Source organism: Cenococcum geophilum (assembly GCF_001692895.1).
Source record: "Cenococcum geophilum 1.58 unplaced genomic scaffold K441scaffold_11, whole genome shotgun sequence".
NCBI classification, from domain to species: Eukaryota; Fungi; Ascomycota; class Dothideomycetes; order Gloniales; family Gloniaceae; genus Cenococcum; species Cenococcum geophilum.
Genome location: NW_027137569.1, coordinates 2,353,527 through 2,425,615, shown reverse-complemented (window position 1 = coordinate 2,425,615; position 72,089 = coordinate 2,353,527). Strand labels below are relative to the sequence as shown.

Below are 72,089 nucleotides of genomic sequence, written 5' to 3'. Positions count from 1 at the left end.
TGGTAGTTCTAGGTGGAGTTTGTAAAAGTCTTCTACGGCTTATATAAGTCCTATAGAGTCAACGGGTTCCTATAAGGACTTGGTAAAGCCTCTCCATTTTATAAGATATATATATTAGCGTTTCCGTTTGTCGTATTTAATATCGTTAATTCTTTTAACAAAGTACTCGTTCTCACCATCCACTTCGACTAGTAGGGGAGGGTCTTATATCTGTCTAGGCAGGGCGTTTAATATAGGGGTAGTAGGGTAGAGGACTAACGTATAGAATACGGGGTGGATTTTAACCGTATTAGGGAGCTTCAATTGGTAGGCATAAGGAGAGATAACCTTTTTAACCTTATAAGGGCCAGCGTTCTTCCAATCAAGTTTCTTAATAGGTCATTTTATGTTTAGATTTCTTATATCTAGCCAGACGAAATTACTAATTTAGTAGGCTAGTGCTAGGGTTTGTTTCTTATTCGCTACGGCTTTATAGACAGATTAAGCCCATATTATCTCATTAGTAAGAAACTATTATAGTTCCTCCATCTTCTTTATAAATTTATTTGCTTTTATAACTTATAAGGCGTAATAAGCGGGGTAAGGAACATTACTAAAGGGTTTAAAACCCATTCGTGGGTACTAGCCGTAATTGGCTAGGAATGGGGAGACTTTCATGGTTTCTGAGACGGAGTTATTTATAGTAAACTTAGCGAATGCGAGCTAGTTAATCCAGTTATCCTACAAATACGACGTGTATATCCAAATATACTATTCCATTATAGCATTTACGCGTTTTGTTTAGCTATCCATTTCTAGGTAATACGTAGTAGATAATAGTGCTTTAATGCGGAGTTAAGTAGTTAGTTCTTTCTAAAATGCCAAGACAAACTGGCTACCTTTATTGGAGATAATCGTTTCGGGGAGTCTGTGGAGTTTTTATACGTAATCTAGGAATAGTCGGGCGATAGCAGGCGTTAATATATTAGGGCAGGCGATTAAGTGTCTTATTTTAGATAGTCGGTCTATAACTACTATAATGTTCATGCAGCCTCTACTCTTAGGAAGGTTAATAATAAAGTCAATTAAGATATCCTTCTATCTTTAGTCCGGAATAGGCAGCGGCTTTAAAAGACCGTTATACGTCTTATGCGAGGCTTTAGCTTATCGGCAGGTATAGTAGCTAGAGACGTACCTTCGTGTTATATTATACATATTCGGCTAATAATACTCCTATTAGAGTAGTTCTAGGGTCTTTCCTTGGCCCGGGTGGCCGGCGATAGGTAGATTATATACATATTTAAGGAGTTTAAGCTTAAGCTTATCGTAATTAGGGATAACTAGATGGTTCTAGTAATATAAGCAATTTCCGCGGGCTTTATATTTACTTAGAGAAATCTTTTTAGAGCGTCTAATGCTATCTTATATTAGCTTAAGCGTCTCTTAGATAAACTTGTTATTTAGGTATTCGTTAACTATAATCTATTTAATTAATTAATTAGTTATTTCAAGGATGTATACCGTAAGATCTTTAGTAGGAGGGTTAAATAGTTTAGGGCGAAGCAGGGTCTGATTTTAGTAAAAGCGCGCTTCTTTTAAGGCTAGCGCGTCTTATAAGCGTTGGGTTAGAGCATTAGGCTTCTGGCCTTAAACGCCTAGGCGGTATATAATTAAGAATCGGAAATAAGACAGATATTCTAACTAACGGGCCTAATAATAACTTAGCTGTTTTGTGGTTGTAAAGTACTATAGGTTCTTATGGTCGCTAAGGACCTTAATTAGAAATTCAGCGCCTTTTAGTTTGGGTCGCTATTATTTAAAACATCTAATAATAGCTAACAATTCCTTATCATAGATCTTATAGTTATATTCGGCTGGGCTTAGTTATTTTAAGAAGTATACTATAGGGTGCAATACTCTATCCTCGTTATATTAAGATAGGATGCCTCTAGTAACGTAGTTAGATAAGTCGGCTTCTATAACACTTATTTAGTTTAGGTTAAAGTGTTAGAGTATAGGCGTAGTAGTAAATATAACCTTTAAATAGGCAAAGGCCTTCTTATATTCCTTATTAAAGATAAAAACTTTATTCTTTTAGATTAGAGCTATAAGGGGTAAAACTAGGGCGGAGAAGTTATTAATAAACTATTAGTAGAAATTAGCAAATCCTATAAAGGCTCTTACGTCCTTAACGTTCTCGGGTTCTTGCCAATTTATAATTACTTTAACTTTCTTCGGGTCTATTTATATACTATTTATAAAAATAAGGAGTCTAAGGTATAGGACTTCCGTTTTATGGAACTCGCATTTATCTATATCTAATTATAGACTAGCTCTATATAGGGCTTATAGGACAAGATTAACGTGTTTCCGATATTCGGTTAGGTTATTACTGTATATTAAAATGTCGTTAATATAAGCAGTATAGAAGATATCTAGGTAGGGGCGTAGGGTGTTATTTATATAATATTAAAACGAGCTTGGAGCGTTTATAAGGCTAAATAGCGTTACTAAGTATTTAAATAGTCCATACTAAGTACAAAATACAGTAAGCTATTTATCTCCTTTTGCTATATAGAGGCGGTTAAATGCAGAGATAATATTAAGCTTTATATAGTAGCGAGCCTTACTTAGTTGGTTTAGTGTCTCCTGTATTAACGGGATCGGATATTAGTTCTTAATAGTAACGGCGTTAAGAGCTTAGTAGTCTATATAGAAGCGCAGACCGCCGCCGGGTTTCTTAACGAAGATCATTGGTGCGGCTATAGGCAATAAGCTTGCTCTAATAAATCCTTTACTTAGGTTCTCATCTAAATACTTTTATAGTACTTGGAGTTTATTTTAGGATATCCCGTATAAGGGTCCAAATCTAGGCTGCTTTCCTTCTTTAAGTACAATCTTATAGTCGTACAATCGGTGTTCTGGTAGCTTATCAGCTTCCTTCCATAAAAATGCCTTTAGGCGGTTATGGTACTCTACTAGTACCTTTATAGCGGGGTTAGTATGCTTCTTCGGTGCTAAGGCCTTCTTAATATTAGCTATAGTGACAGCAAAGATTATATATTTAGGTTTCTTAGTAAGTTACGCTAATAGAGTAGCTCTAATTATGCGGATATCTAGGGTACCGAGCTTGCTTGGATTATCCATAGTTTCTTATTTAGGTTTAGGTTCGGTATTAGGTACAAAGTCAGTATTAGATTTGGGTTCGGGTTCTTTAAGAATCCTTTTTATGGTTAGATACCAGTCCTTCTAATATCTTTATATAGTAAGCTTAAGCTTCTACCTGTCTTTAGGCAGTATAGTGCTTAGGGCCAATTTATAGAGTTCGGTAGAATTCCCGGGTTAGTAGAATCTGGTGGATTCCTTAGGCGCGGGGTGGACATTAGTGGAAATCTTAGGCTGGTAGATCTTAGCGAATTCCCTAAATTTTAGTTTAGGGTCAAGGCGGTGTGTTATATAACACTTCTACTTATAACGGGAGGCGGTAAATAAAAGCTTAAGGTTGTTCTAATTAATGGTTACCTTATATAGCTTTATTTAGGGTTGTTTAAGAATTACTAGGTAACCTAAGGTAGTAACGAAAAGCTTAATTAGTTCTTTATGGTTTAGGTATTAGAGTCTTAGGGCTACCACATGGGTAATACGGCCTAAGATGGTGCGTTTACCATTAAATCCAAATACGTTAATATGCCGGTTAAGGGGGGTTAAGGTAAAACCATTATCTTATATAAAGATCTTATTAATAAATCCTATGCCGCTAGCTCCNNTNTTAATTAGGATTTAANNNTTAGCCTNTTAACCATTCTGCNAAAGNCNGCAGTTAATAGTTATACTACGGTCCTAAGAGTCGGAGTTCGTGACGTTAAATGCGTTTAATAAGATCCTGTGGCAGAGCTATCCTAGAGAGCAACTTAGCTCTAGGACCTTCCTTTTAGAGGCAATTAGGGCGGGGTTCTTATAGGACGTCGGTTGGAGCTTTATCCCTATAAGTAGTACTTATTAGACGTAGGGGTAGAACCAGATAAAGATTGGGGACGGTAACCGGAAGATTGATATAGTAAACGGCTGCCAGTACTAGCTATTTATAAATCGTTTTAGGGCATAGGGACAGAGTAGTAGTTTAAGAGGTAGGAGCTACTTTTATATTTAAAGCAGAGGCCTAGCTTAATGTGTTATTCTTATTTAGAGGACCCTAATAGGGCGTATCCTAGGGTCCTAGTGTTAATATCTATGGCGTTAGGGTGCTTAGGTTAAGATAATAACTTAGTAAACATTTATGGGGTTATTATATTATACCAATAAACGGGCTTTAGTGTGAGGTATAGTATATCGTTATACCGTTTGTTAATAATATTTATATAGGCATTAAAAGTTTCCAGGAGGTCTACGCCTATTAGGGAGATTTTTAGTTTAGGGCTTAAGGATTTAATAAGGCTATTAATTAGTGCGGAGTTATTCCAGCCTATTTCTTTACGTAGCGGTTAAATTCGGAGAAGTATACTAAGAAACTTTTCTTTTCTTAAGTTATTTGGTTTATCTTTCTTTAAGCAATAGCTTGGCGGTTTAGGTTACCATATATAGCTTTAAGAAGTGTGACTAGGCTTTATACTAAGTTTAGTTAAAAAGGTTTAATAAGGTTAGCTACGTCTCCTCCTAGTTAACTTAGGGCGTAATAGAGTCGGTTAGCTTTAGTTAGGTAGCGGTTAGTATTACTAGTTAGCTTATTCTTAAGCCGGCTTAAAAATAACTAAAGCTCTCGTTATTTACTGGTAAATACTAAGGGGTCTAGTAGTTTCTTGGATTATTTTAGTGCAGTAGTTGGCTCTATAGGGTAAGTAACTACTATTAATTTAGGGCTTACGTTCCGTGTGTTTATCTTTAGAGATAGTGTTTAGTCTTAGGGCCTTAATATAGGCATTTTAAGGATACGGACTTCTTCTTAAAGTGCTTTAATTAATTATTATTATTATACTTCTTGTTTAGCTTACTATTAAGTTAAAGGAGCTTAGTGCTGTGTAAGGGCGTCTATAAAGGACTTCTGTATACCTACTAATTGTTTTTAGAGTGTAGCTATAATAGCGTCAGCCGTTGCGGGGGCTTTAGGGTTGTTTTGCATTTTTGGAGGGTAGTATAAGTTTTTAACGCAACGTAGTGTTACGGAGTAAGTATAAGCGGTAATAATATATAGCGAAGTAGGTATTATTAAGCTATATATATAAACTGCGTAATAAAGTTAAGACATTATATAAGGAAAGAAGGTAGGGAAACGGGAAGAAAGGGCATATATTGTTGACTTGGTTGCTTAGTTAATACATACATAGGCAGAATAGGGTTTAGGTTATAGTCCTAGCAGAACTTGGCAGAATTTAGTGGAACTTGGCAGAATATAGCAGAATGCCGTAGATTGCCGTTAGATTGCCATTAGATTGCCGTTAGATTGCCATTTTACGGTTGGTCTTTAATTGCTAAGTCGGTAGAAACAGGTAGACGTGTGCAAGGTGTTACGGGGGTGTCCCGTAACAGTAAGGAGATTAACTCTACTAGTGTTAGCGACTTAGTTAATTAAGGCACAAGCACGGCAAGAGGGACGCATAAGCCTATACAATTGGTAGTTTATAAACGAGAATCTAAAGCTAGGGAAAGGAAAAGGAGACGGAGGGCGGCGCCGCTTAACGTTATATATAATCCTCTAGTCACGTGACGGCAATTATCTAAACTGTATAAAACTGTTTGCGACTATTCGCTATAATCCACTAATATCTATTAGCCACAATCTACTAGTTTCTACCGATATTTACTAGCCACAATCTACTAGTTTTTATTAGCGCCGTAACAACTAGTACCTAATTGCTTATTATAGTTAGAAGCTTACTAGCCTAGAAATACGGTATAATACGTATAATAAAGAACTACTTGCTATAGTGCAATACTTTAGGATATAGCGCTATTACCTTAAATACATCGCGCATATAACGCGCGTACTCTATAATTATAACAATCTTAGGTACTTTATAACCACTAAGAGCTTATTTACTCGCTAGGCCTAGTATACTAAAGAACTAGCTAAGTTTAATTTTAAAATTAAATATAAGCTAGGTAAAGCAAATCCCGCTAATATATTATCCCAGCACCCGGATTATACTAAAGGCTTTAAATATAGTAGTAAGAAAATAGTCCTTAATGCTATACTGCCTATATTATAGTAAAAGTTATAGGTTATAGGCCTTATAGGCGGCCCTAGTACTACTATACTAAACTAGTAAGTAGTATGCGTGTAGTATATAAGCGACTTTTATAAACTTAGCGCCGGCGGACCAGAGCGTCCTACTATTCTCTTTAAGACTACTTTAACTAACCTAATAGCGCTTAACCCTAGGGAAGACCCCTTAGCCTAGGCTATGGTCCCCCGTAACGACCTAATAAGTTACCTATATATTATATATTACTTTACTAATACTAACTTTACGTAGAGTCTCGTGCTATAGTAAGAGGTAGTAGTAGCTACTTTAGCCAAAACGGCGTTTATAGAATACCCCCCTAAGTTACTAGTTAATTTTATTTATAGAGTATAAAAAGGGACGCCTTTATACGCTTTATATATAATTAGTTAACTTAGGGATAAGTTCCTGCTAGTAATAAGGACTATACCCTTAATAAAGGACTCCTAAGGTAAAATAATAAGGTCTAGGTACTAAATTATATACTACTATAATTGGAGATCCTTAAGCAGAATTATAACGATTCTATAGGCGGCCACTATAGTTTTAACCGTACCTTTAAGGTAATCGCGCGAAAGTATACTTAGAATAGCCTTACCTAGAACTTCTATAAATACCTACTAACGCTCTAAATCGCGCCGCTATAAACCCTATAGTAAACTATAGCCTCTCTAGGTCCCCACCCGAGCCTAGCGGTATTATTTACTTAACTTTATTATAGATCTCCTAGAGTCTAAGACTCCTAATATTATAGAGTATAACTCTATCTTTATCCTTGTGGACCGTTTTATAAAGCTAGTATATTACTATTTAGTGCGTAAGATAATTAATACTACGCAACTCGTAGAACTCTTATTTAGAGTTTTTATATAAATAGGGCCTTTAGATAATATTATCTCTAATAGGGGTAGTATATTTATAAGTAAGTACTAAAGCACTATATGCTACCATTTCCGCATTTAGCGTAAACTTATTACTATACTTTACCTATAGATAGATAGTTAGATAAAGCGTCAGAACTAGGAGCTTAAGGTATACCTACGTATATTTACAAACTGGAAATAGTCTAATTAGGCCTCCCTACTTAAAGAAGTAGCCTTTACCTATAACTCTAAGGTCTATACTATAATAAAGTGTTCCCCTATTAAGCTCGCCTATAGCTAGCTACTAAACGTCTTAAATAGAGTCCTAGATAGCGTCTAAGACGCCTAATAAGGTAGGAAGGGGTCTAAGTTAACAAATATCTAACTCGTAGAGATGTATTTATAACGCCTACACCTTATATATAAGGCAGCGGCGGCGTTAATAATGCACGCCTAAAAGCTTTAGGTAAAATACTATAATCGTCACTACCTAGCTAAGCACTTTACCGTTAGTAAATAAGTCCCACTTTCCTCCAAGAATATCTACATAAAACGTCCCTATAAAAAGCTTAACTATAAGTTTATAGGACCGTTTTAGATCCTAGAGCGCGTAGGGCAGTAAGTATATAAGCTAGAGCTTCTACCTACTATAGCACGGCTCCACTTAGCCTTTTATATCTCCCTCCTAGAGCTTTATAGGTTACGCCCTATATTTTAACCCCTAGCAGTAGAAGAGCTTAAGAAAGGCAGGTAGGAAGTAAAAGTAATTGTCGCCTTCTAGGATTGTACTAGACATAAAGCTTAATTTAAAAAGCACCCTTCTTAGACCTAGTCCGTTACTCTATACTAGTTTAATAGACTATTTATATATTAGAGAATAGGCCTCTCTATAACCGGGGTCTATTTAACTAGGGTTTATAACCTACTAGTAACCTACTAGTAGCAACCTATACTAATAGCTTATATACTATATAGATAACGCGTAAAGCTAAAGTATAGGTTAGTAGCAGATTTAATAGGTATATAGCCTTACCGTCCATAAATCTGGCTATATATAAATAACCTATAACCTACCTATAAAGTATATACGGCGCTACGCCGGTATAATATAAGGCAAACTAGAGTTAGCGGCGGATTTAATAGGTATATAGCCTTACCGTCTATAAATCTGGCTGTATATAAATAACCTATAATCTACCCGCAAGGTACTAGCGACCTACCTATATAAGTAAGCTTTTGGAATATTTCTAGTCTACTAAGTTTAGGTAACAGTATTAAGCCCTACTAGCTCTACCTATTAAATAGACTAATTAGGATTTTCTATACCGGGTATAGAAAATTACTATTAGCTTAGTTAAATACGGGGGAGTCTTAATAAGATAAATCTAACTAATTAAACAACTTTAACCACCGGTTAAAGTTTCTTAATATTCTTATACCGCGTATATATACTACCCGTCTCTCTATACACAAAATTAAAATACTCTTTCCCCTCTAAATTTTTTCCTTACTAAGGTTTTTTATAGGGTTTTATTAAGGCTTAAGTATATAAAGGATTAGGGACGACCCTTTTTAAAGGGGGGGGGGGGCATTATTAGGTAAAACCTAAGTAGATAGTTATATAGCTATAAGGTATAGGCGACCCTAAAGCAACCTAGGGGTAACTCGCCTGTGAGGTACGTGCGCTACACATACCTAGGAAAAACCCTTCCTACCTCGTATATAGACTCCTCCTTTTCCCTTAAGGATTTGTCTCCGTCTATACAATATACCCTATTATTCTATTATTAGACTCCCTATCTACATCCTCACCTTATAAAGGAGGTAGCGAAAATACAAGACGTAGCTATATAGAATACCCTATAGTTAATACTAACTCTCTCCCTATATAAAGGACTAATAAAGGCAGAAGCTATAGCCGCCTTCCTATTACGGATAAAGATTCTAGGCCTAAATATATAGCTAGTAAGCATCTATATTCTAAATACTATACCCTAATATATAATAATAATAATAATAATTTATTGCTTAACGTCCGATTTAGATCCCTATTGGGCCCATACGGACTACTCCTTATTTATATATGGGGAGAAAACTCTATTTAAGAAAAATGAGAATACCCCGTGATCCATCTCTCCGCCTTTTAGGACTCGCCTACTTAACGCCTATAAGTCGCCTATAGTGCTCTACTACCTTACTATTTAACCTTCTTAGGAACCACTACTACCGTAACAAGCCTATAGACGCGCTAGTATTATAAACTATTACTCTACTACTATAGAGTTACTAGGGGGTACCTACTACTCGCCCCCTTGCCTTCTATTACTATTTCCCTTACAACCCGGAACTAATTTAGCATATTTTAACTAATAAGCCACTAGGTAACCGCCTTAAGGCCTTTTTATATTAAGAGCAGTATATTATAGTTCTCTATGCCAGCTACTAAGAGTATTGTTTCTTAATTAGTGCGTAGGGGGCATAGTAGTATTACGTGTTTTAGTGTCTATCTTAGCTAGCCATATTTATATCTTGGGCTACCTACTAGGATACCTACCTAGTAAAGCTAACCTTTTAGTCCTATTATTCCTGTTTTTAAGAGTATTACTATTATATTTTTTACCTTTATTAGGCCTTCTTAAAGCCCTTAGGTATTTACCCCCTATAGCGTTAACCATACTATAGCTTAGGTTTATCTTACCTAAGTTAGCCTCTATACCTTTAACTTCTATTTACCTCTCTAGCGTTAATCCAACTAGTATTATATTACGGTAGATAGTTTTCTGGCGTTCTTATATATTCTACTTTAGCTTCTTTCTCTATCTTACTATTATCTTTACTAACCTCTTATATATCTCCCTTCCTTCTCTATATAGGCCTAGGCCCTAAAGCGGCATTATTTTTCTTCTACTTTCTTTACCTGTTTCTCTAATATCTCTTCCCTACTTTAGGGTTATTGGTTTATTCTTCTATAGGGCACCCTAGGGTCCCTTTATAGTTTACTTAAGCGTATCTTAATATACTTTATAACATTAGAGTTACATTTATTTTATGTCCTTTATATTATAGCGGCTTTAATATATAACTATAGGGGGGAATATTAGATTCCTTCTTAAGCAGTGCTATAGCCGTTCGCTTATACCCGCCTATAATACTTTAAAGGCAGGCTATTTAGACCTTTTAAAGTAGTTTAAGGAGTAATTTAGGGGGGCCCTTTTTAGTTTCTCTAATAGCCCAAATACTGGATTTATATATTATGGTTAGCTAAATAACCGCTATATATAGTAGGCGTAACCTCTAAAAGCATAGACCCTATATAGAATTAATAATCCTGGATAAAGCGATAAACTATGCTTAGCCTTTACGGGCCGCTTATACCGTATATGCGCTCTACTAGAGCTTACTATCTACCTATACTCCTAATACCCTTAGGCCCTAAACTAGTTAACCCTTAAAGCCTTAGATGTGAATTATATACTAGAGATCTATAGATTAGTTACGTTTTCTTATAAAATAGATTAGCTAGTATTTCTCTAGTAAGAATTGGACTTTATAACGTTTTGCCTATTCTATATAAGTATTATAGGCTTTCTCTAGTATTCTGTAATTCTTTACGGCTATTGGCCCGTATATAATTAGGTTTATATTATTAACGAAGCCTATTCCCTAGGTCGCCCCTTCCTTAAAGAAGTTAAGTAGGTTGCTTATAAAGAAAAGGAAGAGTATAGGCGAGAGGGGTAATTCTTATAGTATTTCTGTTATAACTGCGATAGGGGGGCTCTAGTATTCGCTAAAGACTAATAATATTTCTTTCTGGCCTATAAACCCTTAGATAAATTATATAATCTATTTTAAAAAGCCCTTTACCCTAAGGATATACAGGAGACGCTCGTGGGGTATATTATTATAGGCACTACTAATATTTAGGCTAAGTATTAATACTACAAAGTCCTTTCGCATCGCCTATATAGATTTAATAGTAGTAGCGAGTAGCGTAAGTGCTAATAGTATTAAGCGGTTCTTTCTTACCCCTATTTAGCTTTATAGTAGTAGGGCGTGTTCCTCTACCGTGTCTGCTATATGTTCCGCTATTACCCTTTTTAAGATCTTACTAAGGGTGTTTTCTAAAGCAATAGGGCGGTAGCTTCCTAGGATTAAGTAATCTACTTTACCTTCTTTTTATAGGATAACTGTTATTATAAATCTTCTAAGTTACGGGTAGTAGCCTATAGTAAAGTATACTCTAGCTATATTTATAAGCTAAGGTGCTATAAATAGCCTATAGGTTTTTAGGGCCTTATTTAGAATCCTATCTAGTCCTAGTACTATATTGTTTAAAAGGCGGCTAATAGTTCTAGCCATTTCCTCTATTATTATGTCGCTGTTAACCCGTAGGCGAGTCACCGGTATTTCGCCTATAATATTACTAAGGTCTGCTAAAGCCGGTTAGGGGAAGAACCTTTCTATAAGGATCTTTACCTTCTTATTATTGTCATTTATAGCCTATAATTCTCTTACTTTTTATAGGGGTAGTAAGTATAGGTCTTCTACTAGGCGCCCTACCTTTTTCTTTACCTATTTTACTATAGCCTAAAGGCCCTTATTATGGGGGAGGCTTAGGTTAGAGGTATACTCGTTTATAAACCGTCTCTAGTTATTTCTTACTTCTTTTTTTAGGGTATTCTTTAGCTGGTTTCTTATATCTTTATATTATCTCTTATCTTTAGGGTTATAGCTACTTATATATTTCCTTTTTACTTATTATTAGCTGGTAACTAGAACTGCGTATTATATAGACCATATATATCGCGTATAGGGGCCCAGTTTTAAGATTGGGCAGTACTCTTTTAGCCTATTTTTAATCGCTGCCTAGATCCTTTCTAGTCTTTAGTTAATTTTCTTAGGGGTAGCTAATAAGCCTCGCTTATTTAGTATTAGGTAGATTTCTTCTAGGTCTTAAAGTTATTATTTAACTATATTAAGGAAACTATCTATCTTAAGCTTCCTTATTATATATCTTTTTCTATTTAGTTACACTTTAGTATTTAGGTCTAGCTATATTTAGATAGGGATATAGTCTAGGGTAAGTGCCCATTCTTCTTTAGGGTTATACCTTTTAAGTCTCTAGTATAGGCCTTTATCTATAAATATAAGGTTAATTATACTTCTAGCGGTGCCTTATTGCTATATAATTGCTTCTAGGGGGGTAGCTAGCTTAAGGCCCCAGATATTTATAACTCTTAGTAGGCACTCTAACTGTTAATCTATAGTAATATAGATACCCCCTTACTGTAGGTGGTAGAGGTTTATATCTCCTAGTAGGATAGATTCTATACCTTTAGTTTTTAGTAAGCTTATTATTAATATAATATTCTTTATTTATAGGACCCCTTTAACCCTAGGGTTATACACATTAATAATTTATACCGGTCCCCTATATATTTGGATTATTATAANTATAATATCTAGGTTAACTGCCTGCTATAACTATAAGGATAGGCTAATAGCCTTACTAATTATAAAGTATATGCATATAGCTGCTTTTGGTTTATATAAAAGCTAGAATCCTTAGGGGCAGTATATCAATTATATAAAGGTATTATAGTACGGTTCTTATATAGTAAGGATATAGTGTTTCTCTAGGTCTAGACTGTCTAGTAGGGGCCTTATAAGGCGGTAGTTTGTGTTGCCGTAGTTATACTATATAATGGATAGGTAGCGGACCCCTAGCGAGGGTTCTTCGACTCTTCTTTATTCCTTACTCCTTCTATTTCTACTTTCTTTAGGATATTTAGAGCTTCTATCTCTTATATCTACACCCTAGTTACTACTTATTTTATATAAAGCTTTCCATTCCCGTGTTTTATATTCCTATTAGCGCTTCTATATCTAAATCTATTATTATTACCAGTTCTTCCCCTATTCTTACTAGTTAGCTATATACCCTTTATAGGTTGGCTGCGAATGTTATATTTACCGCATTAAGTCTAATTCTTAATTATCCTGGTTTTAAGCCTACTATTACTATCCATAGAGGTCTTCCTATAAGGCGTTCTCTCCCTTATATCCCTTATAACCCTTATATCCCTAATTAGTCTAGTAATATTACGCGGCATCGCTTTTAGCCTGTTAAGGCTTGGGATAGCTGGCCTAGCCCTCTAATATTAAAGGTAGGAAACGCTAGGAAGGCGCCTATGTTTCCTTAACTTATCGCCTGTTGTTTCTATTTATATAACCTAGTATATAGTTATTCCCGTAGCTATTAAGCCCTTGCCTTCCGTCTCCTATATTTAATATAGTCTTCTCTCTTTTACGCCTTATGTGTGCTTCGGTAGCAGTTTACGCATTTTATTTAGTCTTAATTTAAGCAATATCTTGTATTATAGGGGCCTGTATAGTGGCCGTAGCACACCTATACTGCGTATATAAATTGGGTATGTCCCTATTATATATAGCAATAGCATTATTTTAGGCGTAGTCTATAGTTATAGAGCCTTATATTATATATAAGGCCATTTATAATTATTCCTTTTTAGATAAGGAGTTTTTGCATTTCTAGTGTATATGTGCTGACAATAAGGAAGCTATACGTTTATCTAGTATCTCCCTAGTAAGTCTCTAGCGACCCTTATATCCTTTTATTATTCTTATTATATACTTAGTTTGCATTTTCCTATTAAAGTTATTAGATTTAGGTGATTTCGAGTCCTAGTATAAGGCGTTCCGTTTATCTTACTATCTCCTATATAATTACTATATTATCCGCCTAGCGTCCCTTTTCTACCCTAAGGCTTATAAGAACCGCTAGGACTTTAACTAAGTAATCCTTATAAAGTACTTTTATGCTAATATATTCTCCTAGCCTATCCCCTACCCTTATAGCTCGTTCCTTTGCCTATTAGTTCTTTAGGGTAACTTTAATATCTCCGCTCTTAAGGTATTAGACTATAACAGTATTATAGACCTCTTTACGTATCTTTATAAGGACTTCTATTTCTAATTATCCCCTAAGCCCCTCTACTTATTTTATATTTAGTTATATTATAATTATATACCCAGTTATTAACTTAAGGGGGGTAGGTTCCCTATGCTATAAAAGCGCAGCTACGGCGGCCTAGGTGCGGTTCGCTAGTAAAGGGGAATTATACTTATTTTTAATTTTGCTTAGCTATTAGAGGATTTAATTAAGGGTTTACTAGAGGGGCGCCTAAGGTTCGCTAGACTAGTAGAGCCATTCTACTAGCTATATTAGTTTATTATAGCTAACAGTTACTCCCCTATAATTTTAGATACTAGACGCATCTAATAGGCTTTATATTTTATTAGATGCCTTCTTAATAGAGGTATTTCCACTTTATAGTATGGTATTCGCCCGTCTTTATTATAGAGGGCCATTGCTAGGCGTAGTTCTAGCGGTCGCGCGCGAGTGCGAGCCACCGTCGTTTGACGTATGCCTCCCCTGCGATGCATGTATCTTAGGGGGATTCTCTAGGTGTTTTTCAGGGTTCTTTTAGTTAGTTTTAGTCTTTTTAGGCCAGGTGCAGCAAGAGCTCCTTTCTTAACGAGCTAAGTATATCTTGCCAAGACTTTTACATAATAATAACTTTAATATTAATCTACCCTAATATATATGCAGATGGCCTGTTTAGTTAGTGCGCTATATACTGCTATTTTATAGCCACCGCTTAGCAAGGGACCAGCTACTCGCTAATATAGATATAAATAACACTACCTAGATACTCTCTATAAGTAGAGGCCTATAGGTAGCAGCAAAATGGCTTATAGGCTAAGAAATTATTTAGTAGTTCTAAACAGCATATAAAATCCAATAGAAGGACACTAAAGGATACGCCCTATTCTAGCCCCCTAAGGACTAGATACCCCCGCCTAGCTACAGGCGGCTTATTAGCAAATTACTAAACCATCCCTCTACCCCCCCTAAATCTTTTAATATATTTAGAAAGCATAGTATATAAGGCATATTTAAAAGATATAAAGCTATACTAGCTAGGCGAAGGCGGAACGCATAGGACTAGCTAAAAGGAAATACTTAGGTTTTTCTCCCTATGGGGCTTTTTTCCTATATAGAAAGGTAGCAGCCTATATAGACCTAAAAAGGGACTAAATTAGGCAATAAATAGAATCAATAATAATATAAAGATTTTATTTAGAGTAGCTAATTACCTATACTTTACTAAGGGGCTTAGTATTGCTACCTTAACTAGAGACTTAAGCTATTATTATTTTTATAATTACGTATATAATAGGGGAAATTTTTATAAATCCTATTTAAGTACTAAATTGGTAAGGAAGGCCTACCATATAGGAGTCAATTTCTATTTGCATTAGTATATAAATTATTTTAGTAGTCTACCATTTAATTATCACTTAAAATTACCAAAGGGACACTATATGCAAGCACTGCTTTTTGTATAGACTTATAAATATTAGATTTTCAATCTATAATAACTATTTATAAGTTCTACTAATTTTAGTCTATATTAATTAATTCGTTATAGAGAAAATAGGTTAACAAATCGGTGGTTTAATTTTAGTTAAGTGGCCGAGCTTAGGGGTTAACCAAATTTTAAAGGTCCGAGCTTAACTCTACTTCTAAGCCTTTATACTAGTTTATAATTAATCGCAAGTATTATAGGTAATTTAGTGTTCTAGTATAGTTCTGTAAAACCTTTTAGTATAGGATTTAATATATAGGGCCTTGGCTTACCGTCATCTTTAACTATTAAGATATAATCCTTTTTATAATCCCTTACGTTACTAATATATTACTCCTATATTTATCCTTAGGCTATTAAATACGGTTAAGGTATTAATTAGTTAGTTAAAGAGACTTATTTCTTAAGATTTAATATATATACTTTTAAATCTAGTAGTCCTATGCTATATAGTCAATTAGCTCTACTATCTAGCAAATTAGAGGGATACCTTATAATAGCACTTATAGCTATTATATAATTATTAAAAACGGTTATAACGTTGTCCTTTAATACTATAGTATTATTTAGGTATAATTTAACCTATATATTTTTTAAATTAACGTCTTAATTACCTTCCCTCGGCCGCGTAATTAGTTTTTTATAAAGAAGTAATAGCTAGATAGCTTATACGCGTATTTCCTTTTAAATTGCGCTATAATAACGGAGTTATATTAGTAAGATTACGGCTATACGCTAAAAGGGTATTAGAAGGTAAAGTATAAAGATACCTTACTTATTAAGCTTAATGTATTAGCTACTTAGTTAAGCTAGCTACCTAGTCAAGCCACCCTAAAATATACCAAAATATACTAACTTTAACCTTTTATAACTCCACCCCTATTAGAGACATTTAAATAAAAATTTAAATATGGCTGCTTATATATAGAAGTATTCTATTTATAATGGTTTTAAAAAAGTATTATATTATTTATTCTATTTATTGCCTAACTTAGTCCCTTTAGGTCTATATAGGCTTTTATTAAGTATTTATTAGCTTAAAAATGGAATAATTTTTTTAAAAACATTATAAATGTAATATTTCTATATATAAGCAGCTATATTTAAATTTTTATTTAAATATCTTTAATAGGGGTAGAGTTATAAAAGGTTAAAGTTAGTAGATTTTAGTGTGTTTTAGGGTGGCTTAACTAGGTAGTATTACGGACCTTATATTAGTAGTAGTGCGACTACTAAGAAGAGATATAAATAGGTTATTAAAAATAGTACGGGAGGCGCTAAAACTAATCAAGCTATAGAATAAGGGGTAGCCGAGTTATATAGCTAGTTATATTATAAATTTAGAATATAGGAATATAGGAATATAGGAACGCGTAAAACGTACCGATATACTAATATACTTAGTATATTTCTTAGGCGTAATGTTATATACTTAAAGGACCACAGTCCCTACCTAGATAGTTCTCTTTTTTATAGTAAATCTTAGAATATAATTAGAGTTAATCTATTTGGCAACTTACTTTACTAATTATATTTATATTATTAACTTATTTACCTATATACCTAGCCCGTTAATAAGTCCACCATAGTATTTCCTATAAGGCTTTATTATATATTTACTACTTAGTTATAGTATTAATAAAGTTAAATAACATGCTACTTAAAATAGTAGTTATAACGCCATTTATAGTAGTAACTACTTTAGAATCTAGAGGGGATACTAGTATAGAGAATAATAATTTACAAGTAGTTGTAATAAATTAACTAAAAAGTGTTATAGAATAAAATAATACTAATAATTAGGCACTACTCCAGTAATTAAAAAACATAAAGAGGGAAAGGTTAAAATACTATTAATTAAAAAATTTATAGGAGAAAAATATAAGCTAGAGGGATTCCTTATATAAATAAAGCTAAAGATTAGATATAAAGGAACTAAGCTAATAAAATTAGTAGACTAAGTAGTATACGTAAAACTATTCTTAATAGGTAAGGTATTAAAGTAGTTTAAACCTTATCTTATAAAGATATAGGCTAATAGATTAGCAACTACTAACTTAGAGGCACGGTATATATTCTTAAACTAGGAAGGATTTGCTAATAAACTAATATAGATATATAGAGATCCGGAATTAATAGCAACGGCTAAAGAAAAGCTATATTAACTTATATAGAAGGAATTAGTAATAGACTATATAACGTAATTTTAAATACTAGTAGAGCAGATTAAGTAAAACTAAGGGGCGTTAATAGTATAGTATAGAAGGGGACTAAAGGCTAAAGTTTAAGCTATTATAATAGTAGTAACTCTTTAATTAACGTCTGATACGGATCCTATCTAGGCCCACGCAGACTACTCCGTCACAGGGGGAAAACTTATAGTTTACATAAAGAAAACCCTGCAGTTAGGGGAAGGAAAAACCCTATAAGCCACCTCAGTCGGATGAAAAACCCTAAATTGCCATGTTTGCACGTAGTGCGGCCCTATAGGCCTATAGCTACGTCCTCCTCCTTGGATGTTTTAAACTCCTTAGAAACCATTACTTCCTTCTCTAGCTTATCTAAAGCTAGGGTTTACTATATCCTAGCTAGGCCTTGCTGATCGATTGCCGTACGCTTGTAGTTGTGTCCCATATCTTAACCACCCCCTATATGCTATCTCTTATTAACTATTACCAATACGCCTTACCTCCCCCCCCCCTAAGGCCTATTAAAGGCGTAAGGGGGATTTATCTGTTCTACCATCCTAATACCAAAAGACGAAAGCGGGATGTGTGTATATATATATCTGGGTATCTTTTGTGCCTAGGCCCTAGTCACTAGGCCCTCTCTAAGGGCACCACTCCATCAAGAGGAGACAAGGAAAACCGTACGGGGTTATCCAGCTGCCTTTTAGTAGTATTACGGTAGTACAGTAAGTAACCGCATGCTCCGCGGGCAATTACCCTGGGGGTTAGGAGGGGCCGTATATTTGCTCGTTTGTTCGTTCGTTTGCGCTTATCTATTCATTAATATGAGGTCGTCGATGCTTTCCATTGGGGTTTTTTAGGGATATTATCGAAAACCGCTTATCTATGTTAGATCGTATAGGTGCCCTGGATAGAACAGTGTAGTAGTCGTCGTATTATAGAGGGCCAACAGTAGTGGTTTTTAAGATCTCACCATCTGAAAAATTTTCACCACCGCCCTCGACGCCTACAACCACCACCAGGTCCTGTCCGCACGCTGTGCGACATCTCTGCGTTGGCTCTAGATCTGAACTTCGAAGACCAGGTTCGTAGCCGTCACCACGTACAGGTACAGAGTCCGATTTCGACGGCCAAGCTATTATAATACTAATAGACGATCTAAGCGATATAAGAGAGCTAATTAAGTAAGCTATTAAAGTAGATAACTAGCTGTATTAAAGCGATAAATTTAGCAGAATATAGCAAGGACAAATATATATAAAGAAGATAGAATAAGTGTTTAGACTATAGTATAGCGTAGAGCTAATAAACCTAAGCGGTATTAAAGAAATAAAATAATAAAATAAGAAATTTTAGAAACCTAGAGGTTAAGGATTAGGTAATTAGGGGCTAAGGCCATCGAAAACAGATTCTGCACCTATACGTAGTAACGGCTACAAACCTAGGTCTTCGAAGTTTAGACCTAGAGCTAACGCAGAGACCTTATATAGCGCGTGTAAGTAGGACCTAGTAGTTGTATGCGTTATGGGGCGTAGTGAAAAGTTTTTATATGGGATGGTAAGATCTTAAAAACCACTACTAACGGTACCCCTTTATAATATAGCCACTAGTTCTCCTACTAAGCACCTATATAATCCAACATGGATAAACAGCTTTTAAAAGCATCCCCTAGCCCCCAATAGAAAGCATTAATAACCTTATATTAATGGACGAACGAGCGTATAAGCGAATGAACAAACGAGCAAATATACGGCCCCTCCTAACCCCTAGGGCAGTCGCCCGCGAAGCATGCGGTTACTCGCCGTTTTTAACTACCAAATACTACCTAGCAGCTTAGATTGCGACCTACGGTTTTCCCTATCTTCTTTTAACGGAGTAGTGACCCTTAGAGAGGGCCTAGCTAGGGCTTAGGTATAAAAGATACCCAGATATATAATATCCCGCTTGCTTATTAGTATTACGGTAGTTAGAATAGATAAATCCCCCTTACGCCTTCGATGGCTCTAGGGGGGGGGGGGTAAGGCGTATATGGCAGTGGTCTATATAAGAGATAGCATATAGGGGATGGGCAAGATATAGGACATAAAGAGATAATAAGACACAGCAATTGATTAGCAAGGCCTAGCTAGGACGTAGTAAACCCTAGCTTTAATAAGCTAGAGAAGGAAGTAGTGGTTCCTAAGGAGTTCAAAATATCTAAGGAGGAGGACGTGCAGTAGGCCCGTAGGGCCGCTGCTACGTGCAAATATGGCAAATTGGGGTTTTTTATCCTACTAAGGCTGCTTATAGGGTTTTTCCTCCCCCAACTGCAGGGTTTTCTTCATATAAATTATAAGTTTTCCCCCCTATGACGGAGTAGTCTGCGTGGGCCAAGATAGGATCCGTATTAGACGTTAATTAAAGAACTACTACTAATTAGGGGCTAAGTAGTAAAGGCTAAACTAGGAATCTTAGTAGTAGAAAATATTTAGGCGGACTCTATAATAAGAAAAGTAGTATAAAAAAGGGGCTTATATAAACTGTAGGAAATATAATTACTTTACTAAAGACTATAAAGGTAGTTAAAATAATTACGTGGTAAAGGGAACTAGGCTAATAGACAATATATATATAGAGGAATAATAATATGCTGCGAGAAACAAAAGAGTATTTAATTAAAAGTTTTGCGTTTTATTATAATAACGTATACTAAGTTTATAAGGACGCTAAGTATAGCGTAAGCTATTAGCTATAAGAGCCTAAGTTAAGAGAACTCTAGGGTATTAAAGAGTTAGATAAAGAATAAGATTAACTCTATAAACTAGATTAGGGCTAAGATGGTATATTTAGTTAGTAGTTAGTAAAGAAAGTTCTTACGCACTAGTTCTACTAAAGGGTAATAGAACTTAAGGATTAAGACAATTAGACTATTAGTAGCGACAATAAGGTAATAAAGGCAACTTACTAGGAGTACGCAGACCTTAAGGACACAATAATAGAGATAGAGGTTAAATCTACTATAGAGGAAGGATTAGCAATAGGGATTAAGACTCTATTAAATATAATATCTATTACTTTATAAAACGCAAGAGAAGTAGAATAGCGAGCTATTTTAGTACTTAATAAAGATAAAAGGCTAAAGACTTGGGATTCTTAAGATGGGATAAGAGAGGCTTAAGAACCTATAATAAATAAGAACTAATAGGCAAGAGTAGTAGCTTAGTTTAAAGATAAATAAATAAGTATAAGATAAAGGTTTTTAGGGAACTAAGAATTTAAAGAACGAATAAGGGCACCTATATTAGGTAAATAAAATATTTAGCCTTAAAGTTAAATAACTAATACTAGAATTATAAAGTTTAAGTATTAAGAGAATCTAATAGCTAGATATAAACTAGGAGAAAACTAAATATAATTTAAAAATTAGATTAAAGTGTAGCAAGAATAAAAAAGTTACTAAGGGCTAAAGATACTAAGTAGACTAAGAAATAGAGCACCTTATAAAAGATTACTAATAGGCCTAAAATAGGCACGCCTAGAGTAAAGTGGCTTAAAGAATTAGAATAAGAGAAGGATATAATAAAGCCTTATAGCAGAAACTACTGTAGACTTATTAATAGGCTAGGTATATAGGTAAATAAGAAGTCAATAACGTAATAATAATTGGTGGAGTAGTTACCTAATAGATTAACTCTAATTATATTCTAAGATTTACTATAAAAAAGAGAAACTATCTATAGAGACCATATGTCCTTAAATATATAACTCCTCCCTATAGTAAAGGTTTAGTACATTAGTACATTAGTACGTTAGTACGTCGCGTTCTTATATTCCTACGTTCCTACGTTCCGAACTTATAACGTAACTCGCCACGTAACTCGGCTACCCCTTATCCTATGGCTTAATCAGTTCCAGCGCCTCCTATACTATCTTAACTAACCCGCTTATATCTCTTCTTAGTAGTTATACTACTATTAATATAAGGTCTGTAATAAAGGACCTAGGGGTTTTAACTAGATTTAAAGAACGGTATATAAAGGGCTATTATAATATAGTAATAATAAGATACTTTCTTATAGATAGATTATATACGCTTATAGAGCTATACTAAAAGTAGTATAGGTAGCGATATAATAATAAATAGGAAGACTTTTATATATAACTAAATAAAAGAGTTGTTTAACATTAAGCAATTATAGAAAGATGTATAAGTTATATTACGAGCTAATACGCCTTTTATAAATATTATAAGCTTACTAATAAAACTCCTGTATACGCCGCGTTAGTCCTCCTTTATCCATTATATTGGAAACTCTATATTATAAAGCACTAGAGGAAGGATTGATATAAGCCTATATTTAATATAGTGAGAAAGCTTTAAGAGAATAAGTATCATCAGGAAAAAAAATTTCGGGCTCGTTGTTGCAGTTTGCGGCAATTTGCGGCAAACTGTACGGTCGCGGCAGTCGTATATAGTCTTATGCGGTTTGCACATTTTGCAGCAAACTGCATAGAGCCTACATATTTTGCAGTAACTTGCAGTAAACTACATAGAGCCTACGCATTTTATAGCAACTCGCAGTAAACGCGCAGAGCCTATATATTTTATACGTTTTGTATATTTTATATATTTTATACATTTTACACATTTTATATATTTTATATTTTGTATATTTTATATTCCTATATAACTATATAAAATGTAAAGCTATTTATTAAGTAATTAAGATAAGGGGGATACCCTTTACAAAGGCTCTAAATTATTAATTAGTGGTATTCCTAATAATCTACTAGCTATATACCGATTTCCTAACTAGGCCTAGTGCCTACCTGCCTGCCTACCTACCTATCTATCTATCTATCTGTACCTACCTATATCTACCTGCCTATGCCTACTGTCTATGCCTACTATCTATACCTACCTATCTATGCCTACTGTCTGTGCCTACCTATCTGTACCTACCTATCTATGCTACCTGTTTATGCCTACCTATCTATACCTACCGTCTATGCCTACCATCTGTGCCTCCTATCTGTGCTACTGTCTATGCCTACCTATCTGTAATTTGGGGGAAAGGTTGGCCCGATTAAAGGCTCCGCCTGATTTAATTAATCGATTAATTGTATTAATTTGAATCGTTCTCTACGGCCGTTTGCTGGCTGTATATTTGAACGGTGGTTGTCTAGCTCTAGCGATGGTTGACGGTCGTCTGGTTCTGGCGACGGTTGACGGTCGTCTGGTTCTGGCGANGGTCCTCAGCTGGCTGCCGTTCTGGTGCCTCCCTAGGTAGGGAGGATATAAGGAAGGAAGGGTAAAAAATAAGGTGGCTACCTAGGTATATAGATAAGGGGTATACTTGGCAGAGGCACGTGTAGAGGCTATTGGGAATATAGCGGGGACCTGATGCAAAGCTTCGTGTAGAGCCTCCGTATGTCGCGTAAAGCCTCATATAGAGCCTCTGTATGTAGAGCTTCGTGTAGAGCTTCGTGCAGAGCTTTGTGTAGAGCCTCCGTATGTAGAGCTTCGCGCAAAGCCTCGTGCAGAGCCTCTGTACGTAGAGCTTCGTGTAGAGCCTTGTGTAGAGCTTCGTGCAGAGCTTCGTGTAGAGCCTCATGCAGAGCCTTGTGCAAAGCTTTGTATAGAGCTTTGTGTAGAGCCTCGCGCAAAGCTTCGTGCAGAGCTTTGTGTAGAGCTTCGTGCAGAGCTTCGTGTAGAGCTTCGTGCAGAGCCTCGTGTAGAGCTTCGTGCAGAGCCTCGTACAGAGCCTCTGTACGCAGAGCTTCGTATAGAGCCTCGTGTCTCGTGCCGTGCCTCTGCATACGCAGCAGGTTCGTATAGAGCCTTCGTGTCAGTAGACCTCGTTCAAAGCTTTAGTAGGATACGCTTTGTGCTAGAGCTTCGTTCCAGAGCTTCTTGTAGAGCTTCGTGCCTAGGGCCTCGTGTAGAGCTTCGCTGTGGAGCTTCGTAGTAGGAGCTTCGTTGTCAGAGCCTCAGTGTAGAGCTTCGTGCAGCGCCTCGTAGCAGAGCCTCTTATACGCAGTGCTTCGTATAGAGCTTCGTGGCAGAGCTTCGTTAGCGGAGGCTTTTTCTGTGTAGAGCTTGGTTTGCAAAGCTACTCGTGTCAGAGTCTTGGTGCAAAGCTTCGTGTATATGTTCGTGCATATCTCGTGTTGAGCTTGGTGCAGAGCTTTCGTGTAGTGCTGTCTTGCAGATCTTCGTGTAGATGCTTCCGTGCAGAGCCATTGTGTAGATGCTTCGATGCATATTCCTTGTATAGAGCCTCCTAATTTTAATCGAGCTGAAGCTCTTGTGACTAAGATCTTCGTAGCCTAGCTTCGTGCAGAGCTTCGTGGTTAGAGTTATTGTTCAGAGCCTCGTGCAGAGCTTCGTGCATATCTTCTTGCAGAGCTTGCTGTAGAGCTTTGTGCAGAGCCTTCGTGCGGGGTTCGTGCAGGGCTTTGTGTATCAGAGCTTTGTGCATGAGACCTTCGTGCTCAGAGTCTTTTTGGTGTCGATTTTCGTGTACGTGCTTTCTAGTATTTTTGTTGCGTATTTTGTTGCAGCCAAATTTTATGGTCTACTTAAACGGGTTGCAATTTTGCGGGGACTTTATGTGGGTTTTAGACCTATTCGTATTGTCGACAAATCGCTGTCAGTTGCCGTAATTATATTCTGCTAGATCGCGACTTTATGCAGGTTTTGCAGACCCCGGTTTTACGACACTCTGCGTACCTAACTGTGCTCTTAATTAAAATTTTCTGATGCTTCGAGTTGCACGCTAGTTACCTTTGCTATCTACGTATCCTTAGTTAATCTATCTAATAAGCCTTCCTATATTAAGCATGTTATATATAGCCCTACTTAATAGCGTCACTATGTATGTGATATTAAAGAAGAATTTAAAGACTGTTGGGTTACATAAGGGGGATATTACGTAGCTACGGTTGCGTAGATAAGTATAATAATTTGTTCTATTTTCTTCTTTTAAGAAGTCTGGGTTAGGAACTTAAGGTTCCTCAGCACGCTAGTGCGCGCGGCGGCAATTATAATGCAACTTTGCCGTATATAAAACGGCATACTTTAGCTATAAGTATAAAACGGTAATAACCTAACCTTATATAGTATGGGGAGCATTTCTGCCTTTATATCCCAATAAATACTATAGCAACTCTTCTTTTATGGTTTGCTATCTTTATACTGATTATACCGCTTAACTAGTAAAATGAAAATAAAAGAATTTTATAATTACTACGAGTTGCTATTGTAATGCGGATATTAGTCTCGCTTATTCTAAAGTTTGCCTTTTAGTACGTGGTACTTTCTTGCTTATAAGTTATGGGGTAGGTATTTTATTAGTAGGGGGCCGCTAAGGCGCTAGCGGTAAGGCGAGCTAATAGCGATTTTTTATCCTAGGGATGGAAAATCCTTATATAGCTAGTTTAAGTTAGTAAGGTTTGTTTTGTAGAATTTTAACTAATTAGACAACTTTAACTGCTAGTTAAAGTTCCCTAAGATATGCTTAAGACCTTATATAACTAAGAAATTTCTAGGGACTCCTTTTAACCTAACCTTTAAACTTAATAATATTATAGAGTATTTATATTATTAAACGGTCTTTAGTGCCTTATTTAGGTTCGCCTTTATTATTATATCTGCTAGGTTATCTTAGCTATTAATTTATTAAATCTTAAAGAGTTCTTAACGCTTATAGGATTGCTAAAGTGCCATAATATTAATTATAAGGCGCTTCTCCTTTATAGTACTAAGCTTAACTAAATACTTATAGAGGGAAAATAAATCGGTGTATATAATTATAGGGATAACGGGAAGTTCGAGTTAATCTATAATTATCTTTAGGGTAGTTCTAATTGCAATTGCTATATTAACTCTGCTAACTATTTTATATATCTCTAACGCCAAAACACTTTAGGTAACGCGCTTACTCTTAGTTAAGCTCTAATAAATAAGATTGCTATAGATTATGAAGTTATTCTCTCTAGTAAATTTATTCGCAATAATAATCTTATATCCTAACTAGGAGCTAAAATCTTTATTATTTATAAACGATCTATTAATAAATATAAAGAGCTTAGTAGTAGGAAGATTAATAAGCACGTAGAGTAGTCCCCAATTAAGATAGTTTATTTGCTAGAAAAGACGTTTATTTAGGGCAAGAATATTATCCTTAGTTAGTTTCTGGTATTAGGCGGTAATGGAGAGATTAAATAAAGCCTTGGGTTAATAGATAGAAGCAATATAAGCTCCGCGAGCACGTTACTCTATATATCCTTGCTTTAGGGAATTAACGTTAATAACGTTAATCTTCTTACCTTAACCCTTCTAGCGCAAAGCAATAGAATCCTTGTTTAGGGAGAGGATGCATCTATTAAAGAGTAATAGTGTTATTAAGTTAAGCTTTTCCTTTAGCTTTGCTATAAGATTTACCTTTACTAGCTTATCCTCTTTAAGAGCTAAGAATTAGTTGTCTCCTAAGATAATTATATTATTAGTTTATATACCAACAATTCTAAATAGGGTTCCTGTGGTTGTAATAAGGAAGTAGGGATTAAATATAGAAGTAGTTATTAAAAGCTTCTCTTTATAGTGCTTACTATAGGTAGCCCACCAGTGAGTTCCTGCCTCTGCAATTTTATATAATGGCTTAAGTATAACTATGATTGTATCTTTAGGATACTAGTAGCGAATTTACTCTGGAAGGTATACTAATATTAAGCGCTAAAGGTGCGTCTCTGATTGGGTGTAGGCTTAAGTAATATCTCGTAAATAAACTGCTATTTTATTCTTTATTAAGGAGGGAGCTAATATAATAATAACTCGCTAACTAGCTCGTTAAATTATAGGAGATTGTATAAGAATTATCTCTTTACTATTATTGTTGTAACCTTAGATAATAAGCCTTAATTTCTTAAATGGGGCGTTAGTAGCTTTACCCTTAATCTTATTAACCATTCTTAACTTAAAGATGCGAACTCCATCGAACTTGGTAGGGTTATATTTCTCGAATTTAAAGACTCCTCTTGCGATAAGACCGTTGATCTCCTGCTTATTAGATACTTAGAAAGGAGCTTCTAGGGTTATAATATAACCTTCCTTTTAGAGCTGTTTTGCGAGCTTAAAGTTAGCCTTCTCTTTAGCTATTATAAAGGCTATTAATAACTTAACTTTATTCTTAATGGCGGCAATAAATTGTTCTTTAAAATTAATAAGGTGTTAGCAATTTTATAATCCCTTTGGGCGACCTCTACCGCGTCGTAATTGTGGCATATCTACTATAATTATATCGGGATTGTAGTCGCCTTCTAGAGCATATTAATCGTAGTTCTCTTCTAGGGCATCTTCTAAGGCATCCTATAAAGGCTTGGAATTGTTATCTTTGTAGTAAGGCTTAATAACAGTTAAACGGAATTAGGTGGGTCCGTAAGGCATTATCCTCCCCTTTTACGCTATACGCGTACTTTAGACTGGAGTGGCAGATCGAGCGCAGTTAAGGTATTTAGGCCATTTCTTATTCCTAGTATATTATTGACCTGGCGTATAGCATAGAGGCGTTATACCTCCTTTATTGCCTTGCGAATCGCCTTAGCTTATTATATAATGGAGGGAAATAGTAGAGAATTGTTAGTTATTTGTAGGTAGGCGCTAAAGACTAGTAATATAGGTATAAGTCCATCCGGGCCAGCGGAATTATTAATAGCTTTAACAGCCATTTATAAGGTAAATTCTTCGCTAGTATCTTTTAGTTCTAAAGAGATAATCTTATATACGTGGCGTAATGGCGTATAATATTGCTCTACTTTTTTAATACTATTATATGCCTTAACAGGGACTTCCTTAACCTCAATTACTATTGCCTTTATTTATTGTCGGAACTCTATAGATAAAAAGTTCTTTCTTACGTTGTGGACGATTTAATTAGGGGGTCCTAGGTAGACATTAATCTAATATAACTAAAGGGTATCCTATGCGTTCTTAGCTAATATATCCTTTAAGAATCGTGCGGCTTAGAAGGAGGTTAAGAAGTTAACAACTTAGAGTACTAGCTTGCCGCTAAGGTATATAACGTCAATAATAATACAGAAGTTAAAGTTATAGTTATCTTTAAGGGTGAACTTAAATTGGCCAGGGGACCTTTAGTTTATTTAGTAGTGGTAGTAGTATTTTATAAGATGCTTAATTGCCTTAACCTTAACTTTATAGCCTACTCGCTAAAGAACCCTAAGCAATTGGTGAACTAATAGGTAACTAAAACGACGGTGTAGTTGGCGTAACTCTAACTTAGTTAAATGGCTCTAAGCAACACTCTTTTCTAGTTATTAAAGGAGCAGCTAAGGGTAACCCTACTTACGTATAATAGGCACCCGATTATCTCCCTATATAAGTATATTCTTAAGGTTATTAAGCTTAACGCCTAGTTTGTCTATATCTCTAATATAAAATAAAAATAGGGTATTTGTGGGAATAACGTAAAAAGTAATGTACCCTAAGGGGGTTTAAACCCTAATTATGCTAAGAGAGATTGTAGTACCTTTGCTAAAATTAATTGTGTGTTAGCCTGCCGTTAAATAGTTAATCTAAATAGAGCTATTAAGCTGCTAAAGGGCTCGAACTTAAGGTTCTCCTACTATANATACTCCTGCGGCTCTAGTATCCGGTATAATACNATANAAGACGTTTGCTNAGTATCTGTCGTTAAAGGAAAACGNNGAGCTCTCCTTTGGCTTNTTAAAGATATCTAANTTCGTAATAAAATGGAGCGTAGATTAGTTATTAAAAACAGCGATGGTTTATATACTATTTACCTTACCATACTTAGTAAAGTATTGGTTAGGTAAGTAGTCCTTAATTTTTATATCTATAAGGAGCTATTTAGTTTTATTAACCTTACCCTTAAGATCTTTTACGCCTTTATATTAAACCAGGAAGCTTTAAAAGTAGGCTATAGTAGCCTTATAATTTCTAACGTTTCTTATACTTTAATGGAACTTATTATATGCCTCTTTTCGCTTATTAAGGGAGTGTCTAGTTAACTAGCAATTTAGCTTCTTATAAATATAGCACTTCTTTTAGCAATTACTTTAAAATAAACCTCTATAAGGACCTCTATAATTACCTTATAGTCGACGTTAATTATACCCTTTACCGTATTCCCTACTACGGCCGCTATATATTTAATTAGTCTAGTTATAATTATATTAGTTAGGAACGCTTAGTTAGGTAGGGCTTTTAGTATAGAGCTATTAAGATTCTTATATTTATATTACAGTACCTACAGCGGAGCATAGCTTGGTATATACTCCTTTAAACATGTCTATAGGTTTATATAGCGCCAAGTTGCACTTAGGAACGCTATAGTATACTAAAATAACCTAGTCCCTTAGGCTGTTCTTATTTTAGTAAGTTTTAGTAAGTCCGCGTTAGATTTTCTAGAGTTTATTAAAGAGTAGTTAAAGGCACTCTAGGCAAGTTATTATTGGGTTAGAAGCGATAACTCTTTAGAATATAGTCTCCCGCCATTCGGATATATAGAGTTAGCGGTTTTTATTGGTTTTAAAGTAGGCTCTAGTAAGCTAAAGTATTACATTAAAGCTATAGTTTTTACCTGCAATATAGTTATAATAGAACATTGCCGCCCGTCCCTTTAATATAATAGAGAAAGCATAATAGAACTAATAGCGTTAAATTTTAACCTTATTATAGCAGTTATAAAAGACCTATAGTTTTACTCCGAGCATATCGTACAATTCTCCTCTAAACTTCTTCTCTTTATCTAAATATACCTTTATTAAATTTATAACTTCTTAAAATAGAGGCTTATTAATTGGCTAGGATAGAGGAGTTAGAGGTAGTAGAGGTAGAGAAAGAGCACCTTTAGGTGGAAGAGTACCTTTAGGTAGGAGAGTAGCGTTTTAGGGGTTTCGTTCCGAATTAAAGTTGCCTTCTAAAGAATATAGGTTAGTTTTAGGTTTCCGTAGTTAACGTATAATCTTAGCTTCCGTCTATATTAGTTCTTCTATACTAGTAAGAACGGCGTAAATATTACTAATAATTAGGTTACCGTCTTTAGTAATATACACCCTATTCCTTTAAAGGGAGTCTTAAAAATTCTAAATAATATTAACATTGCTAAGTGCCTAGATGTCGGCGGTCTATCCTATAAAATCCTCCCTAAAGTATTCCCATAACTATAAATCGGCGTAATAGCTATCTTAGTAGAATAGAATATAGTATAAAAAAAAGCCGTTAACTTATTTTATAGTATAGGTTATTATATTAAAGGTAAATGCGTCCCAATCTTTATTAATAAGTTTCGCGTATATAGCTACCCCTAGTAGTAAGAAGTCTCTCTAGTTGTTTGGAGTAGCCATAGTTATATCTTTAGAGGAAGGGAATATTGGTGATATAGGAATTGTTATTTAGTACGCGTTTATAATATATATTTGCGATTATAGGGCTTAGGACTAGTTCTAGCCTTAAATCGCGAAGACTTATAAAGTGTATTATTCTGCGTAATAGACGCAAGAATCTATAATCTAGGGAAGGCTTAAGACTAGTTTTAGCCTTTAGATCCTTAGATTTATGGAAAAGTTCTATTTAAGGTTTAGGACCAGTTCTAACCTTAAAAGACAGCTTCCCTTAGCACGAGTAGCACTAGTATAGTAGCTCGTCTCTTCTTAGTGAATACCTAGCTATTCTATAGCATAACTATAAAGTTAACCACTAATTAGTGTTGGTTATATAAGGGGGATATCACGTAGCTATGGTTCGTAGATAGTATAATAATTGTTCTATTTTCTTCTTTAAGAAAGGGGTGAGGAACTTAAGGTTCCTCACCACGCTAGTGCCGCGGCGGCACGTGATGGCAACTTGCCGCACGTAACGGCAACTTGCTACACGTGACGGCAATATGCCTCATATAGTGACCATTTGCCTTTATTCCCAACAAAGACTTTATTAATGTAAAGCCTATATTAATCTAAGGAATAGCGCTTAATTAGTTGCTTAATCTAACATATTATAGTAACTAACTACGACTCTCTTAGATGGCGATTAATATACTATCTATACCCTCTATATTAGTAGAGGCAGAGCGAATCATTTTAGGTGCTTGGTAAATAATATTATAGGACCGTATATTACTAGGAAGTATAAATATTAAGCGTACGGAGTGTTTAAAGAGCTAACTACATAGTAATATTACAGCAGGTAGTAAAATAGTGGCTGTATAGTTAATAGATAAGGTCTTACTAGACTATGGAGGATTATTAAAGTAGTTAACGACTATTACACTAAGCCAAAGGTTATAATATTTGGAAGTAGCTATAAAAGATCAATCGTCCTTTAAAGCTCCGTGCCTAATTTAATTAATTTAGAGCCTAAATTTAACCTAAAATACGTGCTAAGGCTCTGTATAAGACCTACCTAGGTTTAATATTTAATATAATATTAATACTAAAAGCGCGTTCAATATAAATATCAATGCACCCTTATATTGATATTAAATATTAATTAAAACACTGGAACCTAAATATTAATAAACCCCCTAAGCTCTTATCCCGCAATCTTAGACTCCAGAAGGCCGGTCCTTTGCCGCCTTATTCCCTTCAAACCCCTTCGCGGCCCCTTATCCGACCCCTCTACCCCCCCTAACCCCCTCCACCGCCATCTCATGCGCCACCCGCTCATCCCCCAATATCTCCTGCGGTGGCGCCTGATACCGATAAACCGCCCCCGCATCCCCCTCCACACGCTCCTTCTCCGCCCCCAGCTCCACCGGCGCCCTCTCCGCGCCCCTATCTCTCCTCCACCACCACCACAACAACACCGCAAGCCCCGCCACCGCCGCTATCCCCCCAACAGCTGCCCCAATCCCGATCCCAGCCTTCGCGCCAGTGCTAAGTCCGCTCGCTACTGCGGAAGCAGAAGGGCTGGTGGTTGGAGAGGGCGCGGCGGTGCAGGCGGCGGTGTTATGTGCGTTCAACGAAACGAGGTAGCTTTGCGCGGGGGCGGGGAGCGCAGTGTACCATGCCGGCGTCGTATATTGCGGGCCGAAGGGGGTGTTATGCAGGAAGCACTGGGCGGCGGGGTCGGTGATGGCAGAGGAGGGGACGCCGGTTAAGATGATGGCGAGGATGGAGTTGGAGTCTGCCGGCTGGGTTGGGGTGGCTGAGGTGGAGGGGGTGGAGGATGGGGTTGAGGAGGCTTGTGTGGTAGATGAGGCGGTGGCAGCGGAGGAGCTGACGACGGGAACGGTGATATTTACGTAGTGGCTGTACCAGCTGTTCTCGTTGTTTGTGGAGTCGTAGAGTTCGAGGAAGAAGGCGGGGGTTTTGGCGAGGTTGAGGCCGCCGGTTGAGACGGTCCAGTTGTAGGCTTGCACGTAGTCTGTTAGCTCCCCTGTACGAGCGAAGATGGTCAGTAATCGATCTTCCATCTGGATATACAGAACTAGGCTGAGAATGGCAAATCTAGGTAGATGTGGCAATTGACCAACTCACCCGGACTCGTGATGGTGGTGGAAATGTCGCCAGGCGCATCCTGCCATGCGGTCAGAGACGGGCTCTTAATGCTCGCTGACCAGCGTAGCTCTTGCACTGAGCCCAGCTCCCAGACTTGGTTCGCAGAATAGACACCAGTCGTGCCCATGGGCGGTGGGTTAACCCATGGGTTTGTAGACATCCTGACAAGGCAGAAGAAATAGAAATACTACAATAGAGAAGAGAAACAAACAGGTTTTCACGTCATGAAATGGTGGCTGACATTTCAATAATAGAAGACACGAGGGAAGGGACTAGGACAACTAAAGAACGTCCCCACCGACGGGGGCAGTGGGTCCTTATCCCGCTGCTTTTAGGGGCTTCGTATACGAGACATCCCTGCTTCCGCTCCTGCAATTCATCCCTTGGTCTGGCAAGAATTCAAGGACTTTTCGTATATGCACGCCTCTTAAGCCAATCTAGAGGCTCTCTACTGTAAAGAGCTTGGTGTTGAAGCCTCTGGTCAGTGCGATTGCTCGGCGGCAAGGGTGCTGGCGCCTCATTGACACTTCGATATTGCGGTAAACAGCAGCGATGTGGCCAGGAAGCCTCTAATATTTGGTGTAGTTTATTAAAAAGCTTTTAATATTGTCGCCGCCTATTTAATCATCGAATTGTCAGTAAAATATTGTCCTTATACCGCCTAAAAAGAGTCGTGTATTTTTAGCTCTTAAGCCTCCAAAGCCTCTAAAAGCACCTTAAGCCTAGGAGTCCTATTTATAATCCTTTTAAGTGACGCAGTATATACACAATAGCTTATTAGCAGTAGCTATACAGCAGAGAGTAGAGGCTTAGCCAAGTAGCTAGATAGAGGATATTAAGGACAAATTAGGAGCTGTTTTTGAAGCCTATAGCAAGACTACTAAGGGTAAGGCAAATAAGGTAGATAAGACTAAATTACGGGAGCTATTAGCTGAAGAAGTTATAGGAATGGGCCTTTCTACTGTTCCTATTTTATAGGAGCCTCTAGCCACTATTCCTAAACTAGATCTTAAAGTTATTAACCTTTTAAATAAGTTAATATTTACTACTTAGTGTATTAATAAGCCTATTAATAGTATTAATATAGATATTAAATCTAATAACTTTTTTAATTAAAATAAGGATAATAAGTGCTCTGCTTACTATATACTAGTAAATTAAATTAATATAATATTTAGTAAATATAGATCTAGATAAAACCTACCAATTTAAGTATTTTTACTATTCTTTAATATTAGTATATTTAAGAAGCTTATAATTAATATAAACCTATATATAGCCTCTTAAAATGCTAGTAAATATTATTAATTAGGATAATATATAGGTAAATAATTATAAGTATAGAAGGAGACCTCTACTAGTAGAGCAACAGGTGCCATTATGATCGCGGCATAGCACGGGTCCGTGTAACTCCCAATTATTTCGACAATATGTTAATGGTGGAGCTTCTTAACCGTTTTTATCTCGTTCTAAAACTGACGAATGTTTTCGCGCATGTTACCAAAAGCGCGCCGGTTAAGACGTTTACGAGCATACTGTAGACCAGTAATTTTGCTTGTTACCTTCTCCACTTGCGCATACCCTCCGTTGCCTAGAAGACTAACTCTTTAAAAGGGATTTTGGAACTGATTGGCAATGCTCACCCTTCTCGCACCTGCCGCCAGTCGACTCCTTTGTGAGTATGCAATATTGAGTCTGGGTAAATGTACGCCGTTGTAACAGGTCCATAGATGTAAGTTCGATTCAGAGAAAGGAAACCCAGTGTCTAATAGGTTGTTGGATATAAACTCACGGAACAAGTTCCAGTTGAGTAGACCAGCGCGTCGCAGGACAATATAAAGGCGAGGAGCGGTGGCCAAAATCCCATTATTGTCCAAAGATCGGATAAGGTCTCTGATCTCCAAGATTTCGTTATCGGAATAGGTGTGAGATCCATTTCCATCCAATAGGGACGTGAAATAGTAATCTAAGCGTTGATTTAAGCTAAGCTTAATGTCACTGTGACTTACACTCATAGAAGTATGTTCTCGAGTTAGGTCTACCTCCGTCCTCTCTAGGCGGAGACTCTGGAAGGCTGTTGCTGCCATCGTGTTTGTTCCACTGCTATTACCACCAAAAACCCCTTTAACATCAGCCATAAGTAGCAATAGGTAGAGACGGGAACCAATGTGCCAATAGAAAAATTGTGGACAGGGGAGTGTGTCCGAAGTCTCGAGAACCTGCAAGTCGTGTCGTTATCAATGCTGCCAAGCTTGCCGCCTAGTGGCTCCTCATGTTGGCCCCCACTGGCACGCTTTTCCTAATCTAAACAAATCCTATCTTGTTTACCTACCTTTTGTGCCCATCCAGATCTTCCGATATAAAATATGCCTATACTAATTATTATCTTTTTGTAATCTCCTCTCTTTTTCTTTCTTTAGAGGAGGGTATTATGTAACTTTTACAATAAATCGTGATATTTACTTGCTGAACACGTGACGAACTCCGTATGATATTATTTTCTTGTCTCAGCATGCTCAGACCACATGGGACGCCGGATAAATCCGGCCCGATGGCACTAAACNAGTTTAGGCCATCTGTCCCTGTGTGGTCTGAGACACTTTNGCAGACGTTTNTAAAGCACGTCGCTAAATCCACATTGCTAATATTACGGATATTCACTTTTTATTATTACAACGAGTTTGGGCAGCTTAAAAAATCCATTAATTATATATTGAGCTCTGGCGAATCAAATGGTCTATATAAAAAGTCTCCCTGCCTTCCCGTTCCTGATATTAATTTTAAAATAGCCGTAATATGGTTTGCCAAAGTGTACAATACGAGAATTCTGCCAAATTTTCCAAGAACTTACAGCCCTCAATTTTTACTGCCCTGCTACTGCCCTACTACTAACCTGCTACTACCCTACTACTGCCCTACTGCTGCCCTACTGCTGCCCTACTGCTACCACTACTGCTATTACTGCTACTGCTGCCATACCGTCCCCTACTCTAGCTGCTTTGGCCACTACTATCTAGGCTACTAGCAACCGTCCTAGCCGTTATNAGTTATATAACTGCGTCCGCTTANACCTTTAGTNTAGAGCTTTTTTATTGGTTATATAGCAGATCTCGTAAGTTTTAAACTGGCTAAGTTAGAAGGGTTGGCGTGGCTGGTTACAACTGGAGCAATAGCACGGAGGCTACTGCGGAGACTGCGGAGACCGCTACGGAGATTGCTGCGGAGATTGCTGTGGAGATTGCTGCNGAGGCTGTTGCGGAGGCTATTGCGGAGGCTGTTGCGGAGGCTGTTGCGGAGGCTGTTGCGAAGGCTGTTGCGGAGGCTGCTGTGGAGGCTGTTGCAGAGGTTACTGTAGAGGCTGCTGCCGAGGTTGCTGTTGGGCCTGCTTCTTCTCCTTCTGCCTATTGTAATACTATTTATAGCTNGTTNATCTGTCACGGCTACGATGCTACTGTTGCTAGAGAAGTGGTGTAAAACTACCACGTAACGCTTATGGATATTAATAAAGACCATTTGTATGTTAAATACGTGCGCCCAACGTCTTGAATTTGAATTCTAGTCGCATTAGATGCACTAGTACACAATGCAGATGTCCTAGATATCTACCGTTCGATCGAAAGCTTAAGAAGACTAGTTCCTGCTAGATGAAATAGGGGTTTCTTTCACGCCTTTTAGATGCACCTATGGCTGGCAGTTGGTTCTGGAAAATCTATCGATTAGAGAGCTGATAAAGGTGACTCTAATGCAGGTATTGACAGGATAATAGATGTGGCGGTTACTTACATTAATTTCGTTAAAGTTGATGATTTGCCTTATACAAATAAAGCGGCTTGGCTTCTAAAAGCTTGCCAAAGTGGCTTAGACTAAGAAACAGATCGATCGATCGAATAGGTTAGCTTGCGGATATTCGATTATCCGCGCAGCGGATATTCATCGGTTTCTTGGTCTGAGCATGCTGAGTCAAATTATTTTCTGGACATAACGTGTCACCCCCCAGCGCTCGCTAAAGGGGGGGTGAAGCTGGTCATGAACACCAATTGTATGTACATACTTATTTAATGTTCTTCCTACCGGACCCTTTTCTGATAACCCTGTCTCTTCGGCAGTTGTTTCACTCTACACAACATGAACCCTCCAGATGTTCTACCCCAGCCATCGAGCTTCGTCACCTACTCCTTCGCAACCACCACCCCACCACCGTCTACGGGCTCGACCTATCCCCCGTCCCACCCCTCCGCGCCTACCCCCTAAACCTCGAGTTCATCCAAGGCGACTTCAAAGGGCTCGTCCGTCCCGCCGCCGACGAACCCCCGGAACCCGCGCCTCGCGCCCGCCTCCTTCGGTCTCGTTTTCAGCCGCCTCCTCATCCTCGGCATGACGGATTGGCAGCGCTACGTCGATGCCGTCGCCTCGCTGCCCGAACCGGGCGGGTACGCAGAACTGCACGACGCGTGCTATGTCTGGCATCGCGCCTCGCCGCCGGAAACATTCCCCCCGCATGACGTCCCGGTGTCTGATTCCAGCTCCTTCTCTGCCACTTCCTCCCACTTCCCCTCCCCCCTCCCCTAACGGTGATGGTGATAGTGACGACCACCACAACCACGACCACGACCATGACGACGACTTACAGCCTGACCTCCACGTCAATACCGCTACTGACCTAACCCACCACCAACCCCCCTAGACCCGCTCCCTCAACGCCGCCATGCGCGCCAAGGGCATGGATCCCGCCTGCGGCGCCAATATCACAACATACATGCAGCGCGCGGGCCTTGTCGACGTGCGGGTGCGATGGTATGTATGGTCGCATGGCGTGTTGGGGGGGGGGTTTGCCGGCGGAGGCGCGGGGGTTTGGGGCGTACTCGGGACGGTATGGGGGGTTTTTTATAGGGGGGTTTGGGGAAGTTGAGGGCGGTGGGGGACGGGGAGAGTAGGGCAGGGGGATGGAGGGGATGTTTGTAAAGGGGGAGAGCGTTTGGTTTTTGGTTTACATTGTGGGACGGAAGCCTGGGTAGGGGGTTGGTGGGGTGGGGGTAGAAGGGAGAGGAGGGAAGGGGCGAGGAAGGGAGGCACCATGTGTTGGTCGGTTTTGGGCCATGGTAGAGATTAGATTGGCAGTTATCAGACTTGCAAGTGGGTGGAGTTAGATCCATGAAGTAAAAGCTCTATAGAATGCATGTGGAGTAGCAACTCCGGAAATTGTGTGTATGATTGCTGTTTAGTAACCTGTAGTTGCTCTGTAGTTCTAAAAGCATGCCTAACGCCTGAAAATACATAAATCAATTTGATATGTCTTCTAAAATCCCTCGTTACTGTTTGATAACAAGACCTAAACTGGCGCCCTTACAGTCTATAGCTCCATCATCTTTTCGAATCCTTCGTCTTCGCAACCCACTGGGCGAGGATAAACGATGCCAAGCTTATACCGTAGCCGGCAATCGTGAACCACACCATCCCACGTTTAACCGATAGCCCAACACTTATGGCGAGGGATACCGCAAGTACAAGGTTAATTAGGGCTAAGGCAGTCCAGGATATAACAAAGTCTTCCTGGATCCATAGACCCCAACCGGCCACAGCACGACGGCAGGATGGGTCTGGCACTAGTTTTGAGCGTATCCTTTTGGGTATTGATTCAAAAACCCAAGATGCCGGTGGTGGGGAAATTTCTATCTCGAAACCGCAGTCAAGCGGGGAGGGTAGAGCATGTAGTTCTAATTCAGTAGGCGCTGGCGGTGGCTGCTTAGAAGAAGAAACAAACGATGAACACCATTGCGATATCAACCAAAACCTGGATGGATTTTCACTGGCGTGCGATAGTGTCGAAGCTTTTTTAGATTTGGGGGGCAGGAATACTTTTATAGCTCGAATACTGCGCGCCCAAAATGGTTTTGGGTTTGATAGTGATGCTTCTGTAGTCGGCAGAATGGGTTCAGAGCCATATGAACAGTTGATATCGATTGTTGAACGTGGTTCCGATTGACCTAGGGACTTTGAGGATTTCGCTTCTTTAGCCAGATGCCAAAGATACATGAGAAATTCGGGAAGTGTATCCAACCCGATGTCCTCCTGATTCAAATACTCCCAGTCAGGTTCGCTAGCAGCATCTGGCAGTTCCCACTTCTCGCAACGGGTCACAACTTCTTGGGAAATCTTGAGATTTTGAATTTTACGAACATGAAACTGCTAAAATTAGCGTTACTGACTTCAATAGATCAAAGTGCTTTACTTGCCTTAACTAAGTGGATTTTTGTAACGTCTCTCATATTCAACGGCCACAAATTCTTAGGCCGCTGTTTCTCGTATAATCTCTGGATCTCCTGAAAGAGGTCATTATCCCCTCTCCTTTCTAACACGCAAGTATGCTCTAGCTTATAATCACCACGTTTTTGCGGGAAACAGGTAAGAATCCATCTTTTGTATGGTATCTTTTGATCTGCCGATTTGCGTAGGCGAATATCATTTATGGTTTCAGCATTTTTACGCGTGTGAGAAATACTTTCTCTAGTCGATACTCTCTCGATCCGTCCAAGGAATAGATGTGAAGATGAGTTCTTAGGACTGTATGTCGCTGGAGCAGGATTTCCAACCGCACAGTCCTCAAGGCCCGAGTGCCGCCCAGCGGCTCTTCCTGAAGGTGTAGGTTTTCTTAGGATCTCATTAAACATTATAGCGAAAAAGGAAATATCCGTTTGCGACTGCTTGAGATCTAGGAAGAATCGACGACCACATTTCTATAAAGCCGTTAGTAATAAAATTAAAAGTGTTTCTGGAAACTACAGACGCATTTCCAACTCAGCCGAACAGTTCCTGGATTTAAACCATCACCTCTTGACCCGAAAAGCAATAGAAGCCTTTCCAGCTTACTCGGGGGAAGAAGTAATACTGATCGACCTTGCCAAATTCGTCGTTCCCGCTGGCTCAGTAGATACAGTTTTGGTAGTGTGTAAAATAGAAATAAATGAAAAACTACCAACATCATAATATGGCCGTTCTCTAGGTAATAGAAAACGCCCAATCCTGAATTAATCATCATCGCCAGGTTTAGAAGTAGAAATAGATATCTAGCCAGGAAATATATCACAGATAAAAGGGAGGCCCAGGCTTTAACGTCGGCCAGGTTCTCAAGATGCAGTTTATACATTTTAAACTGTCGCAAAAGGATCAATATCAGAGAGCCTATAATCAAACAGGTGACGTGGGAGATTAACATATGCAATTTCTGTGTTTTGTGGGATCCTGATGGGCTGGAAATTTTCCGGTACATGGTACCTGTAAGGGAGAGGGAAAATGCCCCAATTTGAGCTATATGATTAAAATTTATTAAATTTGGAAAGTAGTCCAAGGCCAAACCGTATGCATCATTTGAAGTATCCCCGTCACACTCAATAGGGCTTCTGCGACGGGGAATGTATGGTATTATAGACCGTTCCGTTGATGAAGAACTTGCGAAAAGATAATTATGTTGGAGATAGTCATGGTAAGTGGCAAGTAAAGCTGCGTCAGATTGCTTAACTTCCCAGATTTCGTTGCTCTTATCCAAGTAGACGTTTTTATGAAAAATCGGCCGAGCGTCGGTGCCACGAAATCCAAGTCCCTCGATCTGTGGTTTGTTAGGTCCGCTTTGAGCGGTACTCGCGAACGCTGCCATACCTTTACAAAAGCCAGATAGCGTCCTTTGCCAGAAAGAGGCGGAACATACTCGCCCTCCAAAGAGACATTTTCATGTCCAAGCACCAGTCGAAGCATTTCGAATAACTCCGCATCACTAGTATATGGAGTTATTGCAATGTTTGTTGCTCGTAATTTGGGAACTGCTGTGCCAGCATCCAATTGGAATGCAATGATGTATTCGAAACTATCAGAACGTGAACATCCGCGAGGGTATATAATTCTTGCATTTGTATCTTTCTTTGAGACAAATTAGATTTTTAGAATTTTTAGCTGAGAATCTAAGAACATACACTAAAGTTTGATGCCTCTCCACTTGCTGTAGTGGGTGCTGAAGAACGTGACGGTGGTAGAGGTTTAGATTGTTTGGCTCCACCTCTAGATATGACCAAACGGGATCTGATGACTGCCAGAACCTTCTCGAGATAGAAATTGAAATTTTGTAAAATTAAGGCTGCTTGGGCAAGGGAGTTGTCGAGCCACCCCAAAATTTTAAGCAAAGCTCCTAAAATGTCGTTGGATTCTTGAGACGGGGGTGGAATATTAACCGTGATATGGCCATTGTAAAAGTACTCGGTGCTCATGATAGCAGTTCTGATGAAAAATGAAGCCTTCCTGGGGAATGAAAGGGAAGGCTGCGCTCTTAAATATTCAAAATCCCGGTTGCGCGAGGCTGAAATAAACTAACCAATTATGGCGTTCGATGTATGGGAGCCTCGCTAATGGCGCCCAATGAGCGAAAGAAACACTCTGAGACAGTATGCAGAGTATCCCTTCGTGTGTCACACATGCAACCTTACTGAAAGGTAGCGCCGCACTTCAAAACTTACGCATACCCATCTTTCTACAAAAAACAATCGATTTTCCAACTCTCAAGACCCAATTCCTGCTGTCTAGCGAGCTAGAGGTGGATTTATTCGCCTTTTGACACCCTTTTTCCTAAGAGAAATTTTTTCTTAGGGGTGGTCCTAGCTTATAAGCGAAATAGGCAGGACAGGGATAGGAACACTAAAACTACAAAATAGACTTTTCCTAGGCTTTTCTTCTAATAAAGAAAAAGCCTAATAAAATGGGGGGTGTAGGTACTTTTTCTATATCTCCTTTAGTTAGATTTTCCTTAGTAAGAGAAGGATTGCCTTTTCTGGCTTTTTTGCTAGTAAAAGCCTAATAAGTTATTTTTTTTAGTAGTTTTTTCTACTTCTAATAGAGAAGAAAATAACTACTATAGTCTTTTTTTACCTAGTTTTTCTACTACCTTTTAGTCTAATTTCCCCAGAAACTCTCTAGTAGGGTTAGTAAGGAAAAAGGATATAGAAGGATAGTAAAAACCAGGAAGGCTTTTACCTAGTTTTTTACCTCTATGCTAGGAGATAAGAGACCTAAGGAGGTTATTATCTACTATAAAAACTAGGAACCCCCCCTATAAGCTATAAGCTATAAGCTATAAGATATAAAATAGTAAAGGCTATAAAGCCTAAAATAAAGCCTTTTATAGAGATAAGTGATAACAAATTCTTATCTACTTCTTCTTCTCTTTTATCTTTTTCTTACCTATTTAGGAAAGACGCAGAAGTAAAAAAAGAAGTAGATAACCCATCTCTAGCTCGTATAAAAGAAAATAAAAGAAAAAGAAACTACCCCCTATTGTCTTTTAAAAAAGATAACTAAAACCTAAAAAGAAATATAGTAAAAGCTAGGTCTAGGATAGCTAGTCTATATTTTCCCCCTCCTTCTCTAAAATAATACCTATAAAAGGCCCTAAAAAGCCTAACCTAGGCCTAGATAAGGCTAGAAGGAGAAAGTAAAGAATAAGTTAAATAAATAAGGGATAACGTATAAAGAATTATAGTAGGAGAAAGTCCTTCTATAAAAGAAAAAGAAATAAAAAAACAGGAGACAGAGATCCTAAAGGGACTAGTAGAAGAAGTAAGAGCCCTCCGTAAGGAGGTAGCCCCTAAAACCTATATAGAACAGCTAAAGAAGGGCCTCTCTTCTTCTACTTATGCTCCTCTACCTTTATTACCTTCTTCTTTCTTTTTTCCTTCTTCTTCTTCTTCTCTACCTCCTACCTCCTCATTTCCCCCTACTAGTAGGGTAGCTACTAGTAGTACTGCTAGTACTACTAGCCCTACCTTTACTAGAGGAAAAAAGAAGTAGCTATAAAAAAGGAGATTAATTCTAGTTATAGACTAAAAGGACCAGCCTTTAGATATCTTCTCTCTATAAAATTAAGTTAATTAACTATTTATATCCAAAGCCCGCGAAGCCCTACTGCACGCGTCCACGTCGCCGCGGGTGGAAACATCATCGGGAAATCATTCCCTATAATGGCTAAGTGCAGAGGCGATAGAGGAGAGCCGTCGCAGCGCGCGCAGCGCGCTAGTGTTGCGACTTTGTAGTGTTGAGCCTGCGACGCGTATATCGCCCTTAACAACACCAGGAGTCCTACTGCCCCTACTTAGGGCTCCTGCCATACCATCTAGGGGGGCCATTAAGGGAAACTGGGATACGAAAACCGCCTAACGTATAACTACCTGGCTCACAGCCAGGCCTAAAACTAGCCTTATTTAGCCAGTTAACGTAGACGCGCCCTAGGCGTATAATAGGATACCCTTAGGCTTACACTAGCTCTAAGACTAAGAGGATATAGTAAGGGCGTAGGGAACCTCTTTTTATAAGAACTTGTTAAGGTTAACGCGTTACAGATACTTTGTACGAAACTTATTAAGGCCCTAAGGCCACCATAAAGAACTTATTAAGGCCTTACCCAGAGAACTTATTAAGGCCCCTCTATAAGGGCCTATCTGGTATCTAGTACACCTAGGTGACTTAGAAGAGGGTCTTAATAGGCGTGGTGCGCGTAACCTAGACGATAGCGACGCGATAGCAACGCGATGGCGACGTAACGGCGACTAGATGGCTTAACAAGGTAAAAACACAGGCAAAGCTCTAGGCAGCAGAAACACAGGCCAGCTTTAACGGCCCTATAGCGTACAACTTAGTCGACTTATAGGTGACTTACAGAAGGGTCTTAATAGGCGTGGTATACGCAACCTAATGCGTATATATATAAGGCGACTTATAGAAGGGTCTTAATAGGTATAGTGTACGTAACCTAATATATATATATAGGGGAGGCTATAGGGAAAACACAGGCCAATCGGACGAGGTCTTAATAGTTAGAAATATAGGCCAGCTTATAAAAGGGGGGGACACAAGCTTAGTTAGTAGGAGAGGGGGGAGTAGGTCGTCTAGTGCGGGACCTAGTATCTCTACGGCCCCTTTCTTGCAAGACACGGTTGGCCTATTATAAGGAGACTCTTATAGGCAACGCAAAATGGGAACCTCCTGCGGGGCGTAGTATATAGTAGCCACTGCTAGCTCTAAGGACCTTACCCCTTAGCTAGGCTCTAACCCTTAGTGCACCTAGTAAGTAGGTAGGATTACGTCCTAGCTAGAGAGACTACTATATAGCTCGAGAGAACAGATGCGCGTATTAGTATATTAATAGACGGAACCATCCGTCTCTAAGGCGGTACGCTAGTAAGATATGCTTAAGGAGTAAACAGGAGTTACTTAGGTAGGAAGGTTTTAGCTAGGCCTAACTATAGAAAGTGCGCCTAAGTCTGCATTATAGGATACAGCTATAACGCCTTTATAGGATTACGCCAGTAGGCGCGTAAGACGGGAGTTGCGACCTCTAAAAATAGTAGCTTATACCCGTGCCGGCGGAAATAATAGAAAAGGTATAAAACTAGAGGCAATGGAAGGCTTCTAAGCTATACAAAAGCGTACTAACTTTAGGAGGAGACTCTTATACAGACTACTAGGGGGTAGACTGGTACTTAGGCTAATAACCCGTTATAAAATATCCAAAAGAATGGTGAAATTCCCTGTATAAGTGGTAGTGGCAGCTAATTGCTTATAGACTAGGACTAAAGCACTAGAAAACTGGGGTAGAGGCTTAAATAAGTAGGTATATTAAACTCTACTATATTACTAGCTAATATATAACTACCTACCTTAAGGCGGTCACCTAGTGGCTTATTAGTTAAAATGTGCTAAATTAGTTTTAGGTTGTAAGGGAAATAGTAATAAAAGGCAAGGGGGCAAGCAGTAGGTGCCCCCTAGTAACTCTATAGTAGTAGAGTAATAGTTTATAATACTAGCGCGTCCGTAAGCTTGTTACGGCAGCAGTAGTTCCTAAAAAGGTTAAACAGTAAGGTAGTAGAGCACTATAGGCGACTTATAGGCGCTAAGTAGGCGAGTCCCAAAAGGCAGGGAGATAGATTATAGGGTTTTCTCATTTTTCTTAAATAGAGTTTTCTCCCTATATGTAAATAAGGAGTAGTCCGCGTGGGCCCAATAGGGATCCAAATCGGACGTTAAGCAATGAATTATTATTATTTATATCCAAATTGCAAATAGAGAAGCTAGTAATAGCTACTATAGCTAAAACTAAAGAAAAGTAGAATATTCTCCTTATAACTATAGAAGAATATAATATAGAGTTTCTAGTTAAATATAAAGAAATCTGGTCTAATTACTTCTCTTTTAAAAGGGAATAAAAACTAGAGCCTTAGGCTTAGGTAGTAGCTTACAGCGTCCCTATCTCCCCTTTTCTAGAAGAAGGAGGCTTTAAACTTCTAAAAGAAGAAATAGAGACCTTTAATCCTATTAGAATACAAAGATTACCTAAATAGATCTTATTTAGGGAAAAGAGATATAATCTATAAATTAGGTTTAGCTTTATAGTTTTTACTATAAAGAATAAGGAGAAAAGATAGGAAATCCTTAAATAAAAGGAAATCCTAATTGCAGGGGTAGCTGCTAAGGTAGTTAAATACCTAAAAGTCTCTCCTACTACATAGTGTACAAGCTGCCAAAAATTTGGCTATATAGGAGATAGATGCTCTACTAAGGCCTATTAATTTTATGCAGCGGTATATTTATCTAAAGACTACTCCTGTACTATTTCATCGGGAAAATATGGTACCCTTTCAATGGCCTTAATGGTTGGTGGTTGACGCAATTGGCGCGCAGTTGAGGTCATTTGGCAACTCGACCGACTAGCCTATATCGTGTTTTTTTGACACGCAGCCTACGCGCAACCTGCCAGCAATCTGCGCATTTAGTAACCATAATTATATTTACCTCTTTTATACTAATAGTATATTTTAAATAAATAAAAGCTACTTTAAAGCTATTTATAAGGCTAGCAAAATAAATAATATTATTTTAGATAATTTAATATAATATAGCGATGATTCTCTTCTACCTATCTACCTATTGACTTACCTACCTGCCTGCATCGCCTACCTGTCTACATTGCCTACCTGTCTGTATCGCCTACCTGTCTGCATCTGCTTGCCTGTCTGCATCTGTTTACCTATCTGTATCTGCCTACCTGTCTGCGTCTGCTTACCTGTCTGTATCTGCCTACCTGTCTGCATTTGCTTGCCTGTCTGCATCTGCTTACCTGTCTGTATCTGCCTACCTGTCTGCATCTGCCTACCCGTTAGCATCTCCCTGTTTGTGCCTACCTGTCTGTGCTACCTTGATTCGATCAATCGATCGAATTGTTTATAGTGTTTGCTGGCTAGTCGTTGTCGTCTGGCTCTGGCGACGGTCGTCTGGTTCTAGCGACGGTCGTCTGGCTCTGGCGACAGTCGTCTGGTTTTGGCGACAGTTGTCTGACTCTGGAGACGGTCGTCTGGTTCTGGCGACGGTCGTCTGGTCCTGGTAACGGTCGTCTGGTTCTGGCGACGGTCGTCTGGTTCTAGCGACAGTTGTCTAGCTCTGGCGATAGTCGTCTGGCTCTGACGACGGTCGTCTGGTTCTGGCGACGGTCGTCTGGTTCTGGTAACGGTCGTCTGGTTCTGGCGACGGTCGTCTAGTTCTAGCGATAGTCATCTAGTTCTAGCAACGGTCCTCTGCTGGCTGCCGTTCTAGTGCCTCCCTAGGTAGGGAGGATGTAAGGAAGGAAGGAAGGGTAAAAAATAAGGCGGCTACATAGGCAGAGACACGTGTAGACGCTATTGGGAATATAGCGGGGACCCGATGCAGAGCTTCGTGCAGAGCCTCTGTACGCAGAGCTTCGTGTAGAGCTTCGTGTAGAGCTTCGTGTAGAGCTTTATGTAGAGCTTTGTGTAGAGCCTTGTACAGAGCCTTATGTAGAGCCTTATGTAGAGCCTCTAAGTAATAAGACTATATAAGATTGTATAAGATTATATTAGATAATATATAATAGTTAAATATATAGCATATAACTTTACCTTAATTGCATGTCAAGAAATATATAGTTACCTTTTAAAGTTGCTAAGTAGGTTAACTACGTGTTAAGGAATATGCAGTTAGCTTTTAAAGTTATTAAGTAAGTTAACTGCGTATTATTTAACTTTTAAATATGTTAAGTTGGTCAATTGCGTATTAAGTTAGTCAATTGCGTGTTGAGTTAGTCAAATTGCATATTAATTACGCGAAACGCGAATATTAAAGTCTACTTAAATCTTATCCTGCGAATATTTTCCCGATGTTATAATATAATAGGTAAACCTTACGAGCATACTACCCCTCTTTACAGCAATTATAAAGAAAAACACTTTGCTAATAGTAAAGACTGCAAGTCTCTTAAAGTAGCTAAACTAGTATATTAATAAGTATAAGCTTAGAAGGTTCTATATAGGAAGAAAAAGAGATCTCTTTAATCTCTAAAGCTAGAGGAGAAATCTCCTTTATATAACACAATGTAGGAAAAAGATAAGAAGTATAGTAAACCCTACTAAAAATAGGATTTAGGAGAAAAATTAATATTATCCTAGTATAAGAACCTAGTACCTAGAAAGATAGATAAAAAGGATCCTACTTCTCTATTCTACATCCTATGTTTAACCTTATTCTTCTTAATAATTTAGCTATTCGCCCTAGAGTAGCTATCTATATAAGGAAAACTAGTTCTAGTGTTCTATAATATAGAAATAGGGAGGATATCTACAAAGATATAGATATTATAGCATTAGAAATCTATAGCCAACTTAAAAGATTTTTATTATTTAATATCTATAATAAGAGACAACTAGATAAAAACTCTAGAACCTAAAGAAATAGTATAAATACTATCTTTAGGGCTATTCTAGAACTAGAACTAGATCTCTCCTTTATACTAATAGAAGACTATAACCTATATTATATATAATAGAACGCATTAGCTAGAAATCTAACTAAAGAGGCTAAAGAACTAGTAGGCTGGCTAGATAAATATAACTACTAGCTACTAAATTTAGATAAATAAGAAGGGACCTTTTTGTAACGTGGCCCGCCTCCACGTCACCATACGGCCAAAAAGACTGAGAGTGCTTGCGAACTTGTCGCAAGCGCGGCGGGACCTAATATATATACTCTTACAATTGCCCTCTCCTCTGCGCGCTCGTCCTCAAGCGCTTGCAGGGATTCCTCTGTGCGCCCGTTCGCGCCATAGGGATCAAACGCCAAGAGTATCACTATATTAGTTAGTCCCCAGTAACGTAAGCGATCGGAATCTCCACCGACGCCTTATCGCATGGATGCGCGTTAGACTGTACTAGAGCGAAGTAACTAATAGGGATCGAACCTATAACACCTGGCCCCAGTAAGTTCGCAAGCATAATTGTAACGTGGCCCGCCTCTACGTCGCCATATAGCTAAAAAGACTGAGAGTGCTTATAAACTTATTGTAAGCGTGGCGGGACCTAATATATATACTCTTACACTTTTATAGATCTAATATAAGGGAAAAGTTTATTATAGACCTAGCCTTCTACTTAGGAAACTTCTAAGAAAATACCTAGGATAATTAGACTATAATAGAAGAAATAAGATCTAACTATAAAATTATAGCCTTCTCCCTATTTACTAGAGAGATATAAAAATACCTAAACTCTCTTATTTGTATTAATTTAATAATATAATTAAGTTATATCTAGGAGCACGAAATACGTATAGTATTATATGCTCTTTTAGATAGTGGTAACTGTTAATTCTATTAAGGTAGACTACGTAGTCTATATACTAACGCGCCTCCCCCTAATTAGTTAGCACCTAAGTAGTTGGTGCACTAAACGCGTAACTACGCGTTTGGTATACTACGTGCTATAATTATATACTGGCGGCACTCGGAAATGGCTTACTTATATATAACCTCCGTAATCGCTTTAATAGAGCTGTAAAATACAAAAGAAATATATAGGAAATCCCTTCTAAGGTGCCTTTTAGGCTGCCTTCTAAACGGTATTTTAAGCTAGCCGTAAGTCCTACTTACGGCCCGTAAAATAAACCGTACGGCCTTCCGACGGGCCGTAAATAAACTATAAGTGCTCCGTTAGTCTTGTTTTACCCACTCCGTAACCTTTAGATTGAGCTTATTTATATTAATTAGGGTTTTTAGAGCTTAGTACGGCTTTACCTTAGTTATAGCATCTACTAGGTTGTCTCTGCTACTAATCTATTTAACCTCTATAATCTCACGTCGTTTATAGGCCGACTATAAGCCTCTTCTCTTATATCGTACCTAGTTTGACTAGGTAGTTATAGAGGGACTTTAAATTAGTGTATAAGATTAGGGGTAGCTACTCCAATTATAGGATTTTTTGGATTATTAATTTAATTACGGCTGCTATATTAAAGCTATAGGCTAGTATATATAGTTTAGAAGCTAGTACGCTGCGGGTTACTTATTTATATTTAATTGAAAACTAATATAGTATATTTACGTCCTAATTATAGTCCGTAAGTATAATTATAAAGCCAATTTGCGATAATAGGTCCCTATTATTAGTAAAGAAGGCGTCCATAAATACTATTATGTTAAAGAAATTTAGGTCTAGTGGTACAAAAGTAAGTCCTCTTATTGCATTATCAATTTGCTACTAAATGCGCTTATTAAGCTGCTTAATATTTTCTTTTTACAGATCTGTTACCTGGGCCGTAAAGGATAAGTTATAGGCAGATTTGGGTTAACAGATTATGGCAATATAGGCGCCTTTTACAGGCTATATGACGTATTAGTTGTTACAAACGCTTTAAGTACAATGTTACGACTACTTAGGGAAGAGTTAGAAGAAGCTAGTTGGTTAATTTAAGTACGGTCTAAGATGGAGCCAATAGAACTATGTGATGAGGAATGGTAACTAAGGTTATATAATGTGATCTATATAATCTATAGGATCTATATAATCCGTAATAGAGTAAATAGAGTACACGTATATTATATACAAGAAGGATTTTATAGGAGTATGGTTGTGTATTTAAGGACCCTTAGTCCCTACCTAGATAGTTCCTTTCTTTATAGTGATTCTTAGAATATAATTGGAGTTAATCTATTAGGCAACTACTCCGCTAGTTATTATTACGTTATTAACTTTAATTTGTATTACCTATACACCTAGCCTATTAATAAGCCTACTGTAGTTCTTACTATAAGGTTCTGTTATATAATTACTACCTAGTTATAGTATTAAATATAGAAAGTTAAACAATATACCACTAAAAGCAGCCACTATAACGCTATTAACGGCGGTAATTACTTTAAGGTTAGGTAACACTAGTATAGCAAATTGTTAGGTAAAACCTAAGTAGATAGTTATATAGCCGCAAGGTACGGGCGACCCTGGGGCAACCCAGGGGTGACTCGCCCGTAAGGCACGTGCTCTACACGTACCTAGGGAAAACCCTTCCTACCTCGCATACAGACTCCTCCTTTTCCCTTAAGGATTCGTTTCTATCTATACAATATACCCATTATTCTATCATTGGACTCCCTATTTACATCCTTACCTTACATTTAAATCCTTACCAATCCCCTTAGGAGGATAGCCGGTTTAATTTTTCTACAATGCCTCCGAAAAGAAAACTAACGCCTATACCCAATAGTAATACGCTAGCAATATAACCGCAGAATGCCTTAGGATCTAGTGTAGACGAAACCGCTAGAAGTACACTAGCAGCATCTAAGCTATTCTCCAAATCCTAAAATGATTAGATATCTATAAACGCTAGAGACTAGTTTAACTTATATACCTAGGCTTAACAGGAGCTTAGCAAGGTTACTAGCGTCCTACCTAATACCGCTAATATAAAGGAGCTAGATAAGCTAGCTAAGAAAATAGCTAACTTATAGAGCATTATCGATTTAATAAAGCCCTTCCGTCGCCTCTCTAGTAAAGAGTATAAGTTACGTGGCGAATGTATACGCCGATTAAATCTCAACGCCCTAGTTAAGAAGTTACCACCTAATATTAGCGGTACTACTTAACAGCATTTTAACCAGTGGATTGCCGTAGTTAAGAACCAATTTAAGGTTAATAACGCTGACTATAACTATAAGCGACGCACGTGCTAGGCTATTAAAGGTCTTGTAAAAGAGAAGACAATTACCTAACTAGTTTATTACTGGTTAGGCACTAAGGATAAGGGTCCCTTACTATAGGATGAATTTAAGACTATAGTCTAAGACCAGATTAGGAACCCTATAGTAAGACGCTTTAATAACGCTATAATGTACTATACGGCTATTATAAAGGAGAACTAGAGGTTTAACGTCTTCCTAGCCCGTATACGTAGCTTAGAGGACCTCTTCTTATATACCCCTTTTGTTAATTTTAAATAATAGGTAGACTTCTAGTTTTTATGTCTTCTAGCCCACCTATAAGTAGAGCTTTTCCGCCAGAACTTTGCCTAACGGGTAAGAACCGCTAAAGACCTCTTTAACGAAATCCGCCGTGTAGAGCAATTGCTTAATACTATAAAGCTCGCGGAAGATCGCGTAAGTAGTAGCGGTAAATTATCGTGTACGAAGCGCGGTCGCAGCACAGGCTTTATAGACTTAGGCTTAGGGAACAGAACCTAAAAAGGGCGACGCTTTTCTAAGTAAACTTTTAGGGAGACCACCTAAAAGCCAGATGGCTTAGGGGACCCCCTAGACGCTAGTGCTACGTAGGCGAGTTAAAGAACCGCAGGCGGCCACCGTAAGGAATACTGGAAGTAGGCTAAAGAGAAGTCAGCTTAGGCTTCGGAAAACCTAAAGCCCTAGTAGCGTATCTCTCTTAACTGCAACTAGGGCCTAATATAGAGGGAGAGAAGAAACGTATTATAGTATACGTTATAATAGATATGCCCTAGGGCGAAGTCCGTCTATATGCCTTATATAATAATAGGTGCTAAATTAACCTTATTAATTAAGACGTTGTCTATAGGTTTAACCTGCCTATACGCTACGCGCTATATTTATGTAAACCTATTATATATTTTCTTAATAGCAACCAGATAATAATCTAGGATGCTTATAATCTAATGGTTACCACTAGCAACTCCTAGGGTACCCCTCGCACTATCGGCCCGTAGACCTTTTGGGGCGGCTTATTTAATAGTTATAATATAGTTCTTAGATAGGATTGGCTCGCGGAAGCAGATCTATTAATTAGCTTTTATTCTAGATAGTTTATCTAGGGTACTTCAGACCCTAGACGCCTCTAAATAGTTACCCTTAACGCTCTCCTGGCAGACATTAAGGCTAGCAAAATAGTCTATTCGCTATAGCTAAAAGACTTCTTCTCTACGCCGGTTATAAACATAATAGAGGACCTATTATTACTGGCAGCGAGTACCTATACAGACCCTCTAGATGTAGAGACACTGGTTATAAATATAGTAGAGGACCTGCCGTTACTAGCAGCGAGTACCTGTAAAGACCCTCTAGTGCTAGCGTAGATTACCTATATATAAGGGGGAGGTAATTAAAACCCTAAAACTATTAAGTATACTGCAGCAGAGCTATATATACTCTCTATACAAGCACACCTACGAAACGCATATTGGCTGCACCCTTCTCTTTACTGGCTCCCGGAAGCACACTACTACGTAATAGTCGCTTTAACCTCCGTGGCCCCTGGCCTGCTAGATATATATAAGGAGGAAATTAATATCTTCTTTAATAAGCTAGCAAGCATACTACCGCAGAACTCTAAGTATAACTATATAATTAACTTAGAAGAAGGCAAAACGCCACCATAAATGCCCCTCTATAACCTCTTATAGAAAGAGTTACAGATCTTATAAGAGTACCTAGATAGTGCTCTTAAAAAGGGCTGGATTAGGCCTAGTAAGTCGCCTACTAGAGCGCCTATCCTCTTCGTGCCGAAAGCAGACGGTATAATACGGCTATGCGTTAACTATAGATGCCTAAATAAGATTACAATTAAAAATTGGTACTCCCTACCGCTAGTTAGCGAACTCTTTAATAGGCTTAGCTATGCGAAGATATTTATAAAGCTAGATCTTTGTGATGCGTACTATAGGATTCGCATTAAAAAGGGAGACGAATGGAAGACCGTATTTAAGACACGCTATGGTTACTTTAAGTACCTAGTGATGCCTTTTGGTCTTGCTAACGCCCCTATAACTTTCTAGAGCTATATTTATAAAGCTTTAGGAACCCTAGTAGATACCATCTACATAGTCTACCTAGATAATATTCTTATTTACTTAAATAATAAGGACAAGCACGTCGAGCACGTTAAGTAGGTACTGCGATAGCTCCGCGCTTAGGGCCTATACGCCAAACTATTAAAATATATCTTTTACACTAAGAACGTTGAGTTCCTAGGCTTTATTATTACCCCTAGGGGTATTATAATAGACCCTAACCGCGTAAAAGCTATTAAGGAATGGCCTAAGCCTAAGTCCTATAGGGATATCTAGGTCTTCCTTAGCTTTACTAACTTCTATAGGCGATTTATTTAGAACTACTTAGATACCGCATACCCCCTACACATATATCTTGTATAGGTATATCACGACCTAACGTTAGATAGGGAGAAAAAGAAGAAGCGTAAGTCGAAAGGGCCTACTAAATAGTATTAACCCTAGTCCTAGCCCGACGACGCATAGTAGGCGTTCCGTAAGCTACGCGCTGCGTTTATATAGGCTCCTCTACTTCGCCACTTTAACCCTAATCTACCCCTAATAGTAATTACTGACGCTTCTAACTATACCTATAGCGGTATACTTCTATAGCCTTTAGGGCAGGGAGATTAACTCCACTAGTACCCGATCGCTTATTACAGTCAGAAGCTTACTAGCCTAAAAGTACGGTATAATACGCATAATAAAGAACTACTCGCTATAGTGCAATGCTTTAAGACGTGGCGCTATTACCTTAAACACGCCGCGTATATAACGCGCGTGCTCTACGATTATAATAATCTCTGGTACTTTATAATTACTAAGAGCTTATCTACTTGCCAGGCCCAGTACGCTAAGAAACTGGCTAAGTTTAATTTTAAGATTAAATATAAGCTAGGCAAGATAAATCCTGCTAACGCACTATCTTAGCGCCTGGATTATGCCAAAGGCTTTAAAGATAGCAGTAAGAGGACACTCCTTAATGCCATGCTGCCTATATTATAGTAAAAGTTGCGGGTTATAGGCCTTGTGGGCGGCCCTGGTGCTACTATACCACACCAGCAAGTAGCATGTGTGTAGTATGCGAGTAACCCTTATAAACTTGGCGCTGGCGGACTAGAGCGTCCTGCTATTTTTTTTAAGACTACTTCAACCGGCCTAATGGCGCTTAACCCTAGAGAAGACCCCTTAGCCTAGGCTATAGTCCCCCACGACGACCTAGTGAGTTACCTGCGTATTATATATTACTTTACTAGCACCAACTTTGCGTAGAGTCTCATGCCACGGCAAGAAGTAGTAGTAGCTACTTTAGCTAAAACGGCGTTTACGGAACAACCCCCTAAGTCACTAGTTAATTTTATTCATGGAGTATAAAAAAGGGACGCCTTTACACGCTCTATATATAATTAGTTAACCTAGGAATAAGTTTTTACTAATAATAAGGACTACACCCTTAATAATTAAGGACTCCTAAGGTAAAATAATAAGGTCTAGGTGCCAAATTGTATACTACTATAACAGGAGATCCTTAAGCGAAATCATGACGATCCTATAGGCGGCCACTATAATTTTAACCGTACCTTTAAGGTAATCGCGCGGAAGTACGCTTGGAACGGCCTTACCTAAGACCTTCGCAAATACCTAGATAATTATAATGCCTACTAACGCTCTAAATCGCGCCGCTATAAACCCTATAGTAAGCTATAGCCTCTCTAGGCCCCTACCTAAGCCTAGCGGCATTATTTATTTGACTTTATTACGGATCTCCCAGAGTCTAAGACTTTTAATAGCGTAGAGTATAACTCCGTCCTTATCCTTATAGACTGTTTTATAAAGCTAGTACGCTATTATCTAGTGCGTAAGATAATTAATGCTACACAACTCGCAGAACTCTTATTTAGAGTCTTTATATAAATAGGGCCTCTAGATAATATTGTCTTTAATAGGGGTAGTATATTTATAAGTGAGTACTAGAGTACCATATGCTACTATCTCCGCGTTTAACGTAAACTTAGCACTATATTCTACTTATAGATAGATGGGTAGACGGAGCGTTAGAACTAGGAGCTTAAGGTATACCTACGTATATTTACGAACTGGGAACAGTTTAATTAGGCCTCCCTACTTAAAGAAGTAGCCTTTACCTATAACTCTAAGGTCTATACCATAATAGAGCGTTCCCCTATTAAGCTTGCCTATAGCTAGCTACTAAACGTCCCGGATGGAGTCCCGGATAGTGTTTAAGACGCCTAATAAGGTAGGGAGGGGTCTAAGTTAACGAATGTCTAACTTATAGAGATGCACCTATAACGCCTGCGCCTTATATATAAGGTAGCGGCGGTGTTAATAATATACGCCTAAAAGCTTTAGGTAAAATACTATAATTATTACTATCTAGCCAAGCATTTCGCCGTTAGTAAACGAGTCCTGCTCTTCTTTAAGAACATTTACACAAAACGTCCTTATAAAAAGCTTAACTATAAGTTTATAGGACCGTTTTAGATCCTAAAGCGCGTAGGGTAGTAAATATATAAGCTAAAGCTCCTACCTATTATAGCACGGCTCTACCTAGTCTTTTATATCTCCCTACTAGAGCCTTATAGTTACGCCCTAGGTTTTAACCCCCAGCAGTAAAAGAGCTTAAGAAAGGCAGCTAGGAAGTAGAAGCAATTATTACCTACTAGGATTGTACTAGACAACCACAGCACCTTATTAAATAGCTAGGATGGCTAAATAAGTATAATAAATAGAAATACGAGATAGAACTTAAGAATTATTAATAACTGCTAGATAAGTATCGTAAGCGGGATACCCTAGCCTTATAGCTAAAGCGTAGGCAAAAAGTAAGCGCCGCTGTTAAAATATAACCTATATTAAAGCGGAGCAGAGGATATCCTAAGGGATTAAAGAATAAGTAACAACTGCTATAAAAACTGCGGCGTACGTATAGGGTAAAGTTTTAATTTATTAATATCCTACGTAAGCTACACTCTAACGTAACCTAACAATGCTGGTGACTTATAGGCGAGGCTACGGCGTATGCTAGCAACGAAGCTTAATTTAGAAAGTACCCTTCCTAGACCTAGTCCGTTACTCTATACTAGCTAAGCAGATTACTTATATATTAGAGAATAGGCCTATTTATAACCGGGGTCTATTTAACTAGGGTCTACGACCTACTAGTAACCCGCTAGTAGTAACCTGTACTAATAACTTATACTATTTTATGTATATACTACGCAGATAACGCATAAGGCCAAAGCATAGGTTAGCGGCGGATTTAATAGGTATATAGCCTTGCCGTCCTAAACCTAGCTGTATGTAAGTAACCTATAAACCTACCCGCGAAGTATATACGGCGCTACGCTGATATAGCGTAAGGCTAAAGTAGGGTTAGCGGTAGGTTTAATAGGCATACAGCCTTACCGTCTATAAATCTGGCTATATATAAATAACCTATAACCAACCCGCGAGGTACTAGCGACCTACCTATATAAGTAAGCTTTTGGAATATTTCTAGTCTACCAAATTTAGGTGACGGTATTAAGCTCTACTAGCTCTACCTATTAAATAGACCAATTAGGATTTTTTATGCCGGGTATATAAAATTACTACTAGCTTAGTTAAATGCGGGGGAGTCTTAGCAAGGCAAATCTAACTAATTAGACAACTTCGACCGCTGGTCGAAGTTCCTTAACATCTTCGCGCCGCGTATATATACTACCTATCTCTCTATACATAAAATTAAGACGCTCTTTCTTCTCTAAATTTTTTCCTTACTAAGGTTTTTTATGGGGTTTTATTAAGGCTTAAGTATATAAAGGATTAGGGACGACCCTTTTTAAAGGGGGGGGCATTGTTAGGTAAAACCTAAGTAAATAGTTATATAGCCGCAAGGTACGGGCGACCCTGGGGCAACCCAGGGGTAACTCGCCCGTGAGGCACGTGCTCTGCACATACCTAGGGAAAACCCTTCCTACCTCGCACACAGACTCCTCCTTTTCCCTTAAGGATTCGTCTCTGTCTATACAATATACCCATTATTCTATTATTGAACTCCCTATCTACATCCTTACCTTACACAAATACTAACTTATAGCAGCTAGTAACAGTTAGACAGTTATAAGAAATAGTTAACTAGTTAATAGAAAATAACGTAGTACTTAAAACTAGGATTAACGGGATAGGCGCAGCAAAGGTTAAGTTACTATTAATTAAAAGATTCTTAGGAGAAAGATCGAAGCTTAAAGGATTCCTTACGTAAATGCATTTTAAGGTTGCGTAGGAAGGAGCTAAGCTAGTAATACCTATGGATTAAATAGTATATGCAGGGTTATTCTTAATAGGAAGAGCACTTAAATAGTTTAAGCCTTACCTTATAGAGATATAAGTAAATAGAATAATAACTACAAACTAAGAGGTATAGTTTATGTTCTTAAGCTAGAATGGATTTATAGAATAACTTATATAAATATTTAGAGACCTAAAGGCAGTAACTACGGCGGAAAGGAAACTCTAAGATATTATATAATAAATATTAGCAATTAAGTATATAATGTAGTTTTAGACGCTAGTAATATAAGTAGAGTAGAATAATAGGGCGCTTATAGCATAGTATAAATAAGGACTTAAGGCTAAAGTCTAAGACGCGATTATTCTAATGGAAGATATGGATACCCTATAGGACTTAATAGATTAGGCGATTAAAATTAATAATTAGATCTACTAAAGGGAATAGACTAAAAGAGGTTAGGATAAAGTTCTATAGTTATATAAGGTATAGAATATATAATAACTAAAGCTAATAGACCTAAGTAGTACTAAAGAAGCCTATAAGAGATAGAGTAAGAAACTATAGAAACCTAAAGGTTAAGGATCTAGTAATTATAGGACTAAGGAGTAGAGGCTAAACTAAGGATCTTAGTAGTAGAAGATGTTTAGGCGGACTTTATAGCAAAGTTAATAGTTTAAAGATAGAGCTTATATAAATTGCGGGAAATAAGGTTATTTTATAAGGGATTATAAAGATAGTTAGAGTTACTATGTAATAAAGGAAACTAGACTAGTAGTAGAAGATATATACGTATAGAGGGATAATAGTGTACTATAAGGAACAAAAGAATATTTAATTAGAAGTTTCGCGTTTTATTATAATAACGTATACTAAATTTATAAAGACGCTAAGTATAGCGTAAGCTACTAGCTATAGGAGCTAAAATCTATAGAGTATAAAGGAACTAATAAACTAGTTTATAGATCGGATATTAAGGATAATAAATTTAATAAAGGCGAAATATTTTATAATAATAAGGTAATAAGGGCGGCTTACTAGGAGTATATAGACCTTAAAGATGTTATACTAAAGGTAGAGGATAATTCCACTATAGAATAGGGAATATTAGTAGGGATTAAAACCCTACTAGATACAATGTCTATCGCTTTTTAAGATATAAGAGAAGTAGAATAGCGAACTACTTTAGCACTTAATAAAGGTAAAAGGCCAAAGGCTTAAGACTCTTAAGACGAGATAAGAGACGACTAAGATTCTTAAGATAAGATAAGGTAAGCTTAAGGACCTACTATAGATAGTAACCGATGGAGCAGAGTAGTAGCTTAGTTTAAAGATATACGAATAAGCTTAGGATAGAGTTTCCTATAGGTATAAGACTTTTAAGATAAGATAAGTGAGATTTAAGACTCTTAAGACGAGATAAGAATACTAAGAACGCCTAATTAGACTAAGGCAGGAGCTAAGCTTAAGTTAGAAGTAAGCTTAGGATTAAAGAATCTAAGGGACTAAAAATTTAGAGAATAAATAAGAACACCTATAGATAAGAGGTAGGGAGCTTCTTTATAAATTAGAGAATCTGCGATATAAATAGCAGTTAGACTAGGGGATAGGTATATAGACCTAAAAGACTTACTAGGGAAACATAGCGTTCGGCCTAAAGATTAAAAAGTTAATACTAAGATTAAGAAGTAAGAGAACTTTAAGGATCTATCTATAAGACGTAAACTAAAAGAAACCATAGAAGAATTTAGATAGAAAATTATTGTATAGCAAGAACAGAAACTAGATAAGAAATTTAGTATATTAGGACGTATATAGGACAGAGCACTAGTATAAAGAATTACTAATAGGCCTAGGGTAGGCATATTAAGAGTTAAGTGGCTTACTAAACTGGAATAAGAAGAGGATCTAGGGATTCTAACTAGGTTCGAAGAATGATATATAAAGGGCTATTATAACGTAGTAATAAGAAAATACTTCCTTACGGATAAACTGTATATACTTTAGCAGCTATACCAAAGATAGTATAGGTAAAGGCACAATAATAAATAGGAAGATTTCTATATGTGGTTAGATAAAAAAGTTATCTAAAACTACCTAATTACGGAAAAGGCCATAAGTTATATTAAAGGAGCCTTAATTATAATGTTAAAAGATTTAAAGGAGCAATTAGAGGACTAGAGAAGTAAGAGGTAAGTCTTAGTACCTATAAACAAAGTTATAACGCTTAGATTAACACGAGAAAGGTTTAAACTTAAGGATAAAGATAAGCTAAGAGTTAACCTAAGACACTAAGTATACTATATATTAGTATAGATCGCATATATAGATAATATATATAATATATATAGAGTACCTAAGGATAAAAACTAGAAGTATCTAATAAGAATATATTAGATAATGGATAAGGTAAAGTATAGAAATGCTAAGTATATATATAGTTGGCACCCTATAGAAGTTTAAGAATAAGGGGACTTAATACTTTAACTAGGAAGATTCCTTATGGAAGAATGCCTAGATAGACGATAGTAGTAGGAATACCTAGAGAATATGTGTTTATAGTATATTAAAGATAAAAAGCAAACTAAGTATTAGCTAAGGTTAGACTAAGTATAAGTAGGATTAAGTGGCTATTAGTTAGGAAAAGTAGAGGCCTATAAAACTAGAGGGAACTAGTAGTAGAGCCTTAGACCCTTAAAGGAATTTAAGGATAATACCTAAATTTACGAGCAAAATAGTAAGATTAGTAGTTTAAGGCGCTAATAGATAGTGGAGTAACGCAGAACTATATCTTACTAATAGTAATTAAAAGGATAGGGTTACCTTATAGATAGAAGGAGTAACCTTACCTATTAGTAATAATTTTAGGAGATCCGATAGCCTATAGAGAAGGCATTATTAATCTTAAAATAGGACTTATTTAGTTAACTATTAAAGGGAGATAAATTAAGATGTCTTTTAATATATTACTATTAGGAAATAATAAGGTAGTGTTAGGAATGCCTTAGTTACAGGGATATAATCTAAGAATTAATTAGATTATAGGTTAGGTTAATATTAGGAATACTTAACGCCGTAAAGAGTAATAATAGGCTAAGTTAGTATAGTACTAAGTAGGGGCAACCTATAAAGAAATAGAAAAAGGACTAAGTTACGTACTAAGAAGATACCATAAGTACGGTAAAAAACTATGGTTACCTAAAAGTAAGAAGCTGTTAAAGTATATAATATAGGATTATAAGATAGAGTTAGAACTAGGAATAAGTCTAAGGTTCTTTCTAATTTATAAGCTTACTAAAGAAGAAGGTAGAGCATTAAAAGAGTTTGTCTAGGAAAACCTATAAAAGGAATATATTAGACCATCGCAGTTATTAGCGGGTTATCTAGTACTGTTCGTACTAAAGAAGAATAGTAAGCTAAGGCTGTGTATTAACTATAGATAGTTAAATAGCATCACTAGGAAGGATAGGTATCCTTTACCCTTAATTAACAAAATTTAAGACAGAATAGGTAACGCGTAAATCTTTACAAAGATAGATCTAAGATAGGTATACTATTAAATTAGGATTAAGGAAGGCGACAAATAAAAGGCAGCCTTTAGGTTAAAGGAAGGACTATATAAACTATTAGTTATATAATTTAGGCTTATAAATACACTAGCAATATTCTAGAAGCGTATTAATAATATATTAGAAGAATACTTAGATGAATTTATTATGGTATATTTTAATAATATTATTATCTACTTAATAATAGAGGAAAAATATAGAGAATATATTAAATAGGTCTTAAAGAGACTATAGGAAGAACAGATACTAGTAGCAATTAAAAATGCGAGTTCTTCACTAGGAAGACCGATTTTATTAGATTTATTATTAAACTAGGCCAATTTAGCATAGATCTAAAAAAGATTAAGGCTATAGTAAATTGGTAAGAACTAGAGAACGTTATATAGTTAAGATCGTTTTTAAGGGTTTGTAATTACTATAGAAGATTTATAGCGTAGTAGTTAAAGGACATTAAGCTACTTACGCGATTAACGAAGAAAGAAGAACTATAGGTATAGGGAATGGAATAATAAGAGTTATTTAATAAAGTTAAGGAATTGTTTACCCAGGAGCTAGTTCTTAAGATCTATTAACTAGGACTAGAAATAGTTATAGAGATAGATATATTAGACTATATACTAGGAGTATACTTTATATAGAAATATTAAGATAAATAGCACCTAGTAGTATATTACAGTCGGAAGATAATACTACTAGAATTAAACTATAACATCTATAATAAGGAGTTATTAGGTATAGTTACAGTACTAAAGAAATAGAGAGCATTCTTATAAGGTATAGAGAAACTATTTATAGTTAAAACAGATTATAAGAACCTAATAGGATTTCTAATAATAAAGGAACTTAACTAAAGATAGGTTAGATAGGTAGAGATACTTATAGAATACTATTTTAAGATTTAGTATACTAAAGGTATAGATAATACGTAAGTAGATACTCTAAGTTAAAAAGCTAAACTATAAAATAATAAAAAGTTATTAGGGGCTTTATTGCGAAAAGATATAGATAGATTAATTAGGTATAATTATCTAAAAATCGCAGTAACCTAGGAGGAACTAGGGAAAATTTATAAGTTATTAGAAAGCTTTTAGGTATAAAGAATTCTAAAAGTATAACTAGAAGATCTATAAACGGATATATATAAAAATTAAGAAGTAAAGTATATCCTAAAAAGTATAGCAGAGTAATTTATAGAAGAATTCTATAAAGGACTAACTTAAGGATATAATATAGCTATAGGCTTAGTATTAAGACTCTAGGAGGAGTATATTATTAACGGAATCTAGGGCTTAGTATAGAAAATTATTAAGGAATATTTAGATTACTAAAGAAATAAACTAATAAGGCATAAGCTATATAGAGGGCTATAACCTATTAAAATACTAGAGAGACTATAGGAGGTTATATTATAGGACTTTATTATTAAGTTACTAAAGTTAAAAGATCTTATTACCGGATAAGATTATAACGTAATCTTAGTAATAGTAGACAAGCTTATAAAGTGGGGATACTTTATAGCATGTATAGAAGAAATATTAGCAGAGGATGTTGCTAGAATCTATATTAAAGAAGTATTTATAAGATATAGAGCACTAAGTAAAATTATATTAGATAGAGATTTAAGATTTATAGTAATATTCTAGGAGGTATTCTTAGTGAAATAAGGAGTTAAAGTAGTAACTTCTACTATATATTATCCGTAGATAAATAGATAAAAAAAAGATTAAATTAGACACTAGAGTAGTATTTAAGGCACTATATTAATTATATACAGAATAATTGGGTATTATTATTACTAGTTATATAGTTTATATATAATATAATACCTTAAGAAGGAATAGGCATATTACTATTTAAGGCAAACTATAAATATAAGCTAAAAACATTGTTATTACTATAGTAAGTAAAGAAAATAAGCAGTATAGCTAAAGAAAGAATAAAGACGTTAATAAATCTTTATATAGACCTTATAGAATTAGTAAAAAAGGTATAAGAGAGAATAAAAAAGTACTATAATGCTAAGAGATCTAAGGGACTAGATCTTAAGGAGGGAGATAAAGTATGGCTACTATATAAAAATTTTAAGAGTTAATAACTAAGTAAGAAGTTGGACTATATTAGACTAAGACCTTTTAAAATTATAAAAAGGATTTTACTGGTTATATTTAAGTTAAACCTACTAGTTAAAATAAAGATCTACCCTATATAGTATATTATAATGCTAGAGCTAGTATATAAGAATATTAAGCTACTAGTTTATAAAGCAGATATATATAGAGGATAAGAGGAAGATAAATAGCAAGTTTTAAAGATTATTAACTATAAGGACATTAAGGACGAAATATAGTATAAGGTTAAGTAAATAGGCTATAATAAAACTACCTAGGAACTACTAGAGAATTTAAAAAACGTTATAAGAAAGGTATAGGAGTATTAAAAAAAATTAGGTTAGGCAGTATTAATAAAAAAGGATCGCCAAAGAATAAGTTACCTAAGGGGGACCTAAGAAGAGTAGTTGCTAAGCTATTTAGATCTATTTCCTTTTTAGCCAGAAGAGAATCCGGTTTTTTATTACTAAGTTTTTATAAACCCTATTTTATAAGTTTCTACTCCTTAGAACGGACCTTTTTATACACCTTTTTAAGACGGATTAACTAAGTGAACGCTGTAAGACGATACTTAAGAGCCTATTGCTAAGTATTAGTAGCCTTATATTCTGTATTATAAAAATAGCACAATTCCGCTAGAGTAATAGATAGTTTATTATTTAGCTATATAGTAGTAGATTAAATATAGGACCCTAAAACAAATTAACTAGGGAACTAGACGACTATTAAGAGTAATAAGTTGCGTATATTTAGTATTAGAGATAGAGTAAATATTATAGAATAAATAAATATTTGCTTTAGTGCACTCTAAGTAAAAGAATAATTATTATAAAAATAGGTTTGCTAACGTAATATAAACTAATTCCTCTTTTAAATAGTAAAAATATAGAAATAGTATAATCTTACTAAGAGACAATATTATAGTAACAGTGCGAGTATAACGAGTAGTTAAAGAAGAAGAAATTGCTTTAGGTATAATAAGTAATAATATTAACTAAATTAATTAGACGAATATTATACCTCTAGTAAATAACTTAGAGATATTAGGAATCTTTAAGGATAAAGATAAAGAGGAGGGAGATAGTGTTATAAACGCTTTAAGTATAATATTATAACTACTTAGGGAAGAGTTAGAAGAAGCTAGTTGGTTAATCTAAGTATAGTCTAAGATAGAGCCGATAGAACTATATAACGAGGAATAGTAACTAAGGTTATATAATATAATCTGTATAATCTATAGGATCTATATAATCTATAATAGAGCAGATAGAGCACACGTATATTATATATAAGAAGGATTTTATAGGAGTGCGGTTGTGTATTTAAGGACCCTTAATCCCTACCTAGATAGTTCCTTTCCTTATAGTAATTCTTAGAATATAATTAGAGTTAATCTATTAGGTAACTACTCCGCTAGTTATTATTACGTTATTAACTTTAATTTGCATTACCTATATACTTAGCCTATTAATAAGCCTACCGTAGTTCTTGCTACAAGGTTCCGTTATATTAGTCCTTTATATTTATAGTTTTATAGGTCTCTTTATAGGAACTAGTAAGGTCTATAGGCTTTACTATAATAAGCCTTAGGTTTTAAGCTTAGCGTTCCTAAGTTAGCTAAATTAGGTTGCCCTTTTGTATAATTAAGCCTCCATTAAACTTAATTAGGGTCTGCTTAGTTAACTGCTCTTACGGCTTTACTAAGAACTTTACCTCTTATAGTTTAGTCTCTTTAGCATCCGCAAAAGTCCGGTCCGCTAAAAAGAGGGTATTATCTATTTAGAGTCTAATAATACTAAGGCCGTTTAATAGGGTGTATAGGAGGCAGGGGTTATAGGTTAACTGTTCTATTTTAAGTTTATTAACGTAATACTAGTAATACGTTTTAAACTAGTAGTTTTTAGCTTCTAGCACTCTATAAAGGGGTTTTATAACCTATAAAATTATTCCTAGTTATAAATTAAGCTTAAGGGGTAGTCGTATAAAGATATCTCTACTTAGGTAGGTATTAGACTACACATAGGCTTATAAGATGTCCCGTAAGTAAAGGGCTACGGGTTTAGTTTGCTATAGTCTAGGCGTAAGTATAAGTATAATCCGTTGACTAACCCGTTAAATTATAGGCAATTATATAAGGACTAAGTCCTTTCCCTAGTTATTATAAGCTTATATAATAAGCCTTAATTTTTTAAAGGCTTTATTAGTATTAGGGTACTTAATTTCGTTAATAAAATATAAGTTAAATATACGGACGCCTTACGGAACGTCTCTCTCCGTTACAGCCGTAAAAACACCCTTTTTAAGTAGTCCGTTAATCTCCTTACGTTATAAGTCCGTAAAAAGTATTTCCTATACTAGAACTAATATATCTATAGGTAGAAGTTACCTTATAGATGTACCTATAGAGGTTAGGTAATTCTCTATTACGGAGTTCTTAGTTACGGGATACTTTTAGGGGCGTCCTTAACCGCGCTTTATAGTAGGTTTAATGGGTTTTTAAGGGACTTCCAAAGTAGGTAGGGGTGCTTTTAGTTTATTTAGTTTAGTAGGTGCTTCTAGTTTATCTAGTTTAACGATATAGGTATTTTCGGACTAAAAGTAGGGTTTTATAAACGTGCTTCTAAAGTTTATTAGTCTGCTAGGAAGTTATATATAGTACATTTTGTCTTCTATAGCCAGTAAATAATAAGGTTTAGTTTAGTTACCGCTCTTACGCTACATAAGTACTTTAGAATTAAGTGGGAGGTTATAAACTAAGGTTATATTAGGTCTGTTACGGTAATATAGGGCGCTATTAATAGCTTGTTTGGCCCGTAATTTAACTATTTCAGCTATTACCTTCTATATTATAGCTGCTTATTCCGTAATAGACGGAGTAGGAGGGCCTAGGTTGCTTATCCTTAGGTAGGCTCCGTAAACTAAAAGGGTAGGTACTAGTCCATTAGGGCTAGCGGTGTTATTAACGGCTTTTACGGCTATCTATAAAGCTAGTTCCTTTTAAATATCCTTATACTTGTTCGTAATAATCTAATAAGCTCTTTATAGAGCTAGGTAAGCTCGCTTAATAAGCCTAATAGACTAGTACGCCTTAACTAGAACGGCTTTTGTTAAAATAGCTATAGCCGTAGTATACTATTGGAATTCTTTGCTAATAAAGTTTCTACTAGCGTTGTAGGTAATATACTTAGGGGGTCTAATATATATATTAATCTAGTAGGTCCGTAAAATATCCTAAGTATATTTTATAGATATATTTTATAACCAATAGGCGGCTTAATAGCGGGTTGCCTTGTTAATTATATATAATACTAGGCTACCGTTAATATACATAATGTCTACGTATACTAAGTAGTTGAAATTAAGTTCTTTATAGAGAGTAAACTTAAATTGGCCTAGGGAACGTCTGTATTTCTAGCAGAAGGAGTAGTATTTAGTTAGGTGGTTAATTGCCTTCTTATTAACGTCGTTATATCTAGAGCGTTTAAGGACTCTATACAGCTTTTCGGCTAACGGGTGGTCGAAACAGCGGTATAGGCGGTAGATTTTAGTACTAGTAAGGTAGCACGGGTTATAATTAAAAGATTCCTAAATATAGGTCTATAAAGTCTCTTCCTATATAAGGAACGGGTGTCTAAATTGTTGTGTAATTAGTAGGGTAATATACTTGCTTCCTAGGGCAGTTATAGGGCTAATTAAGGTATCCGTAACATTATTATAGTAAACCTATAACCTATCTATATCCGCGAGGCAAAGTAGAAAAGGGGTGTCTGCTTTTACTATATAGAAGTTAACTAGGCTAATTAGGGTCTTAACTGTAACTAATCTAATTAATGCGGTTAAGCTAATGCCGAATTAGATGTTTATGGCCCCAGTTTACATAGTATTAATGTCCGTATTATTATTTATGGTGGTCTTATATATAAGGTATTGTCTGTAATCTATAGTAGACTTCTTAAAGGCACCTATATTAATTATAACGCTATAGAATTCTTTAGGGGTATAGCGTTCTATAATAATATATGCAAATAGGTCCTATTCGCGGTTTATAACGTCTATAATGGGTCTAACGGGCATACTTATAGGCTGGTTTTTAGGTGCGATTAAGTGTATAAAGAAGCGGTTGGCTAATACGGTCGTAATATTAAAGGCTTAGTTGTCCGTAAAAGGTTTAAAAGTAGTTAAAAACGTCTTTAAGGTCTCCTATTCCTAAATATTTAAGTTAAAGTTAATTATAAGGGCTTCTATTAACTTGTTAAGAGACTCCTCCGCTTTCTTTCCTTTATAGTTTAAGATAAACTAGTTAATCTAATTATTAAATCTCTTCTTAAACTTATTATGTTCTTCCTAGGTATACCTTATAAACTAATATCCTTTCTTACCGCATATAAAGTACTTCTGGCTAGTTTGTCTATGGGGGTATACTTTTATATAAGAGTTGCTGCGGGGGTTATAAGTGGGACTTAGTTGGTATAGGTATTGCTAGTAGTAGCGGCGGTCCGTAAAGTAGGTATCTAAGTTAGTTTATAGGTTTTGTAGGTCTATAATAAAGGCTTAAGTACTACCTAGCGGGTTTAAGACTTTATACATTATAATAGAGGACCGTAAATCGTTAATAAGGCTAGTTAAGGTGTCTGCAGGCTTATAATAGGCGTACTTATAAGGCTCTATTTCCTAGCAAGCCGTAATAAGTTTATTGTGCAGGAAGTCATCTATTTAAAGCTTAACGTTAAGACCGTGCTATAGGTATTAAAGGTCTTTAATAAGGATTTACAGGCACTCTATAGTCGACTTTTCGGTATTCTTATTAATTACGGTCCATAACTTAATCGCATTCTATTAAGTAAGGATATTACGCTTATATTCTAGCCTTTTAAAGTAGTTATATATAGCTTCGTATAGCTTATTAAAGGAGACACTAAGGGGGTTACTCTTAAGGTTAGTATAGTAGTGGTTAAGGGCTAGGCCGCGCAGTATAGTAAAGTAGGCTTAGCTAAGCTCCTATTTAGGAATATTAACCTTCTAACAGAGGTCTGTAAAGATAGTTAGTTTAAAGTTAAAGTTGTCGTTTTTACCGCTATACTTAGATTCGTCGGTATAGAGCTTAACTAGGTTAGCTAGTTCCCTGCCGTAGGTCTTTACTTAGGTAGTTTACAGATCTATAACTTAAGTAACGGGAGGGTTTTAGTCCGTATTTTAGTTTACGGGGGTATTACGGTCCGTAACTTAAGTACTAAGTATACTTTAGCCCGTAAAATCAATTTTAAGATATCTTTAGTCTATTATAACGGAACCTTATAGCAAGTACTATAATAGGCTCATTATTAGGCTAGGTATATAGGTGATGTAAATTAAAGTTAATAATGTAATAATAACTAGTAGAGTGGTTGCCTAATAGATTAACTCTAATTGTATTCTAAAAATTACTATAAGGAAGGAACTATCTAGGTAGGGACTAAGGGTCCTTAAATACACAACTATACTCCTATAAAATCCTTCTTATATATAATATACGTATGCTCTATCTACTCTATTATAGATTATATAGATTATATTACGTAATCTTAGTTACTATTCCTTATTATATAGCTCTATTAGTTCTATCCTAGACTATACTTAAATTAACTAACTAGCTTCTTCTAACTCTTCCCTAAGTAGTTATAATATCGTATTTAAAGCGTCTATAATACTATCTCCCTCCTCTTTATCTTTGTCCTTAAAGATCCTAAATATCTCTAAGTTGTTTACTAGAGGTATAATATCCGTTTAATTAATTTAGTTAATATTATTACTTATTATACCTAAAGCAATTTCTTCTTCCTTAACTGCTTGTTATATTCACACTATCGCTATAATATTATCTCTTAGTGAGATTATACTATCTTTATATTCTCGCTGTTTAAAAGAAGGGTTGGTTTATATTATATTAGTAAACCCATCTTTATAATAACCGTCCTCTTATTTAAAGTGCACTAAAGCAAATATTTATTTATCTTATAATATTCGCTTTATCTCTAATGCTAAATATACACAACCTATTACTCTTAATAGTCGTCTAGTTCCCTAATTAATTTGTCTTAGGGTTTTATATTTAATCTACTGCTACGCAGCTAGATAATAAGCTGTCTATTACTCTAGTAGAGTTACGCCGTTCTTAGGATACTAAATAAAAGGCTGCCGATGCTTAGCAACGGGCCCTTAAGTCTTGTTTAGCTGCGTCTATTTAGTTAATCCGTCTTAAAAAGGTTTATAAAAAGGTTTATTTTAAGGAGTAAAAACTTATAGAATAGGGTTTATAGAAACTTAGTAATAAAAAAACGGATCCTCTTTTATCTAAAAAGGGAATAGATTTAAATAGCTTAGCAATTACTCTTCTTAGGTCCCCCTTATGTAACTTATTTTTTAGTAATCCTTTTTTATTAATACTACCTAACCTAATCTCTTTTAATATTTCTGTACCTTTTCTATAGCGTTTTTTAGGTTCTCTAGTAGCTTCTAGGTAGTCTTATTATAGCCTATCCACTTAACTTTATACTATATTTCGTTATTAATATCCTTATAACTAATAATCTTTAAAACTTACTATTTGTCTTCTTTTTGTCCTTTATACGTGTCTGCCTTATAAACTAGTAGCTTAATATTCCTATATACTAGCTCTAGTATTATAATATACTATATAGGGTAGATCGTTATCTTAGCTAGTAGGTTTAGCTTAAACGTAACTAGTAAAATTTTTTATTTAATTTTAAAAGGTCCTAATCTAACATAGTCTAACTTCTTACTTAGTTGTTAACTCTTAAAATTTTTATATAGTAGCTATACTTTATCTCCCTCCTTAAGATCTNGTCCCTTAGATCTCTTAGNATTATAGTACTTTTTTATTCTTTTTTATACTTTCTTTACTAATTCTATAAGGTCTATATAAAGATTTATTAGTATCTTTATTCTTTCTTTAGCTATACTACTTATTTTCTTTACTTATTATAGTAATAACGATATTCTTAGCTTATATCTATAGTTTGCCTTAAATAGTAATATACCTATCCCTTCCTATAGTATTATATTGTATATAAATTATATAACTAGTAATAACGATACCTAATTATTCTATACGTGATTAATATAATATTTTAGATACTATTTTAGTGTCTAATTTGGTCTTTTTATTTAACTATCTGTCTGTAGATAATATATAGTAGAAGTTGCTGCTCTAACTCCTTATTCCGCTAAGAATACCTCCTAAAATACTATTATAAATCTTAGATCTCTATCTAATATAATTTTACTTAGTGCTCCGTATTTTATAAACACTTCCTTAATATAGATTTTAGCGATATTCTTTACTAATATTTCTTCTATATATGCTATAAAGTATCCCTACTTTATAAGCTTATCTACTATTACTAAGATTGCGTTATAATCTTATCCGGTAATAGGGTCTTTTAATTTTAATAACTTAATAATAAAGTCCTATAATATAACCTCCTATAGTCTCTCTAATATTTTAATAGGTTATAGCCTTCCGTATAGCTTATACCTTATTAGTTTATTTCTCTAGCAATCTAGATATTTCTTTATAACTTTTCGCGCTAAGCTCTAAATTCTGTTAATAATATACTCCTTCTAAAGTCTTAATACTAAGCTTATAGCTTTATTATATCCTTAAGTTATTCCTTTATAGAAATCTTCTATAAAGTATTCTGCTATGCTTTTTAGGATATACCTTACTTCTTAATTTTCGTATATATCTATTTATAGATCTTCTAGCTACGCTTCTAGAATTCTTTATACCTAAAAGCTTTTTAATAACTTATAAACTCTATCTAGTTCCTTTTAAGTTACTATAATTTTTAGATAATTGTACCTAATTAATCCGTCTATATCTTTTTGCAGTAAGGCCCCTAATGGCTTTTTATTATTTTATAATTTAGCTTTTTAGCTTAGAGCGTCTGCTTATATATTATCTATACCCTTAATATACTAAATTTCGAAATAGTATTTTGTAAGTATCTCTGCCCATCTAACCTATTTTTAATTAAGTTCCTTTATTATTAGGAATCCTATTAGGTTCTTATAATCTATCTTAACTATAAATAGTTTCTTTATGCCTTATAAAAATGCTCTTTGTTTCTTTAGTGCTATAACTATACCTAATAACTCCTTATTATAGATGTTATAGTTTAGTTTTAGTAGTATTATCTTCTAACTATAATATGCCACTAGGTGCTATCTATCTTAATATTTTTTATATAAAGCATGCCCCTAGTATATAGTCCGATATATTTATTTTTATAACCGTTTCTAATCTTAGTTAATAGATCTTAAAAACTAGCTCCTAGGTAAACAACTCTTTAACTTTTTAAAGAGTTTTTACTGTTCCTCTCCCTATGCCTATAGTTCTTCTTTCTTTGTTAATTATATAAATAGTTTAATATCCTTTAACTACTACGCTATAAACCTTCTATAGTAATTACAAAATCCTAAAAATGATCTTAACTACGTAACGTTCTCTAGTTTTTGCTAATTTACTATAGCCTTAATCTTTCTTAAATCTATACTAAGTTAGCCTAGTTTAATAATAAATTTAATAAAATTGGTCTTCTTAGTAAAGAACTTGTATTTCTTAATTGCTACTAGCATCTATTCTTCTTATAGTCTCTTTAAGACCTATTTAATATATTCTCCGTGTTCTTCCTTAAATATTAAGTAGATAATAATATTATTAAGATATACTATAATAAATTCATCTAAGTGTTCTCCTAATATATTATTAATACGCCTCTAAAACGTTGCTAGTATATTTATAAGCCTAAATTGTATAACTAATAGCTTATATAGTCTTTCCTTTAACCTAAAGGCTGCTTTTTATTTATTACCTTCCTTAATCCTAATCTAATGGTATACCTATTTTAGATCTATCTTCGTAAAGATTTATATATTGCCTACCCTATCTTAGATTTCGTTAATTAAGGGTAAAGGATACCTATCCTTCCTAGTAATGCTATTTAACTATCTATAGTCGATATATAGTTTTAGTTTACTATTTTTCTTTAGTATAAACAGTACTGGATAACCCGTTAATAACTATAATAGTTTAATATATCCTTTTTATAAGTTTTTCTAGATAAACTCTTTTAGTGCTCTACCTTCTTCTTTAGTAAGCTTATAGATTGGAAAGAACCTTAGACTTATTCCTAGTTTTAATTCTATCTTATAGTCCTATACTATATACTCTAATAGCTTTTTACTTTCTAGTAACTATAGTTTCTTGCTATACTTATAATACCTCTTTAGTATATAGCTTAATCCTTTTTCTATTTCTTTATAGGTCGCTCCTACTTAATACTATACTAACTTAGCTTATTATTATATTTTACGTCGTTAAGTATCTCTAATATTGACTTAACCTATAATCTAATTAATCCTTAGATTATATTCCTATAATTAAGGCATTCCTAGTACTACCTTATTATTCCCTAATAGTAATATATTAAAAGATATCTTAATTTATTTTCCTTTAATAGTTAACTAAATAGGTTCTGTTTTAAGATTAATAATACCTCCTCTATAGGCTATCGGATCTTTTAAAATTGTTACTAATAGGTAAAGATACTCCTTTTTCCTATATAGTAACCCCATTCTTTTAACTACTACTAGTAAGATATAGTTTCTTATTGCTCTACTATCTATTAGCGCTTTAAACTATTAATCTTACCACTTAACTTATAAATTTAGGCATTATTTTTAAATTCCTTTAAGGATCTAAGGCTCTACTACTAGTTCCCTCTAGTCCTATAGG

General features: G+C 36.1%; 5 protein-coding genes across 5 annotated transcripts; 1 reads left to right on the top strand and 4 right to left on the bottom strand.

The window, feature by feature from the left end:
- Positions 1-31,099: 31,099 nt before the first annotated feature.
- K441DRAFT_656432 (uncharacterized protein) lies at positions 31,100-32,555 on the bottom strand. The gene is made up of 2 exons (XM_067648006.1): positions 32,199-32,555; positions 31,100-32,097 (listed from the first exon to the last, which is right to left on the bottom strand). Exons 1-2 carry the CDS (start codon positions 32,377-32,379, stop codon positions 31,325-31,327), a joined length of 954 nt encoding a protein of 317 aa, XP_067506577.1. The 5' UTR covers positions 32,380-32,555; the 3' UTR covers positions 31,100-31,324.
- A 3,667-nt stretch (positions 32,556-36,222) lies between these two features.
- K441DRAFT_29022 (uncharacterized protein) lies at positions 36,223-36,842 on the top strand. The gene has a single exon (XM_067640977.1). It carries the CDS (start codon positions 36,278-36,280, stop codon positions 36,719-36,721), a length of 444 nt encoding a protein of 147 aa, XP_067506576.1. The 5' UTR covers positions 36,223-36,277; the 3' UTR covers positions 36,722-36,842.
- Positions 36,843-37,536, bottom strand: K441DRAFT_29026 (uncharacterized protein). Its single transcript, XM_067640978.1, has one exon. The coding sequence runs from the start codon at positions 37,370-37,372 to the stop codon at positions 36,965-36,967; it is 408 nt and encodes a 135-aa protein (XP_067506575.1). The 5' UTR covers positions 37,373-37,536; the 3' UTR covers positions 36,843-36,964.
- K441DRAFT_656425 (uncharacterized protein) lies at positions 37,135-40,497 on the bottom strand. The gene is made up of 5 exons (XM_067648005.1): positions 40,184-40,497; positions 39,873-40,130; positions 39,004-39,822; positions 38,453-38,953; positions 37,135-38,402 (listed from the first exon to the last, which is right to left on the bottom strand). The coding sequence occupies exons 1-5, from the start codon at positions 40,472-40,474 to the stop codon at positions 37,581-37,583; spliced, it is 2,691 nt and encodes an 896-aa protein (XP_067506574.1). The 5' UTR covers positions 40,475-40,497; the 3' UTR covers positions 37,135-37,580.
- Positions 40,498-47,137: 6,640 nt separating this feature from the next.
- K441DRAFT_28974 (uncharacterized protein) lies at positions 47,138-47,563 on the bottom strand. The gene is made up of 2 exons (XM_067640975.1): positions 47,471-47,563; positions 47,138-47,389 (listed from the first exon to the last, which is right to left on the bottom strand). Coding segments are annotated over exons 1-2 (174 nt in total). The 5' UTR covers positions 47,472-47,563; the 3' UTR covers positions 47,138-47,216.
- Positions 47,564-72,089: the final 24,526 nt, after the last annotated feature.

Coding starts and splice junctions, on each gene's coding strand:
- K441DRAFT_656432 (XM_067648006.1), bottom strand. CDS start 32,379: ATGTCTACAAACCCATGGGTTAACCCACCGCCCATGGGCACGACTGGT. Junction 32,098..32,198: donor CACCACCATCACGAGTCCGG/GTGAGTTGGTCA, acceptor TCGCTCGTACAG/GGGAGCTAACAGACTACGTG.
- K441DRAFT_656425 (XM_067648005.1), bottom strand. CDS start 40,474: ATGAGCACCGAGTACTTTTACAATGGCCATATCACGGTTAATATTCCA. Junction 39,823..39,872: donor GCTATCTGGCTTTTGTAAAG/GTATGGCAGCGT, acceptor AACAAACCACAG/ATCGAGGGACTTGGATTTCG. Junction 38,403..38,452: donor CAAAAATCCACTTAGTTAAG/GCAAGTAAAGCA, acceptor TAATTTTAGCAG/TTTCATGTTCGTAAAATTCA.
- K441DRAFT_29022 (XM_067640977.1), top strand. CDS start 36,278: ATGTTCTTCCTACCGGACCCTTTTCTGATAACCCTGTCTCTTCGGCAG.
- K441DRAFT_29026 (XM_067640978.1), bottom strand. CDS start 37,372: ATGGATCTAACTCCACCCACTTGCAAGTCTGATAACTGCCAATCTAAT.